We start from the raw sequence: 72,089 nt of genomic DNA, 5'->3' as shown, positions 1-72,089 counted from the left end.
TTGCTGAACCCCTTTCTGAACTCACTTGCAAATTTCTGGACTCACTTTCGGATTTCTGAACTCCTGAATTCCTGAAGTTGTTTCTGAATGTCAACTCGGTCGACCTATTGCATGGTCGACACCAGAATTCCCCAGTCTCTTTGGCACCGGTTACCAGTTACCTGGAAGATCGTTTTTTTTTCTGCAGAATGGGATGCGGGGGTGGTTTCAGGGTGATCCAATCATGTTGCATTTACTGTACACTTTATTTCTATTATTACTACATCATTTCCACGGCAGATCATCAGGCATCTTAGATCCCAGACGGCTCATCTACATAATTAGGTTAACTATGCCAGCAGATCTAGCACCATGTCCAAGAATTTGCATTTTGAACAAGCATCCTGGTGATGTTGATACTGTACACCCAGAGACCATATTTTGAGAAGCCCTGGTTGAATAAATGGGAAAATCTACATGTCAAATAATTTTCCACATTAAACAGAATGGCCTTGGCTCCTGTGAATGTGTTCATTTATCCCAACGATTATTAGATAATAACTTGCTGCCTCAGCTGGTTCGTTTCTGTTTCTATTCATTTTATTTTGCTTATTTATTTTTTTAAGCTGAGTAGCTTCTTAATGACTATGAAATGAAAACATCATCCTCACTTTGAAATTGTTTTGCCTCAGGAAACAGAGTTACTAAACACATTAACATGCTAGATAATATCAGTGGAGTAATAACAAATCTTAAGCTGATATATTAATGTGCATTATGCCTTACTTAAAGGAAACTGCTGAGAACCACACTCCATGGCTGTGTCTTTTCTTGCAGTGTCAAGAAGCAGTAAATTTCTAGAGCTTTGTCACAAATTCTGACAAAAGCCTATTTAGCATCATTAGAAAGGGAAGGTTTTGGAACGCAAACAAATCAAAGCATCTTAGCTAAGTAAACAAATGGCCCTGTATCTGTTGATAGAACAATTAAACCGGTTTTTACCTCTAATTAAGAAAAATACATACATTCATAGTAGGGCCTATTTACAATAGCCAAGACATGGAAGGAGCCTGAGAACCCATCAGCAGGTGATTGCTTCAAGGGTACGTGATACATACACAAAGGACTGTTACTCAGCCATAAAAAAAAAAAAAGAAGAATGACATTTTAGCCATTTTTCAGCCACACAGATAAACTTGGGGGGCATTGGGCTAAGTGAAATAAGTCAGACAAAGACACATACTTTATGATCTCACTTAGACGTGAAATCTAATACTAAAGGATACAATAGGTGAGTGAATGTAGCAAAAATAAGCAGACTCAGAGATGCACAGAACAAGCTAGTAGTGATGAGTCGGGAGAGGGAAGCAGGGCGGGCCAATACAGGGGTGCAGGATTAAGAGTTACCAACCATTATGGATAACAGAAGCTACAAGGACGTATTGAACAACATAGGAAATATAGCCAATAATTGTATAATGCCTATAAATGGAATATAACCTTTAAAAGTTGTGTTTCTATATTGCACACTAGTAACTTATATAATGCTTCCCGGGTGACTCAAATGGTGAAGAGTCTGCCTGCAATGCGGGAGACCTGGGTTCAGTCCCCGTGTTGGGAAAATCCCCTGGAGGAGGGTATGGGAACCCACTCCAGTATTCTTGGACTTCCCTGGTGGCTCAGAAGGTGAAAAATCCGCCTGCAGTGCAGGAGACCTGGGTTCAATCCCTGGGTTGGGAAAAAGTCATCGTGCAACTATAGTCAGACTTGAAAGAAATTACTTCAGGCTTAATTTTTTTTTTAAAGTAGTTTAACTGGACCAGTAGCAAAACTGGCACTAGAGACACAGAACTTGTACATGAGTGCAAGGATGATCACATATGATTTATTTCTCTCTCTCCATCTCTCTCTGCTTTTTAAAATATTTATTTATTTGGCTGCACCAGGTCTTAGCTACTGGACTACCAGGGAAACTCCAAGATGCATTTCTGAACATTTTCATCTTATGCTGAATGTAGCTTACTTTTCTAAATGCACTCCCCAAAGATGATTTCATGACATAATTAATCCCTCTATCACATCTGCAGCCTTGAAATTAAAAATAAAAAGCTTGCTCCTTGGAAGAAAAGCTATGACAAACACAGCATATTAAAAAGCAGAGACATGACTTTGCTGACAAAGCTCTGTATAGTCAAAGCTATGGTTTTTCCAGTAGTCATGTATGGATGTGAGCATTGGACCATAAAGAAAGCTGAGCACTGAAGAATGGATGCTTTTGAACTGTGATGCAGGAGAAGACTCTTAGTCCCTTGGACTGCCAGGAGATCCAACCAGTCCATCCTAAAGGAAGTCAGTCCTGAATATTCATTGGAAGGACTGATGCTGAAGCTGAAACTCCAACACTTTGGCCACCTCATGCGAAGAGCTGACTCATTGGAAGAGACCCTGATGCTGGGAAAGATTGAAGGTTGGGGGAGTAGGGGATGACAGAGGATGAGATGTTTGGATGTCATCTCTGACTCGACGGACATGGGTTTGAGCAAGCTCTGGGAGATGGTGATGGACAGGGGGGCCTGGCGTGCTGTAGTCCATGGGGTCACAAAGAGTCAGACACGACTGAGCAACTAAGCAACGGTCACATCTGACTTTAAAATTTATCTAATCATTGCAACGTGCTTGTCTTTAAATGCAGATAAATGAGTGTTCTGAAATGCAGATATATGCACAATTGACCTTCCCCGTTCAAAAATATCTCCTTCTGTTTAATCGCCTATTAAAGTTTTGCTATATGTCAACAGCTGGTCTGTGGTTTGGGTCCTTCTCTTTTAAACCAGTTTCCTGTACTTCTGGTCTGTATTCTGGGGAATCCTGGGTCATTGTGAAGGGGCTTACCTGTCATCTGTAAATAACAGTTTCAAAAAAGTTGCTACTATTCTGGTTATTTAATAACAATATCATATATATGCATGCATTATTAATGGAAAAAATATACATATACCAGCGCTTAACAAATATGGACAACCAGACCACAGGTGTTTTTTTTTTTTTTTTTTTCCTCTAGCACTCTGTTCTCTCAATAAGAAGCTAAAAATATTTTAAAGAAAATTCTGTAAGAAGTTGTTTGCAGCCCTGGGAAAACACTGCCATCCTCCCATGATTGGGTAACTTATTTCCTCATTACTATCTATGTGCTGACATTGCAAGTACGTGCTAGTTGATGTATTTCTGTTTTAAAAGTACGACTATTTTATTGAATGTGTCTTCCCAAACACCAAAACCAGTATTTCCCGTATTACTAGCTAAAGTGTTGATGAATCGTAAAGAATGTGGAACAATATTTTTGCTGCTTATATGAATGAGCTGTATATATATATATAGTTTTATATATTCCATAAAATTCTATATATTCTGCAGTCATATATATGTATAGTTTTATATATTCCATAAAAATAAATTCTATATATTCTGGGGTGTATTATTATTCTTACAGAGTCATATATATATGTGTGTGTATATATATATAGTTTTATATATTTCTAAAATACACTGCTATATATTCTGGGGTATATTATTATTCTTTCAAAGCATGCTTAAATGAGAGCAAGATGCTTGTTTTTGCCAAGGGAGTTATAAACAATCAACCATCTTTTGAAAAGTCATATATATATATAGTTTTATGTATTCCATAAGACAAAATTCTATATATTCTGCAGTGTATTATTATTCATACAGTCATATACATACATATATATATGGGTAAGTGTTAGTCACTCAGTCGTGCCCGACCCTGCAATCCCATGGACTGCAGCCCACCAGGCTCCTCTGTCTAATGAGATTTTTCAGGCAAGGATACTGGAGTGGGTTGCCATTTCCTTCTCCAGGGGATCTTCCCAACCCAGGGATCGAATCCAAGTCTCCTGCACTGCAGGCAGAATCTTCACCAACTGAGCTACAAGGGAAGCCCCAGATATAGTTTTATATATTCCATAAAATAAAATTCTTTATGTTCTGGGGTGTATTATTCATACAAAGCATGTTTAAATGAAAGTGAGATGTTGGGTTTTGCCAATGGAGATACAAACAAGCAATCATCTTTTGAAAAGGTCTTAGCCTGGCTGTCCCAGACACCTGTACCCAATCAAGGCATCGATGTTGCAAGTACTTTGAGAGATAGGGACCAGTGATGTCGGTAACAGGTAGATTTCCCATCCTTCACCCACTGGGGTCAAGGGAGACCTCCTTTCTCTGTGGAACGCTGGTTTCCCATACAGGTTGAGGCTCAGAGTGACCCCAGCCCTGGAGCAAGGAGGTGGGGTGCCTGTCTCCAGCTTCCGTTACGTAACTGATGGACGCCTGTGTCTGGGCACTGACTGGCTTGCATATACCTCTTACTTGCTCAGCCTGTGGCCAACCCACGCCCCCATGGCCAGGAAAGAAAAATAATAATAATAATAATAAAGTAAATGAAAACCCAACCACCAATAGTCCTGACAGCAAAGAGTCGGGGCTTCACTGTCAGGACACTTCACCCTAGAACATTAACAGCCAAGGAGTCAATGCCAGGTTCTCCACATCAATCAGTGCTTCCCTTTCACTCCACTGCTGGACCTCTTTTTGTTTTCACTCTGTTACTTACTCCTTGGAAGGAAAGTTATGACCAACCTAGACAGCACATTAAAAAGCAGAGACATTACTTTGCCAACAAAGGTCCATCTAGTCAAGGCTATGGTTTTTCCAGTGGTCATGTATGGATGTGAGAGTTGGACTATAAAGAAAGCTGAGCGCCGAAGAATTAATGGTTTTGAACTGTGGTGTTGGAGAACACTCTTGAGAGTCCCATGGACTGCAAGGAGATCCAACCAGTCCATCCTAAAGGAAATCAGTCCTAAAGGACTGACGCTGGAAGGACTGATGCTGAAGCTGAAATTCCAGTACTTTGGCCCCCAGATGGGAAGACCTGACTCATTGGAAAAGACCCTGATGCTGGGAAAGATTTAAAGCAGGAGGAGAAGGGGATGACAGAGGATGAGATGGTTGGATGGCATCACAGACTCCATGGACATGAGTTGAGTAAACGCCGGGAGCTGGTGATGAACAGGGAGGCCTGGCGTGCTGCAGTCCTTGTGGTCACAAAGAGTTGGACATGACTGAGCGACTGAACTGAACTGAACTTTCAGAGGGAAAAAAAAAAAAACAGCAGTCACCGATGGTTATTTGTTTAGCAATGTACTTTGTGAGTAGCAGGTATTAAGAGTGACTGGAACAAGGGAAAGCCAACTGAGGAACTTACTTAGAGAAAAACTCTGAGAAACTCACATCAAAAACACCAGGAGGTGTCACCTCTCACATGTCAGAACGGCCAGCACCAAAAAGACAGGTGGTGATGGGTGTAGACGGGGATGTGGAGAAAGGGAAGCCCCCGTAACACTGTCGATGGGAATGGAGACTTGTTCGGGCACTTAACAGTACGGATGCTTCTCAAAAGAAATCAAAATAGAGCTACCAAACCATCTGGCAATCCCATGCCTGCGTATCTACTGGAAGGAAACAAAATGATTCTGTTGAAGAGGTGTCCGGACCCATGTTCGTAACAGCATTGTCTACAGTTGCCAAGACATGAATGTCAAGAGATGAATGGATAAATGAGATGCGGTACATAGACTCGATGGAAAGGTGAATCTTTCATCCACTGCGCCACCAGGAAAGTCCTAAAGATTTTTTTTTTTTTTTTAATGTGGACCATTTTAAAAGTCTTTGCTGAATTTGTTGCTATATTGTTTCTGTTTTATGTTTTGGTGTTTTGTTTTGGCAGTGAGGCACGCGGGATCTTAGCTTCAGGGATGGAACCTGCACCCCCTGCTTTGGAAGGCAAAGTCTTAACCACTGGACTCCCCAGGGAAGCCCCAGATTAGGGTTATTTTCTTTTTAATATATAACACCGCATCCATTAAGGAAAAGTGTTTGATTTCAAAAGATGGTATTATCTGGCATATGAAAGATTTGGTAACCTCCTGCGCTCTGGTTCACACCCCTTTAATTTAATCACATATTTTTCATTGAACAGACACCTGATCATTCCGTGTTCTTAAGTGTGATGGCTTTATCTTAATTGAAAATCCGTCATGACTTTATGCTGCTGATGGCACATATTTCTGACGACGGTTACCGCATCTTAAAAATGATCATTAAATGGAAACAGGAAAAAAAAATTAAATGAGACCTTCCTAGCTGAACCTGTGTTTAAAAGCCTGTGTTAATTTCCCATCAAAGTCAAATGGATCACATTGAACACATTATGAAACGTAAGCAATGCAGTTACTACCCAGGATCTGTAAATGACGCTGTTTACTTTTTGGAGTCAGAAGTCAAATACTGGATTTCATTAGGCTTGTTCCCCTAGGTGTGTGCGTCTGTGTGTGTGCAAGTTAGTCACTCAGTCATGTCCTACTCTTCTGCAACCCATAGACCATCGCCCGCCAGGCTCCTCTGTCCATGGGATTCTCCAGGCAAGAATACTGGAGTGGGTTGCCATTCCCTTCTCCAGGGGATCTTCCAGTGCTGTATCATGCAGGGAGTTCAAATCCAGTGCTCTGTGACAACTTTGAGGGGCGGGATAGGGTGGGAGGTGGGAGGGAGGTTCAAGGGGGAGTGGACACGTGTATACCTATGGCTGATTTAAGTGGTTGTATAGCAGAAACCAACAAAATATTGTAAAGCAACTGTCCCTCATTTAAAAAATAAATTTAAAAAATAATATACCATGCAGAACAACAAATCAACAAGGAAAGTGCTGGTTCCAAGGGTATCAGTATTCCAGGAAAGAAGGATAAGGATTAAAGTAGTGCTTTTAGATAAGAACCAAAGACACATAGATAATTGTATGTGTGAATCTGTATAATATCTAACGTCCTCATCACACAGCGTAGGGCAGGCTCTTAATTGCTGTCAAAATATATACTGCTGATAACACTTAACAGTGTAAGAACCAATTATGCCTTCTGGTGTCTGCTGATTAGTATAGAAATATTCAAACTCATTACTGTCGGTCTGAATCCTTTGATATTTAGATTATTCTCTTTTTACTTTCTTATCTAAATTAAAGATATTAAAGTGTTCAGTTGTTAAAACTTTAGCCAGAGGCTGCCATGGTGACATGTCTCTCTTTTTGTGTTGACATAATTTTTTAGACTTCATCTTGAAAAGAAAAGAAAAAGGGTTCTCTAATTTAGAGTGATTAAGTCAGGTTTATTTTCTGCACTGGCTTTGAGCATTGAACCTTTCATCTTTATAATGATATAGAATCCTTTTTTGCTTAACAAGGGAAAAGAAATGAATGAATACTTTTTTTTGAATACTTTTTTTTTTTAATAAAAACGTTTTGATTTGTGTTGGAGGTATAGCCAATAAACAATGTTGTGATAGTTTCAGGTGGATAGCAAAGGGATTAACATATGTACATGTATCCATTCTCCCCCAAACTCGCCTCCCATCCAGGCTGCCACATGACATTGAGCAGAGTTCCCTGTGATGGAGAACAGGTCATTGCTGGTTCTGCATGTTAAATGCAGCAGTGTGTCCATGTCCATCCCAGACTCCCTGACTGTCCCTTCCCCCATCCTTCCCCCCTGGGAACCATAAGGTTATTACAGAGTATTGAGCAGAGTTCCCTGTGCTGGACAGCAGGTCCTTGTTGGTTCTCCATGTTAAATACAGCAGTGAGGAATACATTTTTTTAAAAATTCAATGAAGAACTCCTGCACTGAATTAGAAGAAAAGACAGCTTATTCCTAGGAAGTATTTCTGGGAAAGTTAGACAACTAGATCTTATACCAAGGAGGAAGAAGTTGGCTTTAATCAGAGTGTAGTCAGTGTGAAGGTATCCAATGTAATTTTAGATAATTGCTGGGGTATGCATTTTTATTTCAGTGGTACAATAGTTACAGGGACTTCCCTATATAAAGAATCTGTGTGCAATGCAGGAGATATGGGTTCAGAGTGTTGGGAAGATCCCCTGGAGGAGGAAATGGCAACCCACCCCAGTATTTTTGCCTGGAGAATCCCGTGGACAGAGGCGCCTGGTGGGCTACAGTCCGTAGGGTTGCAAAGAGTCAGACACGACTGAGTAACTAACGCTTTCAGGTGTTTTTGTTTGTTTGTTTTTTTCACAGACACACAATAAGTACATTAATAAATAAATAGGAACATAAAAGGGCTTCCCAGGTGGTGCTAGTGGTAAACAATCCGGCTGCCAATGCAGGAGACTATAAAAGATGCAGTTCAAACCCTGAGTTGGGAAGATCCCCTGGAGGAGGAAATGGCAACCCACCCCAGTATTCTTGCCTGGAGAAGCCCATGGACAGAGGAGCCTGGAGGGGGGACAGTCCATGGGGTCTCACAGAGTCGAACATGAGTGAAGTGACTTAGCACACACACAGGGAGATAAAAATGTATGGGAATGATTGAAAGTTTAGAAGAAGTCACTCTTCCATGGGCACTTCTTAAAAATATATATATTATTTTAAATTTTTGGCTGTGCTGGGTCTTCACTGCTGCCCATGGGCTTTTTTTTTTCTCCTTGTGGTGTGTGGGCTTCTCATCAGAGAGGCTTCTCTTGTTGTGTAGCATGGGCTCAAGGGGGTGTGGGCTTATGTTGTTGAGGCTCCCCAGTTCTAGACCACAGGCTCAGTAGTTGTGAAACCCAGGCATAGCTGGTCCATGACATGTGGGATCTTCCTGGACCAGGAATTGAACCCGAGTCTCCTGCATTGGCAGGCAGATTCTTTACCACTGAGCCACCAGGCAAGCCCTCTATGGGCATGTTTTACAAATACAAGTGAAAATAGCTCAGTGATTCCTTATACTCCCTGGGGGGTTAATCCTTCAGATTTTATACCATCAAACTGAACGCTGGGGCATGACATTTATTTTAACAAATGACCAGCACTGTCTTTCCTTCCTAATTGTATGCATACAGCTCTATGTATTGTTGTAACGTATCTCTATATCTTTATTGCTTTCTTCATTGAACCTAGTTAATTTATTACTCTACTCACCAAGCTTTTAGCTCTTCAGATTTTGTTCCTTACAATTCTCTGTCATGCATGCATTGCGTTTGCCTCTGTGTTTCAACATCAGCCATCTCCTTGCTACATAGCTGAGAAGAGACTGCATAAATTATGTAGAATGTAATTCACAGCATATATTCTATCTCAAATAAGTTTAAACCCAGGCTCTTTCGATGAAGTGTAAGTCATATCCTTTGACTCAAGCCTTTGTTTACTTATCAGTTCAGTTCAGTTCACTCGCTCAGTCGTGTCCGACTCTCTGTGACCCCATGGACCACAGCACGCCAGACCTCCCTGTCCATCACCAACTCCCAGAGTTTACTCAAACCCACGTCCATCGAGTAAGTGATGCCATCCAACCATCTCATCCTCTGTCGTCCCCTTGTCCTCCTGCCCCCAATCCGTCCCAGCATCAGGGTCTTTTCCAATGAGTCAGCTCTTCCCATCAGGTGGCTAAAGTATTGGAGTTACAGCTTCAGCATCAGTCCTTCCAGTAACACCCAGGACTGATCCTTTAGGATGGACTGGTTGGATCTCCTTGCAGTCCAAGGGACTCTCAAGAGTCTCTCCAGCACCACAGTTCAAAAGCATCAATTTTTTGGTGCTCAGCTTTCTTCACAGTCCAACTCTCACACCCACACATGACCACCGGAAAAACCATAACCTTGACTAGATGGACCTTAGTTGGCAACAGCAAAGATTAAGTTTTAAACCAAGACTCCTGTTCTGTATTTTTTTTTCCAATTTATGCGTTGATAGAGTGGAATTGAATTTCTTCTTCATCAAAGGAGCTTGTAGTAAGACTTCCCCCACTTGAGCTGGTGGCAACAAAAGTACTACCGTCAAATGACCCAAGTCGTCAGACTTGAAATACTGAAGTTTTCAGAGTCGGAAGTTCCCTGGTGGTCCAGTGGTTAAGAATCCACTTTCCAATGCCAGGGATGTAGGCTAGTCGCTCAGATGGTAAAGAATCTGCCTGCAATGAGGGAGACCCAGCTTTCTTCCCTGGGTTGGGAAGATCCCCTGGAAAAGGGAAAGGCTACCCGCTCCAGTATTCTGGTCTGGAGAATCCCACAGGCTGTATAGTCCATGGGGTCACAAAGAGTCAGACACAACTGAGCAAGCTTTTTTTTTTCTTTTCGTGTTCTTCTACAGGTTTCATTTTTTTCAATTAATTAATGTGTTTTAATTGAAGACTAATTACTTTACAATATGGTTTTTGCCACACATTGACATGAACCAGCCATGGGTGTACATGTGTTCCCACCATTCTGAATCCCCCTCCCACCTCTCTCCGCATCTCATCCTTCAGGGTCATCTCAGAGCACTGCCCCTGAGTACCCTCTATCATGCATCAACTGAGCAAATTTCACTTCACTTGTAGACATAAATAAAGCAACCAATGTTTGTTGTGACAGCTTTACATTTGAACGTTAGTAAACTTTTTTAATATTCTAATAATATTCTGGCATGAATAGATTTCCACTTTGCTTCTTTTGATTTGTGTGATTTATACTTATTTTGGGGCTTCCTGGATGGGTCAATGGGTAAGGAATTTGCCAGCAAAGCAGGAGACACGGGACACAGGGGTTTGATCCCTGGGTCCGGAAGATTCCCTGGAGGAGGAAACGGCAGCCCACTCCAGTATTCTTGCCTGAAGAATCCTATGGATAGAGCAGCCTGGCGGGCTACAGTCAATGGGGTTGCAAAGAGTCGGACATGACTGAGCAAGCACGTGCACACACACACACACACACACACACACACATCCTTTGGTTCAGTTCAGTCGCTCAGTTGTGTCCGACTCTTTGCATACCAGGCTTCCCTATCCATCATCAACTCCCAAAGCTTGCTCAAACTCATGTCCGTAGAGTCAGTGATGCCATCCAACCATCTCATCCTCTGTCATCCCCTTCTCCTCCTGCCTTCAATGTTTCCCAGCATCTGGGTCTTTTCAAATGAGTCATGTCTTCTCATCAGGTGGCCAAAGTATTGGAGCTTCAGCTTCAGCATCAGTCCTTCCAAGGAATATTTAGGACTGCTTTCCTTCAGGATGGACTGGTTGGATCTCCTTGCAGTCCAAGTGACTCTCAAGAGTCTTCTCCAACACCACAGTTCAAAAGCATCCATTCTTCAGCACTCAGCTTCTCTTATAGTCCTACTTGATACACATCCTTACTTCATCTAAAAACATCCTAAGATCTGTATCACTTAGATTGTTGGGAGAGGTGTTCTAAAGTTATTACTGGGTTCTGTCGAGGTGGCAGATTCCTCAGCATCTCAAGACCTTTCTGCCTGGATTAAGAATGGAAGGGATGTGAGACAGATGAACAGGAAAGAAATCAAAGTTGAACAGCATGTTTATATGGTTGAGACCCAGGGACACTGAATTACTCACCCAAATGGCAGAAGCCTTAAACACCATGTTCAGTTGAGACAGAGGAGCAGGAACAGGTCCTCTGTCAAAATTCTTCAGGCAGTTAGAGGAAGGTCAAGGGTTCTTTGTGAGTCTTCTGGGCCTTGACTGTTCTCGGCTAGAAATAATCCACAGGCCACAGAAACATTCCTTATTGTGGTTCAGTCGCTCAGTCGTGTCCGACTCTTGGCGACCCCATGGATGGCAGCACGCCAGGCCTCCCTGTCCATTACCAACTCCCAGAACTCACTCAAACTCATGTCCATCTAGCCGGTGATGCCATCCACCCACCTCATCCTCTGTCGTCCCCTTCTCCTCCTGCTCTGAATCTTTCCCAGCATCAGCAAAGAGACATTTGGGGCATAGTAGCAATTCTTGCTGCTCTAAAGTATTATAAATTAATACGTATCAAAAACATTTTGAACTGTTCATAATGAATAACTGGATATGTGCTTGATACTCAATTTATATTTTACATTAAATAGGTTTAAATTTATCTATACAACTTGTATAAGTACAGTATATAGTATATACTTTTTATGTGCATGTAAATTATATATATATGTTTTTATGCAGTTTTAAAACACACATATATATACAACTGAAGTGACTTAGTACAGTACACAAATGCATATAATTTCTATATATACATATAAGTTGTACAAATGTATGCATTTTATATATATACAAACTGTATGTTGTTTAGTCACTCAGTCATGTCAGACTCTACAGACACCATGGACTGTACCCCACCAGGCTCCTCTGTCCATGGGGATCCTCCAGCCAAAAATACTGGAGTGGGTTGCCATTTCCTCCTCCAGGGGATCTTCCCTACCCAGGGATCAAACCCAAGTCTCCCACATTGCAGGGATATTCTTTACCACTGGGCCACCAGGGAAGTCCAAATTGTTTAAGTATATATAAATTCCCTGGTGGCTCAGACGGTGAAGAATATGCCTGCAATGTGGGAGACCTGAGTTTGATCCCTGGATTGGGAAGATCCCCTGGAGGAGGACAGTACACATATAAATTATACATGAGAATATATGAATTATGTTTTATATACAAATTGTATATATATTTGTGTAAGTTATACAAATTGTATAAAAGTAAATCAACTATGTTTTATATAAAGGAATAAAATCATATATGTTGGGAAAAAATGCGAAAAGAATGCAAAATAGAACTTTCCTCATTTGATTTTATTCATATTTCTCCAGTTACTCTTCGATAGCCCTTTCAGACTCATAGAACAAAATCCCAGGTGTTAAGGAAAAGTCAGAAAATTTACACAAGAAAATATTAGTTTGAATTTTCTTTCCTACTTTTCTATGAATATGTCCATGGACAAACACAACTACAGATAACATTGCAAATGAAGTGTCCTGTATTTTATATGCTTATCAGTTGTCTATGTCATCAATCTGTTTATATATTATCTATATCATCTATGTATATAGCTAGTTGATTATTATCTATCTACTATCTATCTGTCTATCCACCCACCTATCTATCCATACATTCCATACATTCCATACATCTATCCATCTATCAATCCATCCATCCCATCTATCCATCCATCCATCTACACATCCATCAATCTATTTATGTCTGTCAATCTATTACATATCCATCCACCCGTCTATTGATCTATGTACCTAACTAGCTATTATCTATTAATCATGTATCATCTTTCTAAATCTTGATGGACTAGCTCAAATACAGCTTTGTCTTTGAAAGCTTCTGTTAATTGTAACAATAGCATGTAAGGAAAAAGGTGAATCAGGTGTTGAGTGGACCCCAGTGTTTTTAACTCTCTCTCCTCCGCTAAAATATACATCTTGTTATCCATCTTTTTTCACTGGGCACTTACTTTTACCCATTTACACTGTAGGCAAATTTTAGTTGCTCAGTCGTGTCTGACTCTTTGCAACCCCATGGACTGTATCCCGCCAGGTTCCTCTGTCCATGGAATTTTCCAGGCAAGAATACTGGAGTGGATTTTCATTCCCTTCTCCAGGGGATCTTCCCGACCCAGGAATCAAACCTCGGTCTCCTGCCTTGCAGCCAGATTCTTTACCATCTGAGCCTCTGAGGAAGCCCCCCACATTGTAGGTAAGGCTAACCTAAAATTCTGCAATCATGTCAAAGCGGAGCTCATAATGAACTCATCATCTAAACAAACTGCTCCTCTTATATGTTTGGTCAATGCTATCTTCTTGTCTCTGCTACCAACTATCAATGCCTTGCGTTCACAATAATAAAAATAATATTGTAAAGCTGTTTTTGTATTTTTATGCGATAGTAGTAGAACTACCTGTTTTTTTTTCTTTGTTTTACTTGCTCTTAATTGGAATATAATTGCTTTCCAGTCTTCCTAGTTACACATGTATGCTGCTACAAAACAAAGTGAATTAGCTACAGGTACACACATATCCCCTCTGTCTTAAGCCTCCTTCCCAACCCCATCCCACCCCTGTAGGTCACCACAGAGCACCGATCTGAGCTCCCTGGGCTATTAGGCAGCGTCCCACTGGCTAGCTATTTTACACACGGTCAGCGGTACACTCTCAGTTCATTCCACCTTCCCATCCCCTGCCCTGCGTCCACAAGTCTGCTCTACCTGCGTCTCTATGCCTGCCCTGTGAATAGATTCATCAGCGCCGTATTTCTAGATCCACATACATATGCATGTGATAAGACAGCATTTGCTTTTCTCTTTCTGACTTGCTTCTCTCTGGAGTAGACTTCTGTATCAACCCTGAAGCCTCTGAAGGCCAAGCTGCAGCTCCCGGGTCTCCGTTTACAATCTCCGGCCGATGCCCTGAAGCCGGCAGTGTGTGGCAGGGTGGACGGCAGGCTTCTCGGGCCCGTCTGAGTCTGTCTCTGTCACACAGATTTGGCTGTGATGATGGGGGTATGTGCGTGTGTGTGTGCACAGATGGAGCGGCATGTCCCAGGGGAGGGTAGTAGCATGGTTTGGTGTGTGTCCGATGCAGGCTTCCAAAACCACGCTAGAACGTGGCTATGAGATTTAGGGACAGGTTGAAGGTCCGGGAGATATTCCACACCACAGGGAGCAGCTAGTGGAGCATGCAGTGGGCTGGATTGCCTTCTGCCTTCTTTAAAGCAAAGAAAAAGAGTGAAGTAGAGCCGGGTTTCACAGTGGGACATTCTAATGCTGACACTCCCTTGCAGTCATTTGACATTCTCAAAGGACTGATTTTGACTCCATGAGCCAAAGACTATACCATAGAGCTCCTGAAAAATATGAGGGCCTTGCTTTGTAGTAAGTTACTAACGTCCTGTTAGGTTTTTCATTTCTTTCCTTTTTTAAGAAATGTTTATTGAAATATAGTTGAATTACAATGTTGAGTTAGTTTCAGGTGTATGGTAAAGTGATTCAATCACATATATACATATTTCTTTTTTTAAATTCTCTTCTGTTAGAGGTTATTGCAAGATATTGAGTGTATTTCCCTGCATTGCATAGTACATCTATGTTGCCTATCAATTTTATATCTAGTAGCATGTCTATTTTTTAAATAAAAATAGATCAGTGTGATCATTTCCTGTCAGATTTGTCTTACTTTTGGCTGTGTCACCCTATTAAAGGCCTCTTAAAAAAATTATTTTTAATTATGAAACTATGATAACGTTTACAGGAGACTTGGAAAACACAGGAGAAGATTACATGTAGTTCCATTGTATATTACCATCATTTTTTAAGTAGATAAATTAAGACGTTTAGTTGGAACTTCAACACCAAACTCTCAAAAATTAATAGAATGCCTACACTTTAGAGGTCAAGGGATATAATAGACCTGAAAAGTGCAGTGAACCAATTCAACATAATTAAGATTTATATCATTTTTCCCACAACAGAAGGGTTCAAATTCTATTCAAATCCCCATAGACTATAAACTACGAGACGCTGGAACAGGTCCAGAGACATAAAAAAGGTGCAGAAATTCCATGGTCTGATGGTATTGAAATCATAGAGTCTGTTGTCTTATCAGGTAGTATATGTATTTTAATTCCAACCTTCTAATTTATCCCTCAACCCCCCTGCCCCTTTGCTAACCATAAGTTTGCTTTATATTTCTGCCAGTCTGCTTGTTTTGTAAATAAGATCATTTGTATCATTGTTTTTGAGATTCCACATATGAGTGATATCTCATAATATTTCTCTCTGCTTTATTTCACTCAGCATGATCATCTCCAGGTCCATCCGTCTTGCTACTAATGGCATTATTTCATTCATTTTTGTGGCTGAGCACTATTCCATTGTGTGTATATATATATGTAACTACATCTTCTTTACCCATTCCTCTGTCGATGGACATTCACTTTGCCTCCATGTCTTTAGCTATTCTGAATACTGCTGATACGAACATGGGGTGCATGCGTCTTTTCAAGAGTCCTATTCCATTTTGATGCTTTGTTGATAAAAAAACAGCTTTAAAACCAAGCTGATTCAATATTCCTTGCTACTGGACTGGGTCTTCCATAACGTAAAACTTGTAATTTCTGGAAAAGTGCAAGTGTTAGTCACTCAGGCATACCCAACTCTTTGCGGCCCCATGGACTGTAGCCCGCCAGACTCCTCTGTCCATGGGATTTTTCCAGGCAGGGATACTGGAGTGGATTTTGCATTTCCTTCTCCAGGGAATCTTCCCAGCCCAGGGATGGAACCCATGTCTCCTGCCCTGCAGGCAGATTCTGTACTGACTGAGCTACCTGATAAGACAACTAAATATTCATATTTAGGATGGAGGATAAAGGGTCTCTTTGAGACACACACACAAAAAAAATCTCCTGGTTATCTCTCTACAGAAAAACACTCTTGAACATATAGACATTTTCCATATAATTTAAAGTGACTGAGTGACAAAGCCCCATGAGGACACCTTCATAAAAGATCGGGTGTAAACTCTGTGGGAACATTTTCTCAGTTCCAGCAAGCTCATATGCAATAAAGAACCACCATTGCAATGTCATATAGAAGTATCATAAAGCAAACTAAATACATTCACCAAATGAAATTACCTACAATTACTTAAGTAGGTCTCATAGAGACCCCTACCTGTAGTATCAGAGTATCATAAAGAGGGTTAAATAAAATCACCAAATAAAATTACCTACAGTTACTTAAACATGATTTTCAAAATTCTTCTTTACCTCATTCATGTATTCATTGTAGAAGCTGTGATACATTATTCACATTCAGTGGCCTTCTCTCTCCCTCAAACTGTAACTCAATTTCATTAAACTCTAATGCCTGATAATGAAGGATGAATATTTATTTAGCTCTGTTATGTAAATTCCCTGCTATCTCAAATTCCAGACATTCAGGTGATGAGACATTAAGTAATTTTGAATCAGGTGAGGATATATAAATTATCAGACTACTTAGAGTGAGTAAAGTTTGCCACATTTTTTTTTTCATGTAGAAAAAGTAATGGTTATGGGTAAAGGTCAACCTGAAAAAGCTAGGGAATATATGAATTAATGCTTTCAAATAGGGGTACTGGAGAAGACTCTTGAGAGTCCCTTGGACTGCAAGGAGATCCAACCAGTCCATCCTAAAGGACATCAGTCCTGAATATTCATTGGAAGGACTGATGCTGAAGCTGAAGCTCCAATGCTTTGGCCACCTGATGTGAAGAACTGACTCTATGGAACAGACCCTGATGCTGGGAAAGATTGAAGGCAGGAGGAGAAGGGGGTGACAGAAGGTGAGATGGTTGGATGGCATCACTGACTCGATGGACATGAGTTTGAACAGACTCTAGGAGATGGTGAAGGACAGGGAAGCCTGGTGTGCTGCAGTCCATGGGATTGCAAAGACTTGGACATGACTTAGTGACTGAATAACAGCAAATATGAATCTGATTACGTGACATTCTGGAAAAAACAAAGCTGTAGAGACAGTAAGATGATGAATGGTTAGTGGGGAGGAAAGGGGTGTGGAATGAATGGATGAAGCAGTTATTTTTGGGGGCGGTGAAACTACTCTGCAGAAGACCATAATGATGGATCCGCGTCAACAAGCTTTTGTCCAAACCCATAGAGTGGACAGGACCAGATATAGACTATGGAGCTTGGATGATGATACGTCCACAAAGGTTCATCAGTTATCAACAATGTACTGTCTGACGGGGGTTGTTGATAATGAGGGAGGTTTTGCATTATGTAGGGCACAATGGATGTATGGAAAGTCTCTGGACCTTTTTCTCAAATTTGCTGGGAACCTGAAATGGCTCTAAAAAGAATCAAGTCTTTGAAAATAAAATCATAGTAGCAGAGAGATCTGACAAGGTGAGCCATCTTAGAAGGTGTCCATATGTTTGCCCTACAAAAGAATTAATTTAAAATGGGGTCACGCCTGCATACTAAGTCACTTCAGTCATGTCTGACTCTTTGCAATTCCATGGACTGTAGCCTGCCAGGCTTCTCTGTCCATGGGATTGTCCAGGCAAGAATACTGGAGTGGGTTGTCATTCCCTTCTCCAGGGTATCTTCCTGAGCCAGAGATCGAACATGCATCTCTTACGTCCCCTGCATTGGCAGGCAGATTCTTTACCACTAGTACGACCTGGGAAGACATTAGATGGGGTCAACCCAGCTTAAACACTTTGAGTCATTTCTTAGCAAAAAATTTTACTTTTTGGTTGCCCCAGGCCTTAGTTGCAGCATGCAAAGTCTTTATTACAATACGTGAACTCTTAATTGCAGCTAATGGGATCCAGCTCCCCAACCAGGAATCAAACCTGGGCCCTCTGCCTTGGGAGTGCAGAGTCTTAGCCACTGGACCACAAGGAACTCTCAATACTTTGAGTTCTTTTTGAGATGGAGAGAGAGAGGATTTCAGCTCAGTTCAGTCACTCAGTCATGTCCAACTCTTTGTGACCCCAAGGACTACAGCACGTAAGGCTTCCCTGCCCATCACCAACTCCCAGAGCTTGCTCAAACTCATATTCATTGAGTCAGTGATGCCATCCAACCATCTCATCCTCTGTCGGCCCCTTCTTCTCCTGACTTCAATCTTTCCCAGCATCAAGGTCTTTTCAATGAGTCAGTTCTTTGCATCAGGTGGCCAAAGTATTGGAGTTTAGGCTTCAACATCAGTCCTTCCAATGAACATTCAGGACTGATTTCCTTTAGGATGGACTGGTTGGATCTCTTTGCTGTCTAAGGCACTCTCAAGAGTGTGCTCAGCTTTCTTTATGGTCCAACTCTCACATTCATACATGATTACTGGGAAAGCCATAGCTTTGACTAGACAAACGTTTGTCGACCAAGTAACGCTGTTTAATATGCTGTCTAGGTTTCTCATAGTTTGTCAGAGCTGAACAGTATGAAAAGGCAAAAAGATAGGACACTGAAATATGAACTCCCCAGGTTGGTAGGTGTCCAATACGCTACTGGAGAAGAGTGGAGAAATAACTCCAGGAAGAATGAAGAGATGGAGCCAAAGTGAAAAAAAATGCCCAGCTGTGGATGTGACTGGTGATGGAAGTAAAGTCGGATGTTGCAAAGAACAGTCTTGCATAGGAACCTGAAATGTTAGGTCCATGAATCAAGGTAAATTGGAAGTGGTCAAACAGGAGATGGCAAGGGTGAACATCCACATTTTAGGAAACAGTGAACTAAAATGGACTGGAATTGAGTGAATTTAATTCAGATGACCATTATATCTACTACTGTGGACAAGAATCCCTCAGAAGAAATGGAGTAGCCCTCACAGTCAAGAAAAGATATCATATTCAGAACCCAACCATACATGCATGAGAAATTTCTGGGCACATGTATTGGAAGAGTAACACAGAAATGTTTTTAGCAGCCTCTCAAAGTGGTGCAGAATCCACAGGAACCTCAGGATACACTGAAAGAAGAACAGATACCAAGACAGTATTATACTCGCATCATGTAATTTTATAGAGCATTGAACATAAGTTATATTAACTGCTTGCAATTGTGAATGCACATGAGGAAGCAAGTGTACTGGTTTAAAAAAAAATCATATATATTCCTCAGGGCAAATAGAATATGGTGCTCTTATGATAAAATCATAAATCTGCACACAACAGAATACATCCACTTTACGTATGTGTAAGTGTCCAAACGCACATACGCACACGTGCATACACACATGTATATATGCCCATATACATATGCGTTAATATATGATATTTGTTTTTTTCCCTTTCTGGCCTACTTCACTCTGTATAACAGACTCTAGTTTCATCCACTTCACTCCACTTGACTCAGTTTCACTCCGGTTTATGGCTGACTGATGTTCCGTGAGTCCTGACTGTAGACAGGCTTTGCTTGTTAAGATCTCCACTTGAAGAAGTGATCGGTACTAAAAGATTTAAGAAATAGAGGCTACATGATGAAAACAGATGAGCTCAGAGATTGAAATGAAGCAGCAAGAGATTAATTGCCTGCTCGGAGAGAGAGAGAGAGAGAAAAAAAAAAAGTGAACGCTACCCTGAAATGTCCAATTACTGAAAACCAACAAAGATTTGGTGTTTTTAGGAAAGCTGTTCTGGTTTCTTTTGTTGGTATGTTTGCGTTTCTATTTAGGAAACCTCTTTGAACAAAATGACTTTCATCGAAGGGATGTCTAAGTGACATTGTGAATGTCACAATAAAATTGTACCATTAAATTTGCTTTGCAGGCGCATTCCTGCAATTTACCTACAGCATAATCTCCGCTTCATAAAGTATATGCCTCTCCTCTCTCTCCTGAGATTCATCACAAAATAACCACACATAGAGCACCATTTTAAGCCAGTCGAAACAGCTCATCATTTTTTGAATTATGTTGACTATTGTATATTCTGCTCCTTCCAAAATGAAGAGATCAATAAAATGGAATAGAGTTGTTTTTAGAGCAGACTGCCAAGTTAAATTAGGAAAAATTGCCATAGGTGTTGCTTTATGTGAAAAACACAAATATATATGTTCATCACATAACCTTAAGTATGGGGAATAAATTTCCTATCATTCTATTTTCTTATAGCTGCAAAATTAAAATCCATGAAAAGTAAATGGCTTATTAAGGCTGAAACAGCTAATGTCAGGCGCAGACATGAATCTGGAATTGTTGGCCCACAGATGCACTAAAGTGTTTACATTTTAAATGTTATGTATGTGAGTTAGTGTTTGCTATGAAGAAGTGTATTTATAAATTCAGAAAGCCCATCTATCAAACCTCTGGAATTTCTTTTTTTTAATTTTGACAGGTATAGGCAATCTTAACATTTGCAGGGCTTCCCTGATGGCTTAGCAGGTAAAGAACCCACCTGCGATGCAAGAGACACAGGAGATGTGCGTTCGATCCCTGGGTCGGGGAGATCCCCTGGAGGAGGGCCTGGCAAGCCACTCCAGTATTTTTGCCTGGAGAATCCCACGGACAGAGGAGCCTGGTGGGCTGCAGTTCATCTGCAGTTGCAAAGACTCAGACATAACTGAGCAACCAAGCATGCAACATAATTCACAGCAATATTATAATTAATATTACATTGACAGTATTCTTGTGCAAAAGCAAACTTCATTCAAAAGGAAGGTATTTTTTATGTTAAAGTCAACTTCATTGTTATATTCATGGAGTACGAGATGGATGGGCAAACTAGGGATCCTTGAATCCTTAGAAAATGATGACCATAATGTAGAGAATGATTTTAGAATGCTGATAATAAAAAAAAGAGAGAGAGAGAGAGAAAAACGAGGCTATGTCTTAGCTAGCAAACCAACACAGCAAACTCATTTTCAAGGTGCAGCTAGTCAAACAACTGTATCCTATTAAAAAATATATGTTTACTTGTCCATACACTTCTTTTTTATATAATTTTACTGATTTATTTACTTTTGGCTATGTAGGACTGAGCTCAAGGCATACGGGTCTCAGAAGTTTGGCACATGGGTTCCATACTCGTGGCTCCCTGCCTCTAGAGCACAGACAGTCTCAATCATTGTGGCTCACAGGCTTAGTTGCTCCGCGGCATGTGGGATCTTCCCAGATCAGAGATCAAACCCGTGTCTCCTGCGTCTCCTGCATTGGCAGGCAGATTCTTTACCCCTGAGCCACCGAGGAAGATGCACACACTTCTCTCTCAAGAGTCACTGCCCCTGGGAGCCAGTGATTTATTATCAGCAAGGATTGCACGCAATGAGAAAATGAGCCAGGGACTTCTGCACACTGCAGAGGCTATGTTCCCTTCATATTGAAAACAGGCAGCAGGAATCACTGGCGGGAATCACAGAAGATGGGAAGGCAACCGACACGAACCATGGGAAAGGGGAAAACGTCTGTGACCGGCGACAGGAAAATGCATTGCTCTTAGAAGGAGGTCACAGTCAGAGATAGGGTGCAAAAAATGGGAAATGTGTGTAAACCTTGGTACACAGCAGGGATGGACCATCTTAACCTGTTAATGTTTTGAGAAATCACAAAGATACCATATTGTATGTATATGATATATGCACACAGACTCAGTGCATATGTGTGTAATATATGTGTATATATATATATATATGCAATGTAGATACACGTGTATATTTATACATATACTGAATGCATAGTGTATTATATATAGTATGTACTGAATATGTGTATGTGTTGATACATATAAACACATATGCGTTGTGTATATATATTATATGTATATGTGTGTATACATTTTATATATGTGTGAATATATACATATATACCCACACTTAATATGCAAAATGTATAATCAGCATACTAGCCCTGGTGGCCCAGATGGTACAGAATCTGCCTGCAATGTGGGAGATCCTTGCAATGTGGGAGATCCTTGCAGGTCATTGCAGATCCTGCAATGTGGGAGATCAAACACTGGGTTTGATCCTTGGGTTGGGAAGATCCCGTGGAGGAGGGCATGACAACACCAGTTGCCCCTGTAGTCTTGCCTGGAGAATCCCATGGACAGAGGAGCCTGGCGGGCTACAGTCCGTGGGGTCCCAAAGAGTCAGACACAACTGACAGACTCAGCACAGCACGTAGCACATAGTCAGGATATATACTGTATATACACTTATTGGATTGGCCAAAAGGTTTGTGCAGGTTTTTCTGTAAGATGTTTTAGGAAAACTCAAATGAACGTTTTGGACAACCCAATCTATATATATATAACCTGGTTATATATAAAATGTGTATAATCTTTCTATATTTATGGTATAAATATAATCTCTCTACATAATGTCTTCCTATATTGGGGCTTCCCTGGTGGCTCAGATGGAAAAGAATGTGTCCGCAATGTGTGAGAACCAGGTCTGATCCCTGGGTTGGGAAGATCCCCCTGGAAAAAGAAATGGCTACCCGCTCCAGTATTCTTGCCTTGCAAGCTCCATGGACCAAGGAGCCTGGAGGGCTACAGTCCGTGGGGTCCCATAGAGTCAGACACGACTGAATGACTAACACTTTCACTTTCAATATGTATAATCTGTTTATGTAATGCCTGTATAATCTTTCTATCTATATATGGTATAAACATAATCTCTATATATGATATCTTCCTAAAGACTATATACTGTGTGTATGCTTACCTGTATATATACATGTATAGTGTATTTATGCATATAGATTGTATATACATATATGGAGATTGTATGTATATGCAATATTGGGTATATATGTGTATGTATATGCACAGTGTATACATGTATATATATAAACATGTATAATCAGACTGTGTTTCTAGAGGAGCAAATTAAATCTCTTTTGGAAAGATAATAATCCAAAAAACTGGGTGATAGAATGACTGGAGTTTCTATCTGCAAAGTCAGACATGAAATTCCTTAGGCATCCCTCCCAGATGCAAGTTACAGGATGATTCCACATGGGCGGTTTAGCCTGTCATGTAATTATGGTCCATAAAAGCTACTCAAGAAAGTCTTTGGAACTTATAGTGACATTAAATTAATGGATATGTAATGGATATTGTCATTATTATGAGATTCTTTTGTCTTTAATTGGCTTAAAAGACATTCCATTAAGAGAATTCCTGTACGCAGTAATTACAGTCAATTTTATTTTTCGAAAATTAAAGCAAATGAACTATTTTATGATTTCAGCCAAATGCGCCCATGTGGCCATTTTAGAAGTGCTCATTGCAATGAAACTTTGTTGCCATTCATGACAGGAACCACAGATGTAAATTACATTCTTGGAAAAACTCCTTTTTGTTTATATATTGAGGTGTGAGAAAGATTAACTACAACCAGTCACCAAAAGGGCCCTGTTCATATGTAGAATGAGTAGGGAAGACAGAAAGATGGCCTCATGCATTTTATACCTTTTTTAAATTTTAATCTCATTTTTTGTAAGTTGATGATCATTCTTCCATTTATATCCTCCACAATCTACGTAGGGTTTGCAGCTAAGTAGATTAAGACCATAGGAGACTAAGTACTTTGTTGCTCACATGTAAGCAAATGTTCCTTTTTTACATACATATTTCTATTTATCTACTTTTTATTTGCCTGTGCTGGGTGTTAGTTGTGGCAGGCAGAATCTAGTTCCCTGACCAGGGATCAAACCCTGGCCCCCTTGTACTTTGAGTTCAGAATCTTAGCCCTGGGACCATCAGGGAAGTCCCATAAGCAAATGTTTTTATCTAGTATTTTTAAGTATTTCTACTAGATTTTCAGAATTGGAGTGAAAAATGCCCTATCTTTAAAGTTACTCATTCTTGCGGCACAGACAAAAGTCTTTTGTGACTGTGTATAATCCCGCTTAAAAATGGTGACTATTCCTATGAAAGCCAACTCTTGGCAGTAACAGTCAAACAGGACTTGTTTTTTCTCTTCTGAATTAGCCTTGAACTTGGGGATCTCAGCACCTTCACAGCTCAAAAAATGTAAAATTTTTTGTTGGAATTGGATCAGTATTTATCGATGCCATCCTCATAGAAAAGACCAAATTGTTTTATCACTAGATACTAAAATTTATGTTTCTAGGTAGAACAATGTAGAATAACTTCTTATGTGCTGTGCCCATAAAGGACTTGAAAGGTTATGCCTTCATGGATAAAGTCTTTTCTCTTTCCACATCGAGGCTGCTAAGCAACAGTAACTTCCCGACTCATTCATTCATCATCTTGAGATGATGGGATAGATACACCCTTTTTCTCTGGCATAAGTCCAGACTCCTACAACCATCTCTGGAGATCTTAGCCAGCCAGGGAGTGTGGCGGGAATAGACAAGTGACAACTATTTCCATTTGGGAGTATGACGGCTAATCTCAGGTGTCAACTTGACTGGCCCACAGGGGGCTAAGGTGTTGGCGTAAACATCATTTCTGGGTGTGTTGGTAAGAGTGCTTCTGAATGAGATTCACATTTGAGTAAAGCAGATGATTGCTCCGCTTACTGTGGCTGGGCATGACCCAGTCCACGGAGGACCTAAACAAACAAAAGGAGAAAAGGTGGATTCATTGTCTCTCTGCCTGACTCTCTGAACCGGTCATGAGCCCTGTCCTAACTTTGTACTTGAACTCGGAGTCATAATAAACTACCAGTTCTCTTATGTCGCCAACCGCAGATCTTGAGAACTGTCAGTCCCCAAAATCATGGGCCAATTCTGTAAAATTTATAGAGACAGATACAGCTAGATAGACACAGACAGAATGGATGAATGGATGGTTACATAGATAGGTAGCTAGACAGATAGAATGAATGGATGGATAGATAGGTAGGAAGATAGATAGACTGGATGGATGGATGCATGGATGGGTAAATAGATGAATGGATAAATAGGTCAAATGGATGGATGGATGGACAGATAGATGGGTAGATAAACTGGATGGATGGATGGATGGATGGATGGATGGATAGACTGTATGGATGGATGGATAGATGGATGGATGGATGGATGGATGGATGGATGGATGGATGGATGGGTGAATGGATGGATAGATAGGTAAATGGATGGATAGATGGATAGATAGACTGGATGGATGGATGGATGGATGGATGGATGGATGGATAATAGGTCAACTAGATGGATGGATGGATGGATAATAGGTCAACTAGATGGATGGATGGACGGATAGATAGGTAGATAGACTGGATGGATAGATGGTTGGATAGATAGATAAACAGATAGACAGACAGACTGGATAGATAGAAAGATAGAAATAGATAGGTAGACCAGATGGGTGGATGGAAGGATGGACTGATAGACTAGATGGGTTGATAGGCAGGTAGGTAGACAGACTGGATGGACGGATGGATAGACAGACAAACTGGATGGATAAATAGATAGAAATAGATATATAGACCAGATGGATGGGTAGATGGATGGCTAGATAGACTGGATGGATTGATACATAGAAATAGATAGATAGGCCAGATGGATGGATGGATGGATAGACTAGATGGATAGACAGACAGACAGACTGGATGGATAAATAGAAATAGACCAGATGGATGAATGGATAGATAGATAGACTGGATGGATAGATAGACAGATTCTCATATTGGCTCTCTTTCTCTGGAGAATCCTCAGTTATCTAACACATTAAGGATCAACATTTCTTAAACGAGAAAAGAAATATCACATATAATCATCTAACGTGTTTGGAAACCCTGAGGATCAGTTGTGGTTGACCCAAGGATTGTGGGGTCTGTTCTGATATTTTAGTAGGCAGCGCCCAAACATGCTAAGCATTTTGACAGGGTCCAAGAGAGTTCTCTACAAAGAATTATCTCTTTTACCTCACAACTTTCAGATACCCTCACTTAAATGTAAGTGAAAAAAAAAAAATAAACAGGTTTTGTACATACACAGATTTGTGTGTGTTTGTGTATATATATATGTGTGTGTGTGCATGTGTGTATATATATAGTATATATACTGATTATACATGCTATATACACAGAGTATGTATATAGTCATATTGTATATACAAATACACAGTGTCTATATATAGTGTGTATACACTATGTGTATATATATATATACACACACATATATAATATATATACACACATATATAGTATACATATATATATACAGTGTATGTATACCTACATGTGTAAATATACACGCATGTGTGTGTGCTCAATCACTCAATCATATGTGACTCTTTGTGACCCCGTGGACTGTAGCCCGCCCGGCTCCTCTGCCCACGGGATTCTCCAGGCAAGAATACTGGAGTGGGTTGCCATGCCCTCCTCCAGGGGATCTTCCCCACCCAAGGGTTGAAGGCGGATCCTTTTACCACTGAGTCACGTGGGAAGCCACATTTATGCACATGGGCTTCCCAGGACGCAGTACTGGTAAAGAACCCACCTGTCATTGCAGGAGGCATAAGAGATGTGAGTTCCATCCCTGGGTTGGGAAGATCCCCAGGAGGAGGGCATGGCCACCCACTCCAGTATTCTTGCCTGGAGAATCCCATGGACAGAGGAGTCTGCTGGGCCACAGTCTACAGGGTCACAAAGAGCTGGACGTGACCAAGTAACCAACACACACACATAGTATATACAGTTGCTCTCTCTGAATCCAGAAACTAAATCCCATTTTACATACGCATGCAAGCAGTATTTTGAATTGTTCTCATACACATTGAATTTTCACTGAAGACATTTAACTAGGTAATTTCAGGAAAAAAAGATTACACTTTGTTTCTTCTAAAGTCCTTTCCTAGGAAAACCTTTCTTTCAAGACATACTTAGAGCAAATCCTACCCAGGGTGCAAGTATAAATTCTATCGGAAGTAACAAATCTTTCTACACCGCTAAGACGATAAGCGAACTTATACAGGAACAGTTCCTGATAACAGTTCAAAACGAATTTCAATCCTGGTACCATTCCCGCATTTTTAAACACAATCCTACTTGGTAGATAAAGGTGAACGTTTGACTGGGACTATGTGTCTCCCATTTTATTTTCCCCCAGACTGGGGACAACAAGAAGAGAGATCTTTCCAGCCCTGAAAAGAATTTAGGAAAAGAGAGAAGCTTGATGATAGCATGATTATTTTTTTCATCATTTTCATGTCTGATCTCTGTTCTGCTACCTTCAAATACCAAATGTTTCCATTCTGTTTTTTCCAGTAACTCTTTCTGTTTGGAAAATCCAAATACTCTACAATCATTGACGACTACAGTGTTCCCTCCCAGAGAAATAGATAATAACTCAGCTGAGCCTCCTCCAGCTTCCGCAACTGTCCTTTGCTGAAGACTTCCTTGGCTGGAAACAGGAACAGAACAGTCTTGCGCACACGGCGGGGACTTGCCCTCCGTCGCTGAATATCCTATATTCTCTCACGCCATTTCAGGAAGCCTATCATTTTTGCAAAAGTGGGCTTAAAGCAACCTCTGAGTCATGAATGGCTCCAAAGACATTTTTCAAAAAAACAAGAAAGACAAAACGTCCTTTACAAAGAGTTGTTCTGAGCCCTCACGGCAAGGGTCAAAGCCAGCGCAAAATCCCTCATCGCGTAAGGGGCCCATCTGGAGTACATTGCTAGAATATGGCCCTGGAAGCAGAATCTCCTTAAAATCGTCCCAGCATCTTCCTGTGAATAGCAGATGGCAGAGATATGCGAGGATGAGTGTATTGCCTGGAAAGATGGAGGGAATTGAGGGCAACCCAGCCCCACAGCAAAACAGCTTCCCATTCCGTGTATTTCCAGAGCCATCAACTTGTCGGTGCAATCAAAGCCGTGTTACGAGTCCAAGCAAGCTCTGCTCACCACACATTTGGCCAATATATCCGAGAACCAAGGGGTTAAGACAAGCAAACGACTTTATTCAGGGACCTGGCTGACCAAGAAGATGGCAAGCTAGGGCCACAAAAAATCCATCTTGTCGGGCAGTCGGGATGCCAGGTACTTTTGTAGAGTCAGAAAGAGAGAGGCAATGAGGAACTAAAGTCAAAAGACAGAAGAGAGAGGGAGAGGCAGTGGGGAAGTAAAGTGAGTCTTCAGTCTTGCAAAACATCTCCCAGGGAATGGCCAGTCTTCCAAAGGGGTGTGTTCATCTCTTTTATTCCCACAGGTGGGCAGGGTCAGATTATCTCCTTGTGAGCAGAACAAGGAGAAGGACTCCTTGTTCACTGGAAGGGCTGATGCTGAAGCTGAAACTCCAATCCTTTGGCCACCTGATGTAAAGAGCTGACTCCTCAGAAAAGACCCTGATGCTGGGAAAAATTGATGGCGGAAGGAGAAGGGGACGACAGAGGATGAGATGGTTGGATGGCATCACTCACTCAATGGACATGGGTTTGAGCAAGCTCTGGGAGTTGGTGATGGACAGGGAGGCCTGGCGTGCTGCAGTCCTTGGGGTCGTAAAGAGTCGGACACGACTGAGCGACTGAACTGACCTGAGCTGAACAAAGGCCCTGTAGCTCACAGTCCAGCAGAGCGGCAGGGTCCTTTGAAGCAGGCCATTATGTATGATTAGAGTAATGATCACTTACAGTGAACAGTGTCAAATTCGTGACCTCCAAAGAAGATTTAGCTTTGGGACCAGAGACGAAGCTTGATCAGTCAAGAGCTTTTGTGTAGCAGAGTTTTATTAAAGTATGAAAAGGGACTAGGAAAGCTTCTGACAGAGACATCAGAAGGGGGACGGAAGTGCCCTGACTAGTCTTAGAGCAAGGGAGCTATATACTTTTTAACTGGTTATCCAGTTCAGTTCAGTTCAGTTCAGTTGATCAGTCATGTCTGACTCTTTGCGACCCCATGAACCACAGCACACCAGGCTTCCCTGTAAATCACCAACTCTCGGAGTTGACTCAAACTCATGTCCATTGAATCATGATGCCATCCAACCATCTCATCCTCTGTTGTCCCCTTCTCCTCCCACCTTCAATCTCTCCCAGCATCAGGGTCTTTTCCAGTGAGTCAATTCTTCCCATCAGGTGGCCAAGGTGTTAGAGTTTCAGCTTCAGCATCAGTCCTTCCAATGAAAATTCAGAACTGATTTCCTTTAGGATGGACTGGTTGGATCTCCTTGCAGTCCAAAAGTCTTCTCCAACACCACAATTCAAAAGCATCAGTTCTTCGGTGCTCAGCTTTCTCTAAAGTCCAACTCTCACATCCATACATGACCACTGGAAAAATCATAGCTTTCACTTACTAGACCCACTCCCACAATTTACATTTTAAGATGAGAGAATTAGAGCTAACAATAGAAAGATCTTAACAGACCCAGTCCCGTAATATACATTTTAAGATAAGAGGATTAGTCAGAAAGTTCTCAAGAAGGAGAAACATGTCCTCAACCAGGACACATTGTTGTTTTATAATCTTTATAATCAGAGTTTAAGCTGAGTTGTGTAATCATCAGCTCCTTTGGGGCTTAAAGAAAACCAAGTTTTATGTGACTACAACTAAGAAATGTAGGGGAAAAAAGGTTTGTCTGTATCTCTTCCTCCAGAGCCCCAGGCCCTTATCTCCTCCTTGGAGACCCTGGACTTCTTATCAACCAACCTAGGAATCGACTCTCTCAGTAACAAAAGCAATGGAGCATAAGTCAAAGAAATAGTTTCCAACACCTGGAGTCCAAACTGGCTTCTTCTCTGCAACAGAGGCAGAGAATGTCCTCAAAACATGCCCTAAGAGCTACGATTCTGGGCTCTACAATGGCTGGCCTACCTTTCTGCCTGGCTCCCCTTTCTACTAACTGGGCAAGTATCCACATGTGAGCTGCCTCGGGGAGCCCTCCATCTAACAGAGTATGGCCCGGGTCGTCACAGATCCCACACTGTCGAGATTCTCCATTTCCCTTTAGGCTTTGGGGAAAGTTTTTCTGGGGCTCCAGAGGGGCTTCAGAGTAACCAAAACCTAGCTCATCTGGATAAAGGAACATCAGATCAGAGCTGTGGCATGAATCTCACGTTTGATCGGGGAGAAAAACGTCTCATGGGTATAAAGAAGTGAGAGATGTGTGGTCTTGAGAGAGAAAAAGTTCATGTACTTTGTTGTACTTTTTCATCTACTAACATTAAAAGTTAAACTGTTAGTCGATCACTTGTGTCCGACTCTTTGCGACCCCATCAACAGTAGCTCCCCAGGCTCCTGTGTCCATGGGATTCTCCAGGCAAGAATACTGGAGTGGGTTGCCATTTCCTTCTCCAGGGGATCTTCTCAAACGAGGGATGGAACCTGCATCTCCTGCATTGCAGGCAGATTCTTTACCATCTGAGCTACCAGGGGATTATGTCTACATTATTTCAGTTTTTTTTTAAATTCTGATAGGGACTTCCCTGGTTGTAGTGGTTAAGACTTCGCCTTCCAATGCAGGGGGTGTGAGCTCAGTCCCTGTTGGAGGAGCGAAGATCCCACATGCCTCACAGCCAAAAAACCAAAACATAAAACAGAAGGAATATTGGAACAAGTGCAATGAAGAGTTTAAAAATGGTCCACATTAAAAAAAAAACTGAAAAAATAACTTATAAAGAAGTCTGATAAAAACAATGCTCGTGTAAGACAAAAATACATTCAAGTACTCGGAAATCAGAAAATGATAGTCTTGTATGTGAACTTTAACAACAGAGGGAGTAAATGAAAGCCCCTGTTTCTTGTACTTTGGAAAAACAGGTTTTCCGGGTTGGCGATCAACAATGCAACATCGCCTGCAATATTGCCAAGCTGAGATACTGCTGTCTTATTCCTTCTTTAGTGATTGCGTATTAAGTCGCTTCAGTCGTATCTGACTCTTCGTGACCTTATGGACTGTAGCCCACCAGGCCCCTCGGTCCATGGCCTTCTCCAGACAAGAATAATGGAGTGGGTTGCCATGCCCTCCACCAGGGGATCTTCCCCACCCAGGTATCAAACCTGAGTCTCCTGCATTGCAGGAAGATTCTTTACCATCTGAGCCACCAGGGAAGCCCCCTATTTAGTGATTAGGGGAAAACTAATATTCACGCAATGTAGACCATTTAGAGCCAGACCCACCCACTCATCAAGTAGCAGTTAGGTACTGAACTCCTGCTTGGGCAATGCTGGAAGCCCCATGGATTTAGTTGGAAATAAAACCACGCCTGAGCAAACGTGAGATTTATTGATTTGGAGACTGCTGGGAGGTGTAGATATCAAAGGAAAAGCCAGGTGCTTGGTCTTAAACATATTATTCTGAGGGGGATCATTTCACTGATAGGTGAAAAATTGAATCTACCCTTGACAGGCAAGTCTTGCATTCAGGACAAGTGCCATTTTGCACAAGGAGAATATTGATGGCACAAAAAAATCATGACCCTCTATTGTGTGGGGATCCCCTTGGGAACACCTTCTGTATTTTTTAAAATTAAATATCATCCAGTGGTCATTCCTGCCATCTGCGTGAAGGCCTCCTTTTTCTTTGGCATATGGAGTGAGCTAGCTGTCTGTCTGTCTGTCATCTGTATCTATCTATTCATCCATCGATCTATCATGTCTATCTAGTCATCTACCCATTGTTCTATCATATCTGTTTATCTATGTATCTGTCTGTGCATTGATCCATCTACCTATCTATTCATCCATCCATCCATTGATCTATCTATCATTTCTATCTATCTGTCTATCTAACTGTCTATCTGGTCTTCCGGGGTGGCTCAGTTGTAAAGAATCTGCCTGCCAATCCAGGAGACTCAGGTTCAATCCCTGGTTGGGGAAGCTCTCCTGGAAAAGGGAATTGCGACCCACTCCAGTATTCTTGCCTGTAGAACACCATGGACAGAGGAGCCTGGTGGGCTACAGTCCACGGGGTCACAAAAGAATCAGACACAAGTTACCAACTTAACAACAACATGTATCTATCCATCCATTGATCTATCTATCTATCATTATCTATATCTCTATCAACTGTCTACTTATCATTTATCCATATCTATCTATATATCTACCCACACACCCATCCATCCATCATATCTATCTACAAATATATTAATATATATGTGTGTGCTATAATAGTGACATCATACACATAATATCAACTTCATCACGTTAATTATCTGCAATAGTACAAGGCAGTAGAATTTAGTGCATTCACCATATTGAGCAAGCATCATCTCTGTCTAGTCCCAGGAATTCTTTGTTACCCCAAAAGGGATGCCCAGTCTTCCTGCCCAATGCCCCCAGGGCCCAAGATCAGCATTCCACCTCTACAAATTCACCTGTTCTGGAGGTCGTCTCCAAGTGGGATCGTACACCATGTGGCCTTTTCTGCATCTGGCTTCATCTTTCCAAGGCTCATATATATTGCAACATGTTATCAGAGCTTTGTTCTTTCCCATGGTGATATAATTTTGACACAAACATATAGATGTAATGAAAGGAGTAACCAACCACTGGGGTATCCAGCCAATCTACAAGGATCCCGGGTCCTGAGAAACACACAACCGGGTGTCCGCACCCTCTTGTCAAAGCTTCCAAAGAGGCTGCAGCAAATCTGCCCTGCTCCTCGTATCCAGGACCCCTTCGGTTTCTCCTTGGCTCTCTGGTCTCACAAATGTTCAAGGGCTGAGACGATTAAGCCTCAATGAATGGAGCCGTTGTCTTTGATTCATCCCAAACTTGTGAGAGAATTCCCTCTTTACTGAATAGCTTCGTACTTACTGTCAAGTGCAAACCGATTCGCCAGACATTACTTTAAGCCAGAAAGCGCGGACCCGCCTTCCCTGGTGGAATCGGGAGTTTTAATTAGCAAGCCCTCCGTGGGAAAACTACCAACGCATTTTTCCTAGTGAGAGAGTGGATGAATAACCCTCCCAGGAACATGTCCGAAACGCTCGGTGTGTTTAGGAAGCATCTTGAGGCTTCCTTTTAATTAGCGTCTGAAGCCCCACGAACAAGGTCACTGTGGTTGCATTTCACTGACTTTGTGAGGACAGTGGGTCCATTTAAAATGCAAAACCCGTGCGTCTCTGGTTGGGCCAGCGGCTTAACAGGACACTCGGTGGATGCTTTCAAGCAGACAACATCAGCCATCTCATTTTGTCCTGTCAGACACCTCCCCTCCATGTGATCCAGCTGCGTAATATTTTTACTCCATCTCTCAGCGCTGGATTAAGCCTTCCAGTCAGTACAAGCCATTGCTGCAATGACAATCGGGGCAGGGTGGAGTGGTGGGGTGAGGCTCAATTGTAACACTTTAGGCTTGGACATAATGTCATTGATTTGTGGCCGTTGCTTGAAAACGTGATGCAAACAACAGATTAAGGTACATAAAATTCAACCTGACTTGGCATCCCAAAAAAAGAAAAGATCTTACAGCAATAAATTTTTCATTGCCATGTAGAGCTCAACAGTGACTCTCAGTTCAAAGCTTGTATAACTAATACTTGGAAAAACAAGCAAAAAAATAAGTAAGTAAACAGGTGGGGAGGAAGGGTCATACAATGTGAATATTTTTGTAGAAGGATTGAGGGATGCAGGAAAATGATTGGGAAGGTCTGTTTACAGATGTGTTTTGTTTTGTTTTGTTTTGTTTTGTTTAATGGACCAGAATTAATGTTCGTATCCATCTCCAATGCTTATGTGATCTGTGTGTCTCCCAGTGACAGTCCAGAGATGAATGTAACGTGGAAACATTTACACTCGGGGTCACAGGAAGAATTGAAACCGAGTCCCCCTAAGACTGAATTCCCTCGCCCAGTTTGTGATTAGTCTCTCTATGAGAAAAACTCTGTTCCCTTCTTGACTTACCTGTGGTCCCCTCAAGATTGAGGGGTATCAAAGAAAAGGGGAGACGGAAATCACGTAGGACCTGTGCGGAACCTCTGTGGTATGAAACCCCCTCCGTGTTCCCTGTTTCCTAGAAAAACAAAAAAGCTTTCATTTCCTGGACCTTGGACTTTCTGGCGGCTCCGATGGTAAAGGATCTGCCTGCCACTGCCAGAGATGTAAGAGATGTGGGTTCGATCCCTGGGTCGGGAAGATTCCCTGGAGAAGGGAATGGCAGCCCACCCCACTATTCCTGCCCGGAGAATCCCACAAACAGAGGATCCTGGAGGGTTACAGTCCATGTGGTCGCAAAGAGTCAGACAGGACTGAGCACGCACACGTGCTGGTGTACATCTTGGGTGATATAATTCCTCTTTTCCCCGGGCACAGGGAAGTTGGCCATCATTTTTATTGGTTATTTAGACACTGTGTTCTCTGTATGTGAGGTTCCTCATGAAGGCTTTGATGTTTCTCCCATTCTGGTATGTTTTTCCTTCTTGGTTCTGAGCTGATCTTTACAAGCTCTTTGTGGTTACCTGTGTTGCAAATTCCTTACTGTGATGGCCTGACTGTGCTTTCTGCCTTTTTCAGCTCTGTTACCTAAAAAAGGAGGCTGGCTGTTTGCCGCTCAGAAAAGAGGCCAGTAAAGAGGCCAGGATGTGGGAAATAAAAGCTTGCTTTATTACGGATGCTGGCAACGGGACAGCGTTTCCCCGGTAACTCAGATGGTGAAGAATCTGCCTGCCAGGCGGGAGACCCTGGTTCGATCCCTGGGTCGGTAAGATCCCTTGGAGAAGGGAATGGCAACCCACTCCAGTTCTTGCCTTAGAGAATTCCATGGACAGACAGGGTTGCAAAGACTCAGACACGACTGAGTGACTAAGACTTCACTTTTAGGGATGATGGGGGTTAGAGTGTCCAAAAGCTAACTCCCCTGCCAACCCCCGAAACTCAGCAGGCAAGAGCCTTTATAGACAGAGAGGTTGGGGGCTCCGTGTAGAAACAGCACAGTCAGCTCTGGCAGTCAACTTGAAATTGGTCATCAGTGGTCTGACCAGCACCATCTCAGTTTTCTAGGTATACCTGGAAATATTTCCAGGTTCCATTTGTCCCCATTTCTTGAGGCTTGTTCTTGGACCTGTGGCAACTTAGGTCGTGGCTACAGTCTGATATTCATGTAGTTAACTTCTCCACTTAGTAGGGCTTCCAGTATCTGTAAGACCGCTCAAAGGACATGGCCTCAGAATATTCTATAGCCTCCAAGAAGGAACTAGAAGCCCTTGACTTTTCTTAGTGAGCTCAGTTCAGTTCAGTGGCTCAGTCGTGTCCGACTCTTTGCGACCCCATGGACTGCAGCACGCCAGGCCTCCCTGTCCATCACCAACACCTGGAGTTTATCCAAACTCTTGTCCATTGAGTCGGTGATGCCATCCAACCATCTCATCCTCTGTTGTCCCCCTTCTCCTCCCACCTTCAATCTTTCCCAGCATCAGGGTCTTTTCCAATGAGTCAGCTCTTCGCATCAGGTGGCCAAAGGATTGGAGTTTCAGCTTCAACATCAGTCCTGCCAGTGAACACTCAGGAATGATTTCGTTTAGGATGGACTGGTTGGATCCCCTTGCAGTCCAAGGGACTCTCAAGAGTCTTCTCCATCACCACAGTTCAAAAGCATCCATTCTTCAGTGCTCGGCTTTCTTTATTGTCCAACTCTCACATCCATACATGACTCCTGGAAAAACCATAGCCTGAGTGAGTACACTATGATGATTTGGTCGCCTTTGACTGTTTACCTTTGCTTCTGCACGTTCACTCTTCTCTGATTACATTTATTCTTTGGCTACCATTTTCCTACAGACAGAAAAGGTAGGCAGACGACACAGTCGGGCAAGAACCATGGAGTCCCGCTCCATCACAGACACGCTGGGTGAGCAGCGGTTCTGAAACGTAATGTCCTCAGTCCACCAACACTTTCCTAATAGTTAGGAATTCCTGTGTGTTGCTTTGAACTCTGACTGGACAGCGAGCTCGTGAAAAATGTGCTATAATATTATTTTTGTTTGAACAAGCTCCGGGAGTTGGTGATGTCTGACTCTTTGCAGCCCCATGGACTGCAGCCCTCCAGGCTCCTCTGTCCATGGGGATTCTCCAGGCAAGAACACTGGAGTGGGTTGCCTTTCTTCCTCCAGGGCATCTTCCCCACCCGGGGATCAAACCCCGGTTCTCCTGCGTCTCCTGCTTCGGCAGGTGGATTCTGTACCAGCAGCGCCACCTTCTGGAATGACGGAGAAGTTACGTTTGCTGCAGCCGGACGCGGCGGACTGCCGCAGTTGGCTGTGAGCGTTCAGATGGGGGTGGTCTCACGGAGACACGGAATTTAAACTCTGCTTTTACTCGCTTTACGTCTGCATTGGCGTCTGTGGCTGGCGAGGGTCTTAGCGAACATTGCAGCTACAGCTGCTTTATCCTTGTACGTTTTCTCAATCCCAGGGGACTCAGCGGTCGAGAATCTTCCTGCCAGCGCAGGAGTCGTGGCTTTGATTCCCCGGGTCAGAAAGATCTCCTGCAGAAGGAAATGACAGCCCGCTCCAGGATTCTCGCCCGGAGAATCCCCATGGATGGAGGAGCCTGGCGGGCTACAGTCCATGGGGTTGCAAAGAGTCAGACATGACTGAGCGGTCATTTTTCGTACAAAACGGTCTGACCGCCTCATCCTGGTCCCTTGGTTTATTTTCTGATTTTTTTTTTTTTTGCAGTGTTTTAATGACGACCTAATATATCTTTATATCCAAAAAGACAGTTAACCCTCCGGCAGGGAGCTCCTAAAACCCTTGGAATTTCCTGAGAGATCGGAGTTTCTTTGTAATTCAAAAGCAACCTGGGGTTATGCTCTTGAGCTTATGCTAATGAGGTGATGGAAGATTGTCGTTCAGTCGCTCAGTCGTGTCCGACCCTTGAGACCCTCCCCCAACCCCCACCCCCCACCTAAGACTGCACCCCCACCTAAGACTGGTTTCCCTTCCTTGCTCTTTGCAGATTTTCTCCTGTGATTGTTTGATTTTGCTCTAGTGACGACTTTGTCCTCTGTATTTTGTTTACATTTGTTATAGGTGATTAGTACTTGTTGCAGGGAGAAGCCAATTCCGACTCCTGGTTGGAACTGTTTCTTTGACTTGCTTTTCATGAGCTTTTGTTTTGTAACCATACATAATGGCCCGCCTCAGGGAACCATTCCCTTAGGCCTGACTGTTAAACTAAGGCACCTTTGTTCAGAGTTATGTCCACCTGTGGATGAAGCAAGAAAGAAATACAGCCTCTGCCTGAGGCTGTCTGTCCTAGGAGTTGTTTGCAAGATTAATGGCCTTTTTAGGGCTTCCCAGGTGGCTCAGATAGTTAAAGTGTCTGCCTGCCAGGCGGGAGACCCGGGTTCAATCCCTGGCTTGGGAAGATCCCCTGGAGAAGGAAATGACAACCCACTCCAGTACTCTTGCCTGGAAAATGCCATGGACGGAGGAGCCTGGTGGGCTACAGTCCATGGGGTCACAAAGATTTGGACAGGACTGAATGACTGACACACACCTGTCTTTTATCTATGTCTGTCTATCTATCTTTTATCTACGTTCTATCTTTTCATACTGTTCATGGGGTTCTCAAGGCAAGAATACCAAAGTGATTTCCCATTCCCTCCTTCAGTGGACCATGTATTGTCAGAAAGAAAGCTGAATGCTGAAGCATGGATGCTTTTGAATTATGGTGTTGGAGAAGACTTGAGAGTCCCTTGGACTGCAAGGAGATCCATCCAGTCCATCCTAAAGGACATCAGTCCTGAATATTCATCAGAAGGACTGACGCTGAAGTTGAAGCTCCAATCCTTTGGGCACCTGATGCGAAGAGCTGACTCACTGGAAAAGACCCTGATGCTGGGAAAGATTGAAGGCGGGAGGAGAAGGGGACGACAGAGGATGAGATGGTTGGATGGCATCACCGACTCGATGGACATGCGTGTGGGCAAGCTCCGGGAGTTGGTGATGGACTGGGAGGCCTGGCGTGCTGCAGTCCATGGGGTCACAGAGAGTCGGACATGACTGAGCGACTGAACTGAGCTATCTTTTATCTATGTCTGACTATCTATCTTTTATCCGTGTCTGTCTGTATATCTTTTATCGATGTCTTTCTGTCTATCTATCTTTTATCTATGTCTGTCTGGCTGTCTCTCTGTCTACTTACACACATATTATGGGTTGTGTTTCTCTGGAGACTTCTAACTGATACAGCGGGAAGGCTTGGATGCTAATTAGTGAATTCAGTCACCACGGTTACTATATGTACTATAGTTCTATCAATTGTTTCAGGATATAGTCACTGTGAGAAACCCTTAATAATAATCCTTTTTAAAAAAATATGAAAAAAAAAATTTACTGTGTCATCTAAATTCAACTTGATGGGCTGCTCAGTCTTTTTATTTAATTCTCTCTGATTGATCTGTGTGTGTTAGTACCTCAGCCGTATCTGACTCTTTTGCGACCCCGTGGACTGTAGCCCACCAGGCTCCTCTGTCCGTGGGGCTCTCCAGGCGGGAACACTGGAGCGGGTTGCCATTCCCTCCTCCAGGGGATCTTCCTGACCCAGGGATGAAACCCGGCTCTCCTGCATTGTAGGCAGTTTCTTTCCCATCGGAGGGTTTTGAGCAATTCCTTGTTGTTGTTCACAGGACTCCTATTATGCCTGTATGATGCCCGTTTTCCCCGTGAGCAAACCTGGCCTCCCCAAAGGTCTCACACTACGATGATGACAAGCGTCAACATTACGTTACCCTCAGAATGTGAATTAGTGACCCTGAAACCCATACCCTCATGGATTATTTCCTAGCATCCCTGAAGGGAATCTTCTGAGGGTACGTGGCATTCCAGAGGGGGTTAAAAAAATTTTTTTTCTTTTTTTTTTTTTACTCTAGGGAAGGCATGAATTATTGAACATGCCAACAGCAGGATATATTTAACATTCCTTCTACTGGATTTGAAAAATTTCATCAATTATGGAATAAGCCATATCGAGCAGGTAAAGTGTCTAAAATATCTTATTGCTTCAGCTGAATCATATTCACTAAGTGTCAGGATCTTAAGCAGTGAGTTGCTAGGAAGCCGACAAGTGTCATATAGTATTCGGCAGAAGTCAAGGGTGTTTTTCAAGTAGGCGTGAAAATACTAGATTCCAGCTAGAGCAGGAAGAACAGTATGCGTGTAGGTCCTGGCAGTTACATGAACTTTACCGTCGTATGACATTCCAAAACAGGAGCAGAGCAAGGCTTATTTCTGTTCTCCTGTGTTTGAACATCTTCATTCTTTTATTTTTCCTAAAAAAAAAAAAAAATTATTTTTCAAATGAGCACTGGGTTGAGGGTTCTTTTCCAGGTCTCTCAGTTAATTTTTTTTTCTTAATATTTGTGTGCTCACTCAGTCGTATCCGAGTCTTTTTGCAACGTCTTAGACTGTAGCCTGCCAGGTTTTTCTGTCCATGGGATTCTCCAGGCAAGAATACTGGAGGGGATGGCCATGTCCTCCTCCAGGGGATCTTCCCCACCCAGGGACCAAGCCCAGATGTCCTGCGTTGGTGGGCAGATTCTTTACAGCTGAGCCACCTGGGAAGTCCTTTTAATATTCAACCTGTTAGTTTATTTGACTGCCCTGGGGCTTAGCTGCAGCACACACAGGATCTTCAGTGGGATCTAATTCCCTTAACGGGGTAGAAACCTGGGACTTCTGCATTGAGAGCCCGGAGTCTTAGCCCCTGAACCACCAGGGAAGCCCCTTCCCCTGGATTTTTCAAGTGATTAGCTCATCCTGCATCTTATACTCAGGAGTGGAAGTGCTCCGTCTCAGGAAAACACAACACACTTTACAATCTAATCCGTGTATCCCCAAGGTGTTCTGACCCCACTGCTTCCAGTCCTCGCCAACACCTGCTTCCGTAGGACTGTTTAATTCTTTCCAGTCTGTTGGTGGAAACACCTGTCTTACTACAGTTTTTGTCTTCAATTCCTCATTCCTATAGAGAGCAGTAAGTTTTTCATATATTGTCTTGCCAGGTTTTTTTTCTCTCTTTCTCTGAAATGTCTATTAATGCCTTAGCATTTTTTTCCTAGTGATTCTTTTCTTTTTAAACAAAAACTCTCAGCTCAGTTCAGTCACTCAGTCATGTCTGACTCTTTAAAAAAAATCGACTTGATTCCTTTATGCCTTAACATACGCCTCAATGTGCATTCCCTTCTGCATAATATTAAAATGTTTCTGTTTATAAATACCTCATAATTCTGCTTCTAGTTCAGAGTTGTTTTGGACAGGTGAAGCATCTTTATTGGATAGAAATGATGGAATTTCAGTTGCATTTGAATCCGTCTCCCCCTTTTCAGTGACAATTTGTATCTTTAAAATATCTTCCTCTATGGTAGTATCATCACTATGTAGTCTTTTTAAAAAGTGGGGTTTTCTTTTTAACATTTATTTATTTATTTCGGGGTCTTACTTGCAGCACTAGAGATCTTTCATCTTCTTTGGAGCACGTGGGATCTTTTTTTTAGTTGCAGCTTGTGAACTCTTCGTTGTGGCATACTGAATCTAATTCCCTGACCTGGAATCAAATCCTGGCCCCCTGCATTGGGAGTGCAGAGTCTTAGCCACTTGACCACCAGGGAAGTCCGTAGTCTTTCATATTCTTTCCTAATAAATCTTAATATTCAAGATGGCAAGGGCTGGCAAATGAGTGACTCCTTCTTATGTATCAGGTAGTGGTCTGGGCACCCTCAGCAGTTATTCCATAGGGGGATTGGATATAGTCCTTCAGCTTCTAAAATTACACCTTCTTGTCTTTGAGTCTGAAATGCGAAGCAACAGCGTTTTGCAAGAATACACTGTGGAAAGCAAAGAACTCTGAAAAATAGTGATTTGGCCAAAAGGGAAGATTGAATGCATTTGTACTGCCTGAGAGTGGCTCTAAAGTCAAAACTGTTTCTCTTTGCCTGTCAATAAATAAGCTTTCTCTGAAAATCCTTCTCTGTTAAGGTTTAACAGATAAAAGAAATCATCTAGTTTAAAATCTACAAATGCAAGCGTGGAAAAACCCAGCTTCACAGAGAGTGTATAAAGTATGACACTTTATTTCCACAAATCATTGTTTGTATATGTGTATACTTTTGTTAAATGGTTTTGAATGTTGCATATTATAACTTAATATGCACTTTTCCGTTCGGATACACATCTCTCAATCTATCTGTCATCTATCAATGTAACTACCTGTGTGTGTGTGTGTGTGTTAGTCTCTCTGTTGTGTCCGACTCTTTGCGACCCCATGGACTGTAGCCCGCCAGACTCCTCTGTCCGTGGGATTCTCCAAGCAAGAATACTGGAGTGGGTTGCCTTTCCATTCTCCAGGGGATCTTCCCCACCCAGGGCTCAAACCCAGGTCTCCTGCATTGCAGGCAGATTCTTCACCATCTGCACCACCAGGGGACCCATTTTTGTATCATCTGTGTCTATCTGTCTGTCTCTCTGTCTGTCTGTCTATCTATCCATGGAGAGAATGGAAACTTGTAAAATAACAGGAATTCCCTGGAAGCCCAGGGTTAGGACTCGATAGTCTCACTGCCGAGGGCCAGTGTTCAGTTCCTGGTCACAGAACTAAGATCCCTCAAGCCACATGGCACAAAAAAGAGAAAAAGTCAAAAAAGGAAAAGAAAAAGAAGTAGAACAGTATAAAATAACAGCAGTTATTTTATCTAGGGACAGCAGTTATTTTATCTAGGGACAGCAGTTATTTTATCTAGGTGGTGAGAGAATTTTTATTTTCTCAGAGTTATCTGCATTTTTTTCAAATTTTTAAAATGAGTTCACCTAACTTTGCATTAATGCATGCTGGTGGTGGTTTAATCGTGTCCGACTCTCTGTGACCCCATGGACTGTAGCCCGCCAGGCTCCTCTGTCCGTGGGATTTTCCAGGCAAGAATACTGGAGTGGGTTGCCATTTCCTCCTCCAGGGGATCTTCCCGACCCAGGGACCGAACCCGGGTCTCCTGCATTGCAGGCAGATTCTTTACCTTCTGAGCCACGAGGGAAGCCCCAATTTGTACTTTTGTCAAGTATGGATATTTCTACTCACATATGAATATTTATTTTGGTGTTGGATTTCTTCAAAGGTCTCCATAGAAACTGGTCTGGGAAGAGGCTTGCTGTCTGTCTCTAAAACAGCAGTTTGGAAAGAATGGTGTCCCTCGTGTGTTCCTACAGACACTGTTTCACCCTCTGATATGGTGAGGAGCTATCCAGTGTGGATAAGGGAAGGAATAAAGCCCCATGGGTCCCTTCCCAACGTGAATCTTTATTTCTGTGTTAAAGCATGCTCACGCAAAAAGAGACCCTGATGATAAGAGCCAGACAAGCTTGATACCAACCAGGTAACAGAATAAGTTTAGCTATTTCCACAAAGGAAAAGGGTTCTTGATCCCAGGAACAAGCAAACTTAAATGAGACAGAATTCTTCCATAGTGTGGTTCTAAATAGTGGATAGCTTTCTTTTTATTGCTCAACGTGAATCATTTTTCCTCATTAAAGTCATAACTGATTCTAAAACACCCCTAACTTTCTAGAACTTCCATGAAAATGCCCGCATGTTTCAACAGTGAATTTTAAACCTCATGGATACTGCAAACAGTGGTATTTCAGGGAATAGAAGTAATGTCATTATTTTTGCTTAAAAGTTTTACCAATTAGTCTTCACCGTTCCACTTTCTCCCAAATGTACACACCGTGGCTGTCTCCACTGTCACCAGGGACAAATGTCAAAAGCACTGTATACGTTGCATACAAATTGTATTTACAATGTGTGCTTACTGTATACAAAACTATTGTATACATAGTGAGCTTCCCAGGAGGCATAGTGGTAAAGAATCCATACCTGCCAATGCAGGAGACTGGGGAGATGTGGGTACCATCTCTGGGTTGGGAAGATCCCCTGGAGGAGGGCAAGGCAACCCACTCCAGTATCCTTGCCTGGAGAATCCCAAGGACAGAGGAGCCTGCCGGGCTACAGTCCATGGATAATCACAAAGAGTCAGACAAGACTGAGCACCTATACACAGCGTTAGATATTCCCCAGACGTGATCCAGTTCTCAGATGCTAAAACACCATGTTGCATTAAAACAAAGGAGAATATGATACAAAGTACCATGAAAGAGCGTTTGCTCCTATTGTAAACATTTAAAACAAACTGGTGCTGCGTTTCTGGGAGACATTCGCTTTCACAAAGCAACTAAGCCACGGGTCTGGGCATCATTAAAAAGACATGTCAGCGACTTTCTCCATATGAGACTGGACAGTCCCATTGGAGGTGATGGATTGCCTTGCATTATACTGTTGCACCCCCTTCAGCAAGAAGGCAATTACCCCGAAGTGCGTCCATCTTGTGAGACCCACCTCTTCCCACAAAGAAAGAGGTGATTTGTCCTCCGATCTGCTCCTTTCATCTGGGTGATAAAGTTTACTCCCCAAGAGGGAATCTGTCTGGTCTCCTCAAGAGGAGAAGGCAGAATATGCATCTTTTCTGTGTCCAGATTCTCGTCATTAGCACACGATTTCATAAAATGGAATGCAGGCGATGAAGCCGATCATCCTGTCGTTTTCTCTTTTTAGAGTTGCATTTGTATCTTTTGTGTTTTTTATCCTTTGTGTTATTTATTCAGCCGTGCCGGGTCTTAGTTGCAGCACTCGGAAGCGTCGATCTGCACTGTGGCGTGTGGAATCTTTCGTTGTGGCACGCGGGATATTCGATCCTTGTGCGGGATGTTTAGTTGGGGCATGCTAACTCTTAGAGGCAGCCTGAGGGACCTACTTCCCTGACCAGGGGTCAAACCCAGGCCCCGACCCCCCCTGCACTGGGAGGGCAGGGTCTTAGACACTGGACCGCCAGGGAAGTCCCCTAGAGTTGCATTCTTAAGTCCGCGTTACAGTGGACTTAAAGGTCCTCTGTACCTTTCCTTTAAGCTTCTTAAATGGTCACTGTTTTTCTCTTCTCTTCACAAAGTCTCCTTTAGATGTTTCTCAGAAAACTGGTCCACTTGATAACCCACTGCTCTCTAGCACAGGTTCCTCAGCTCAGCCCACTGTTAGCATTTTGGACCAGAGCGCCCTGCTGTGGGAGTTGTCTTGAGCATTGCAGAGCGTGGAGCATTTTATCTGGCCTCCTCCCACGATCGTCGTTGATGTTATTCAGTCGCTCAGTCGTGTCCGACTCTTTGCGACCCCATGGACCGCAGCAGGCCAGGCTTCCCTGTCCTTCACCGTCTCCCAGAGTTTGCTCAAATTCATGTCCATTGAATCAGTGATGCCATCCACCCGTGATCAAACTCCAAACCAATATGTGAGGAACCCAAATCTCTCTCCACTTTGACCACAGAGTAACACAACATTCACATTTTTTCTGTGGATTTCACCATAGTAAGGAATAATCCACATTTTGGGGAAAGAATCAATATGGAATAAATTAATGAAGAAGGCACTCCATGGCGAATAGATGGGGAAACAATGGAAACGGTGACAGACTTTATTTTCTTGGGCTCCAAAATCACTGTGGATGGTGACTTCAGCTATGAAATTGAAAGACACTTTATCCTTGGAAGAAAAGCTATGACAAACCTAGACAGCATTTAAAAAGCAGAGACATTACTTTTCTGACAAAGGTCCATCTAGTCAGAGCTATGGTTTTTCCAGTGGTCATGTATGGAAGTGAGAGTTGGACCATAAAGAAAGCTGAGTGCCAAAGAATCAATGCTTTTGAACTATGTAGTTGGAGAAGACTCTCGAGAGTCCCTTGGACTGCAAGGCAATCCAACCAGTCCGTCCTAAAGGAGATCAGTCCTCGATGTTCATTGGAAGGACTGATATTGAAGCTGAAACTCCAATCCTTTAAAGAACTGACTCATTGGTTTTCAAAAGACCCTGATGCTGGGAAAGACTGAGGGCAGGAGGAGAAGGGGACGACAGAGGATGAGATGGCTGGATGGCATCACGGACTGGATGGACATGAGTTTGAGCAATCTCCGGGAGCTGGTGATGGACAGAAAGGCCTGGCGTGCTGCAGTCCATGGGGTTACAGAGAGTCAGACACGACTAAACGACTGAACAACAAAAAATAAATAAGGAATGACATGTGATAAGGGGAAGGAGACGTCTCCCAGAGTAACAGAAAGGAACTGGAAATTGAGAGCAAATTTCCTCAGCTAACTCTTCTGTCCCAGAAGAAGGAAGGAAAGACGCAGACTTGCTCTCAGCACTTTCTGAACAGACAGCGTTTGCTTTCTGTATCACAACCTTACACATGTCATGTCATTTACACTCACACTCTCCTACCTTGCCCAGAATCGTCCTGACTGTGCAACTGCTGTCTTTCCGCAGCTGAAGAAGAAATGCTGAGACTGCTTAAATGCATGCTATATACTTGCACGTTACGTAGCATAAAGGATTTCCCGTAAGACAAGGAAGTGAATACTATCACTTTGTACAGGACAATCATGCTGGTTATGTTAAATACCAGTCAGGGCCCTGCTATAGACCTTTTCAGGTTGCTCAGTGGTAGAGAACCCGCCTGCCAATGCAGGAGATGCAGGTTCGATTCCTGGGTCGGGAAGATCCCCTGGAGAAGGAAATGGCAACCCACTCCAGTAATCTTGCCTGGAGAATCCCATGGACAGCAGAGTCTGGCGGGCTACAGCTCATGGGGTCGCAGAGAGTCAGACACGCCTGAGTGATCAAAGGTGTGAAAGTTTGAACCTAGGCTGAAACGACACTGTCCGGCTTCGGGGGTTGCTATGATTCTTTTCCTTTTAGTTAATCAGACAAAGCGTGAAACAGAAGTTCAGGAATGAAATGAGGACAAAAGAGGTGTGTGATGCTGAATTTAAAAAAAAAAAAAAAATTGTTGTAAAAGATGAAAAAAACATCCACTGCGGAATATCATGCTCCTTTTGACCGTGTTGTGGCAAAATGGCTTTTTTTTTTCCCCCAGGGTCGAGAAAGACTGTTTCAAGCAGACCCATAAAATGTGTGGAACCTCAGAGGCGTCTGAATTATATATCTGAACCTGTCCCTTCTTAAAAAGCATCAGTAGCTCGTTGCTGTCTCCAGGTAGAAGCTGAAGACCTTCACACGGAGCCAAACCCTTCGTTATCTAAGCCCCTGCAGCCAAGCTGCTCTGACGGCCTCCTTCTTGTCCCTAAACCCAGCCCTTTAGGCTACCAGCTCTTGCCCGTCCCAACACCAGGTTCATGCAGCTGTGCTCGCACGGGCCATCCTTAGAGTCTCTGGCTTTGCCGAGGTGGATCCCACTCCATATAAAAGCACACCCTGTGTTCACCCACTTCATCTAGAAAAATCTCGTAAATAAAAAGTCAGCACGCAGCTCACCTGTTAGCTTCAACAGCATCTCCTAACCCTCCTAGGCTACCCGGGATTTCAGACTTCCCCCGAGCATGGCTCGATCACTGCACGTGTCATTCTTTCTCACTCTGGCTTGAGCATCCTATTACATATTTGTCTCCCATCCCACAGTGAAGGATCGGGTCCATATTTAATTAACATTTAAACATCCAGGGCACAGCTTGAGTGGCTGCAGAGAATAAATATAATCACCCCTGTAATGATTACATCAGTGGACGCATGGCCTTGCCTTTGCCTTCTTACCTGGGCTATCTTCTTAATCCTTACTCTAGCATTTATTTCTTATTCTGGAATCCAGATGCCTTTGATGCAGAGGATCGAATGCTCAGTGATTTCTAAGCGGCAAGAGAATGATCTCATCCTATTATTAATTTTTTTTTTGTATCAAGAATTTCTGAGGTTCCACCGGACCCATTAGTCAGAGGGCTCAGTTCAACATAAGAGGCTGTTGGATACTTGTCAGATTCAGACACATGAATTACCTCAATATATGTCTGATAAATGTTACGTCAGCGGCTGATTAAACAGCCATTTATAAAGCAAGCTCCTTGTAAGCCAGAAGTCCATGCATCTAATTGATACAATTCAAGTGGATCCTAAGGTTTATATGTCTTCATAAAGATCTATGTCATTCCTTCACCTCCACCAACAAAGTATCAGTTAGTTTCTCCATCTACATGTAGTTAGATCCCACATCTTTTTTAAGACCAGATACAGTGTTGGAGATAGACACAGCGATATTTTTTTAAAAAGGCAAATGTGTTAGCCTGATAAGATAGACATCCTCACTGGTGAAAAATAAGCAATACACTTTATTGGAGGGTTATTATAGGCTGGTAAAGATTACACCTGCAATGTGGGGGGCCTGGGTTCGATCCCTGGGTTGGAGAGATCCCCTGGAGAAGGGAATGGCAACCCACTCCAGGCTTCCCTCGTGGCTCAGCTTGTAAAGAATCCCCCTGCAATGTGGGAGACCTGGGTTTGATCCCGGGATTGGGAAGATCCCCTGGAGAAGGGAAAGGCTACCCACTCCAATATTTTGGCCTGGAGAATTCCATGGACTACAGTCCATGGGGTTACAAAGAGTCGGACATAACTGAGCGATTTTCACTTTCACTATCATTATCATCTTATTATTATAAGCAATGTTATTAATAATATTATTAAAATACTGTTATCAATACTATATTAAATGTAATCATAATTATCATATTATTATGGCCTTCCCTGATGTCTCAGCTGGTAAAGAATCCCTCTGTAATGCGGGAGACCTGGGTTTGATCCCTGGATTTGGAAGATACCCTGGAGAAGGGAAAGGCTACCCACTCCAATATTCTGGCCTGGAGAATTCCATGGACTACAGTCCATGGGGTTACAAAGAGTCGGACATAACTGAGCGATTTTCACCATCATTACCATCTTATTATTAATAAGCAATGTTATTATTAATATTATTAAAATACTGTTATCAATACTATATTAAATGTAATAATAATTATCATATTATTGTGGCCTTCCCTGAATGGCCCAGATGGTAAAGAATCTGCCTGCAGTGCAGGGGACGTGGGTTCGAGCTTTTGGTCAAGAAGGTCTCCTGGAGGAGGGCATGGCAACCCACTCCAGTATCCTTGCCTGGAGAATCCCATGGACAGAGGAGCCTGGCGGGCTGCAGTCCACGGGGTCGCAAAGGGTCAGACATGACTGAGCGACTAACAAGCAAGCAATATATGTATGGGTTGTTGTAAAAACACAGTGATTTTGGTTCTGGTGGTCATGATAATTCTAAAGATGCTGATGGTGAGGTGATGGCGATGATGGTGATGACTCAATGCTAATAAAGATCACCTAGGTAGACAATAGTTAATGAGCACTGATCTTTCGCATCGTCAGAAATCGCTGCCTGATTTACCATGGGGAAAACTTAAAGGCAAAAGGAGAAGAGGGTGACAGAGGAGGAGATGGTTGGAGAGTGTCCCTAACCCAGTGGACATGAGTTTGAGCAAACTCGGGGAGATCGCGCAGGACAGGGAAGCCGGGCGTGCTGCGGTCCATGGGGGTTGCAAAGAGTCGGACGTGACTTAGCAACTGCAACAGAACGACAACATCAACGACAGACAGACAGAGATCCCGAACAGCCAGGAGGAAAACAAGGTCTCGAGAGATATACGATAGTACACTCAGCTACTTAAAAGCGTGTGCGTTAGTCGCTAAGTCACGTCCGGCTCTTTGTGACCCCATGGACTGTAGCCCGCCAGGCTCCTCTGTCCATGGGAGTCTCCAGGGAGGAATACTGGAGTGCGTGGCCATTTCCCACTCCAGGGAAAGTTGTTACTTGTTTTTTTTTTTGTTTGTTTGTTTTTCCTACACTGGGTCTTTGTTGCTGCATGCGGGCTTTCTCTAGCTGTGCTGAGAGGGAGCTACTCTCTAGTTGCCTTGCGAGGGCTTCTCATTGCAGTAACTTCTCCTGCTGTGGAGCACCCACTCTGGGGCCCTCAGTCTTCAGTATTTGTGGGACACAGGCTCAACAGTCCCGTGGTAGGCGAAATCTTCTCAGGCGAGGGATGGAACCCATGTCCCCTGCACTGGCAGCTGGACCCTTAACCACTGGGCCAGCGGGGAAGTCCAGGACAGCCCACTCATGCTTTCTTTTCTGTTCTGAGAGATGGGAAGGCTCTCAGCCCCTCCTTCCTTCAAATATCACACTACCTGCTTACACACGAGGCTGACGTGGCAGAAACTCCTTCTCGTAGTTGGTAACAGGTCAGCAAACTGTGCTGTCCTTCTTCAGTCGTGAATTTTAATAAAAAGTAGCTTATTGCACATATTAATTAAGCTGCTAGAAAGTTCCCCAATCCATAAAAATTTTTTAAAACTGTAAAGATTCCCTGATTAACATCCGTCAATGAGTTCAGTGGCTCAGTCCTGTCCGACTCTTTGCGACCCCATGGACTGCAGCACGCCAGGCTTCCCTGTCCATCACCAACTCCCGGAGCTTGCTCAGACTCATGTCCATCGAGTCGGTGATGCCATCCAACCATCTCATCCCCTGTCATCCCCTTCTCCTCCCGCCTTCAGTCTTTCCCAACATCAGGATCTCTTCCAACGAGTCAGCTCTTAGCATCAGGTGACCAAAGTATTGGAGCTTCAGCATCAGTTCTTCCAAGGAATATTCAGGACTGATTTCCTTTAAGATGGACTGGTTTGATCTCTTTGCAGTCCAAGGGCCTCTCAAAAGTCTTCTCCAACACCACATATGAACATATAAGCTAGTTATCACTGGGAGATGTTGCTCACCGCATATAAAGTTTCAGTTATATGCTGTAGAAATCTACTGTACATAACCCTGTACATATAGGTCACATGGTGCTATGCACATAAAAGTGTTCCTTAGTGACTCAGATGGTAAAAAATCTGCCTACAGTATAGGAGACTGGGTTTGATCCCTGGGTTGGAAATGGCAACCCACTCCAGTATCCTTGCCTGGAGAATCCCATGGACAGAGGAGCCTGGTGGGCTACAGTCCATGGGGTCACAAACAGCCTGACTCGGCGGAGTGACTAACACTTTCACTTTATGTCTCGATAAAGCTGTTCAACAAAACGAAATGCTAGAATTATTTCACTGGCTATCAAGAAGTAGCAAATGAAGTAGAACCTCGTGAATTGTATGTTGAATTACAAGAATGTGGGAAACTCCAATTCAGGCTGGACAATGCAAAATCTTTTTCTTGAAACATTGAAATATTCAAAACATACATGCAGATCTATTAACGTGAGGCCTATTTAGAGTGGTGTAGGTCTCAATATTTGTCCACCTTGCTTTCTGTTGAGATTCTTAAAAAGACACAAAGGTGCCTTTTCATGAAAACTCACGACTGCATAGTCACTATACATTCTGAAATAGAGATGTAAATATATTCTGAACAAAACACTCTACTTTATTCTTGCTTCTTTGAATCTCCCTGTCAAATTGTCACTTCTCAAATGATGTACCTAAAATATCCTTGGGAATTGCCTAACAGTACCCACTCCAGTCCCTGCAGATGGTGACTGCAGCCATGAAATTAAAAGACGCTTGCTCCTTGGAGGAAAAGCTGTGACCAGCCTAGACAGCATATTAAAAAGCAGAGACATTACTCTGCCAGCAAAGGGCTGCCTAGTCAAAGCTACAGTTTTTCCAGTGGTCACGTTTGGATGTGAGAGTTGGACTATAAAGGAAGGTGAACGCTAAAGAATTGATGCTTTTGAACTGCGGAGCTGGAGAAGACTCTTGAGAGTCCCTTGGACAGCAAGGAGATCCAACCAGTCCATCCTAAAGGAAATCAATCTTGAATATTCATTGGAAGGACTGATGCTGAAGCTGAAACTCCAATCCTTTGGCCACTGATGCGAAGAACTGGCTCATTGGAAAAGACCCTGATGCTGGGAAAGGTTGAGGGCAGGAGGAGAAGGGGACGACAGAGGATGAGATGGTTGGATGGCATCCGCAACTCTATGGACATGAGTTTGAGCGAGCTCCGGGAGATGGTGATGGACAGGGAGTCCTGGCGTGCTGCGGTTCATGGGGTCACAAAGAGTCGGACACGACTGAGCGACTGGACTGAACTGAACCACTCCAGTATTCTTGGGTGCCGCTGGTGTTTCCGGTGGTAAAGAATGTACCTGCAATGTAGGAGACCTGGGTTCGATCCCTGGGCTTGGAGGATCCCCTGGAGAAGGGAATAGCTGCCCACTCCAGTATTCTTGCCTGGAGAATTCCATGGACAGAGGAGCCTGGCGGGCTACCGTCCATGGGGTCGCCAAAGAGTCAGACAGGCCTGAGCGACTTTCCCTTTCACTTTCCAGTGGTTAGGTCTCCACGTTTCAACCACAGGGGGCACAGGTTCAATCCCTGATCAGGGAACTGTGATCCCACATGGATCGAAACTGGGTCTTCTGCGTCTCCTGCATTGCAGGCGAGTTCTTTACCCACAGAGACACCTCAGTAGCATCTCATGCCACTGAGCATCGCCAAAATAAATTTTTTTTAATTAAAAAAAAAAACCCTCCAGTAAACATTTTTTGTGGCCTTCTATTAAGAAAGGTTGTCATTTGTATCACCCATAAACCCTTCTCTGTTTGCATCCTTATATTGTATATGAGACTCTGAAAACATCACTGTACCCGTAAGACTTTCCTTCCAACCTTGAGGTTTTTCAGGATGGCAAGCACCTCTCATCCATCTTGGTGTATTCAGACTTGAATCCAGTGCCAACAATCATGGGGGACCCTGCCAGCGTAGACTCTATTACTGAAAAGGGAGAATTTGGGGGACGGAGATCTCTGCACTGAAATACGTTATCAACAGCCCCTGTCCGTTTGGAGTCGAGAGCTTCATTCTGTATGTTCCCGGAAGCCATCTTCACAGCTAATCAGTTCTCCTCTGACAAACGCACTCCGCAACTGTGGAAAAATAAGATGAGATTGCAGAGCAAAGTAAATATTTAATTAAGAAACAGCTAATCAGATTCCCCTTCGCCCTTTTTTTATTTTTTATTTTTTCCTGCTGTTAAGCAGCTCCATCTTATGGAAGACCATTGCCATTAATATTTTAAAACCCCTTCAGCCTTTTTTTTTTTTTTCATTTCAATTTTCTGCCTCATTATTTTTTTAGTGACCTCCATCCCCAAATTGATTTTGACTGTGTTACTGCCGGAGATATATATGTATATAAAACTTTTAAATTCACTTAGAATTTGAAATCATGTAATCATAAACTGAGAATTGGTCATCTTACTTAAAAGGAGGCTTTCTGGACAGGCAGCCTTAGAATTAAACTGCCCTCAAATGACAGATAATGGGGTTTCCCATAAACTTTCATTAAAACTTCAACTAAATATAGTCAGACTCTTAACAGACTAAATGCAATGAACTGCTTCTAATTGAAGAGAAACACATATTCCCTTTTTCTTTTTTCTTTTTTTTTTTTCTTTAGTGAAACAGAGTAAAGAAGTTTATTGACATGTGCACAAAATCTACATGTAAACTAACCTTAGATTGGACTGTAAAGAATCTGCCTGCAATGCAGGAGACCTGAGTTCTCTCCTTGGGTTGGAAAGATCCCCTGGAGAAGGAAATGGCAACCCACTCCAGTATTCTTGCCTGGAGAATCCCATGGACGGAGGAGACTGGCGGGCTGCAATCCATAAGGTCGCAAAATATTCTTTAAAAAAAAACTCAGTTTCTCTATTTTTCACAATTATAAAATGTAGAAAATTGTGTGCGAAGGTTTAATTCCATGCCTAAGGTTTCCACACGTTTTATCAAGTAGGGTTGCCTTGATTTATGATAAAGGACAGCTCATTTCACCCTTGTTGTCTGTCGTGTCTGACTCTTTGCGACCCCATGGACTGCACAGTCCATGGGAGTCTCCAGGCCAGAACACTGGAGTGGGTAGCCTGCCCCTCCTCCAGGGGATCTTCCCCACCCAGGGATCAAAGCCAGGTCTCCTGCATTGCAGGCGGATTCTTTACCAGCTTAGCTACCAGGGAAGCCCTCGTTGTCTGTACTGAAAGATAAATTAAAGAAAATGAGCCAAACATTGTGGATAGTCGCCTAAAGCCAAATTTTCTTTCTTTTTTTTTTTTTTTTTTTGACGTGGACCATTTTAAGTCTTTACTGAATTTATGACACTATTGCTTCTGTTTTATATTTTGGGTTTTTGACAGCCAGGCATGTGGGATATCACCTCTCCAACCAGGGACCAAGCCCCCACCCCCTGCCGTGGAAGGCAAGGTGCTAACCACTGGACAATCAGGGAAGTCCCTAAAGCCAGTTTTTAAACACAGAGCTACAGCCTGTGTTTAAAAGTCCACCAGATACATACACTGCAGGCAGCCTTTATTTCTTCAGTTCAGTTCAGTTCAGTTCAGTCGCTCAGTCGTGTCCGACTCTTTGCGAGCCTATGAACCACAGCACGCCAGGCCTCCCTGTCCATCACCAACTCCTGGAGTTTACTCAAACTCATGTCCATTAAGTCGGTGATGCCATCCAGCCATCTCATCCTCTGTCGTCCCCGTCTCCTCCTGCCCCCAATCCCTCCCAGCATCAGGGTCTTTTCAAATGAGTCAGTTCTTCGCATGAGGTGGCCAAAGTACTGGAGTTTCAGCTTCAGCATCAGTCCTTCCAATGAACACCCAGGACTTATCTCCTTTGGGATGGACTGGTTGGATCTCCTTGCAGTCCAAGGGACTCTCAAGAGTCTTCTCCAACACCACAGTTTAAAAGCATCAATTTTTCGTCACTCAGCTTTCTTCACAGTCCAACTCTCACATCCATACATGACCACTGGAAAAACCATAGCCTTGACTAGACGGACCTTTGTGGACAAAGTAATGCCTCTGCTTTTTAATCTGCTATCTAGGTTGGTCTAAAGTTTCCTTCCAAGGAATAAGCGTCTTTTAATTTCATGGCTGCAGTCACTATCTGCAGTGATTTTGGAGCCCAGAAAATTAAAGTCTGACACAGTTTCCACTGTTTCCCCATCTATCTGCCATGCAGTGATAGGACCAGATGCCATGATCTTAGTTTTCTGAATGTTGAGCTTTAAGCCAACTTTTTCACTCTCCTCTTTCACTTTCATCAAGAAACTCTTTAGTTCCTCTTCACTTTCCGCCATAAGGGTGGTGTCATCTGCACACCTGACGTTATTGGTATTTCTCTCGGCAATCTTGATTCCAGCTTGAGCTTCCTCCAGCCCAGCGTTTCTCATGATCAGAGACCTGCAGATTTTATTTTCAAAGGAAGAAAGCAGCCTCTCCTGTTTTATCTCTTAAACATGAGAGAGAGGTGCATAAGATTCAGAATGGTGATTGTTCCTAGAGAACAACAGAAGTGAAATGGAGGCGGGGACTGGGGATGGATCTGTGTTTATGATCAACATCTATTGATCTCGTATTTATAGGCTGCAACGTGTAGAGTGCATCACATGGCAACCAGAAATGGATACACACATCCGTCAGGTTACAAAGATGATAATCTGAGTGACGTTTGAACCTTGAAATGATAACATCTCTTGAGAATGATTCAGGGTGATGGAAATGGGAGGGCATCAGTCTAGTAAATTGGGAAGTGGAATAGAATCTTAGGAATTGCCCCAGGTTGTGTAGATTGCGGGTCTACTCCTTTTAATCCCAGAGCCTCTTTATCTTTCAAAAGATGGGCCAAAGTGGGTTAAGACGTTTGCTTGTTGGAGGGAGTGTTTAGCACAGTTTTCAGAAGGACCTGTTTATATCATGCTCAGGCAAAAAAAAACACTATAAACAAATTGTGAAAGACTTACCTTGGGGGCTTCCCTGGTTGCTTAGGGATAAAAAAAGAACCACCTGCCAAAGCAGAAGACACGGGGGTGGGTCCCTGATCTGGGATGACCCCATGTGCCATTGAGCAGCTAAGCCCACACGCCCTAGAGATCATGTTCCACAACAAGAGATGTCACAGTAATGAGAAGCCCTCATACCACAAGTAGAGAGTAGCCCCTGCTCCCTGCAATTAGGGAAAGCCCACTTACAGCAGCAAAGACCAAGGGCACCCAAAAACAAATGAATAAAGTAAAATCTTAAAAATTAAAAAAAGAAAAAAAGGCTTGCCTTGAAGGTACCACCTTCAGCTACGGGGCATGGCTCCAATGTGTTATTCATCCAGTTTCCAGATCTCAGTGTTGCTCCTCACGTCCAAATAATTACCCGTGCCCCTTGATAACCATCTTCCTCCCCATCCGAACCACATCGTGTCAGTCTTCGCCAGAAGCTCAGTTCTGCAAAACAAATATTATTATTCATTTTCAAGGGCTCGGTCAACGAAGGAGTTGGCATTGGCGTTGGGGTGAAAAAAAAAAATTATTTGCAAATTGGAAAATGAAACCATTCCATGTCGAGTTTTATGCTGAGTGTCTTTACTGGTAAAATGTGCACCAAACATTGACCTTCCATAAAAATGTCCAAAAAAAAAAAGGACAGTTGATGCAATAATCCTCCCTTTAGAGTGCTCAGTTGCTCAGTCGTGTCTGACTCTTTGCGACCCCATGGACTGTAGCCCTCCAGGCTCCTCTGTCTGTGGGATTCTCCAGGTGAGAGTGGGTTGCCATTCCCTCTTCCAGGGGACTTTCCTGACCCAGGGACTGAACCTGAGTCTCTTGTGTCTCCTGCACTGGCAGGCGGATTCTTTACCAACCAGCACCACTTGGGAAGCCGTCTTTAGAATGATCGGGCATCATTTGACAGACTTCTCCCCCTCACTGGCTTCCCCCAGCACTGTGTCCTGCTGCTACAAGCCTTTTTCCTCTTCCCCAGGGGTCTCCCACGACCCCCGAAAGGGGACAGGTCTCTGCACCTCACCGGAGGACTAAACCAGGCTCCCAACAACTGTCATCAAACACTCTCCTCCTAGGCTTCACGGGTGAGTTAATTACATTTACATTAAAGAGATCTCAGCCACCGGGAAATACTCTGTGATGACGCTTCCATCCAAAAAAAAAAAAAGACAACATAGAGTATAATAATGATGCTGTCTCTCTCTACAGCTTCTGCAGAAGAAAATTCCTAGTTGTGAAAACAGTTGTACGTGATTAATACATGACAGGGTGGCGGGGTGGCCCATTCTGAGACATCATGAGAGGATGATAAAGGTTGACGGAGGTCTGTGTAGCAGGAACACGCAATGCGGTCACCGGTAGGACATGTCTGAGTTCCCTACAAGAAACACATCGCAAGACTGGTGTTCCATAAAGCACCACCAATGAGGAGTTTGTTCACATCATACCATGGGGATCACCACCACCATCTTTCTTTATTAATTCTCTCTCTCTGCCTTATGTGCATAAAAAGCCAAGGTGTATGCCTGTGAAAGGATGTCTTCGCATTAACACAAGTGTCAAGAAAAAAGTGAAGCTTGCTTTCTAAGGCAAGTTTATAATTGCCAGTATCTGAAATATGATGGAAAGGAATTGATACTTCATGGGATTCTCCTTTGTCGTCATCTTTTGTAATGATCATATTTAATTACTTGTTTAATGTAAGCTCTGTAGATATTAACTTTAGTATTCTACCAATTTGTATGTCTTTTAGAAACTTAGTGGGTGACATTTTATTATCAGCTTACATCCGTTCTAATGAGATGTATAGGGAATCCGCCCACAAAGACTTCCATTTAAAGAATGGGTCAATGATATACACATATATTTTATCACTGAGTTGGGTGTCTACTTTGTACGCATAGCTGTGTTTTTTAAAGTAATGGCGCTGTGGTTGAATAACCTGGTCTATAAGATACAGATCTTGAAGTGAGCTGTTAAAAATGAAAGTGAAGTCGCTCAGTTGTGTCCAACTCTTTGCGACCCCATGGACTGTAGCCCACCAGGCTCCTCTGTCTGCGGGATTCTCCAGGCAGGAATACTGGAATGGGCTGTCATTTCCTACTCCGGGGGATCTTCTCGACCCAAAGATCAAACCTGAGTCTCCTGCTCCGCAGGCAGATTCTTTATCATATGAGCCAACAGGGAAGCCCAGATTGCTAGACTCAGCGTTGCCACAAACCCTCTATTTGTTAAAAGAAAAAAAAAAAAATGTTTGCAAAGTACAAAAAAAACAAGGTCTGCCTGGGTGTGACTATATAGACATAGTTCTCCCTCTCTCCTTGCGTCTCCGACTCATCTCTTGAGTTGTGTGGGATGACTTTATTTCCATGAATTAAATTCTACTAGTGCATTAGAATGTCGTGCAGCAGAAGAATTATTTATTGGACAAGAATATGCCCTTTTTCTTTTTCTGGTGCAATCTGTTGATGTTTTTCTAACTTAAGGTGAAAGGCGACTTTCTTCCGGCTTAGTTGTCAGAAAGGTGGGAAGAATTCCGAAAAACAGAGGTCTGTCTGCTAAGCAGTTGGCTCCGTTCAGGCCAGGCGGGTGATGAAGCATCTCTCAAGCCTGTGTTTTGTCTGGCTCAGTCAACGTTCATAGTGGGGAAACTGGCAAGTGAAAATCAGTGACCGTCACTATCGGTCCCAAGAAAATGGCTTTTTCAGTTCCCTGTAAATTGCTGAGATCTGGAAATGCGTTATCTGAAGCAGTCAATATGAGTAGAAAAGTCACTGGAAGGAAGAGAATTGAGGGAGGAGGTTGATTAAAAGAAAGAAATTCAGTAATAACATTATGCTCATAAAAATCTATATAATTCAGGGTAGCACAGGCCGTGGAAGGTCTGTAATGACAGCCTGTTCACAGGTCCAAATAATGGAGATGTTTTTGATGGTTAAACAGAATGCTAATTTTAGGCTATTACTGTGTCAATGAACTGATAATATTTTCCAACCATCCCTTTTTACTATTCTCAAAATTGCCCTTTCTTTAAAATCATGCCATTAGGCAATGTTGGCGCAGAGACAGAATTTAGAGATGATTTGCAACCCAAGTGACTATTTTATGCATGTTCCCAAAGCAGGAGAAGATAGGAAGCAGTTAAGTATGGCAGATACAGTGGAGGGGGAAATTCCAGCCATTTTCTTTGCAAAGCCTGTATCATTTCTGCACACAATTTAGTTCAATGGATACGTTGTGTTCCATGACTTTATAAATCCTTTAACCCAGTTTGTATCGCTGTTACCATTTTATCAACAAATGTTGAGTCTGAGACTTTCGCTTCTAAATCATTGGTCACCAGTGTGTACCTTCTTTGATGGATTTTGAGCTTTTTGTCCATTTCTTGTGATGTGTATTTTTAAGTAGCCATTGCGGTCATTCAATCTCTCAGTCGTGTCTGACTCTGTGACCCCATGGACCGCAGCACGCCAGACTCCCCTGGACTTCAGCATCTCCCAGAGTTTGCTCACACTCATGTCCATTGAGTCGGTGATGCCATCTAGCCATCTCATCCTCTGTCGGCCGCTTGTGTCTTGTATTCCCTCTGTCTGGCCATATCCAGACAGGAGGGTGGCCGTATCCCCGTGCTCCATTGAGTCCCTGTCCACGTTGCTTTTCTGTCGTTAAGCAGCTTGTAAAAATTATATTCTTTTTTGCAAACCGTGGTCTTTCCCCATCATCACTCTCCAGAGTTATTCCCATGCACAGAGAACAGAAGTGAAATGATTGGAAAAGAATTGGTTCGTTGCAGACTATTTGTATCCCCCACCCCCCACCTCAGTGGCCTAAAACAAGTTCATTTGACTGTGTGCTTCCTCTTCAGGAGCATATGTAATATATTAGGAAATGGCTGTCCTAAGCTCTTGCCTGGAAAATCCCATGGACGGAGGAGCCTGGTAGACTACAGTCCATGGGGTCGCTGAGCTGGACATGACTGAGCAACTTCACTTTCACTTTTCACTTTCATGGACTGGAGAAGGAAATGGCAACCCACTCCAGTGTTCTTGCCTGGAGAATCCCAGGGACGGAGGAGCCTGGTAGGCTGCCGTCTATGGGGTCACACAGAGTCGGACACGACTGAAGCGACTTAGCAGCAAGCTTTAAATGGGCTTCCCTGGTGGCTCAGCTGGTAAAGAATCCACCTGCAATGTGGGAGACCTGGGTTCGATCCCTGGGTCGGGAAGATCCCCTGGAGAAGGGAAAGGCCATCCACTCCAGTATTCTGGCCTGGAGAATTCCATGGACTATATAGTCCATGGGGTTTCAAAGAGTCAGACACAACTGAGCGACTTTCACTAACTTAACTTAACCTTTAAATACATGCAATGTTTTTCCTTCCCAGAAAAGGTAACAGGAAACATTTTTCAGAGAGGTTGAGTTGCCAATGTTAGGACGATGTAGCTTATGTAAAAGGCACTGTGGAAGTGCCAACCCTCAATAACTTTGTTAAATATGAGGGAGAATGTGTTTGGGGAATTTCTGTAACATCACAATCAGCTATTTCATCCTGTTCAGAACATATATTTCCTCCCTACTAAGGAAACATGAAATGGAAGTCATCCATCACATGTAACCATTTTTAAGAACTCACTTGATCTCTGTTAACGTAATGTTGCCTGAAATTACCAGAGCATTTCGAAACCATAGGGGTTTGGAAACATGCTACAATGGTTTTATTTCACTGGTTTATGGGCTCCTTTGGGTTCAGGCTCCCGTGAATCACCACAACTGAATAGCAACTGGCTTAATCCTATCTGACAGATGCAATCTTCATGACACTGAGAGAGAAAACCCAATCTTCCACCTAGCAGGTGGAAATTTAAGTATTTAGTGAAAAATGGCACTACAGACTGAGCTGGGGTTCTTTGTACATGGGCATGCAATAAAACACATTTAAATTAGTGTTAAATTCCTCATTACAGTGACATCATACTGAAATAATAATGAAATATTCAAACAGTAAGAAAGTGGATAAACTGTAGCTACACAAAATATATCAGTGGGTCTTAAAACCTCAATATATAGCTGTTAAGAAAAGCTGCCATAGTCGCTCTAAACCATGATTCCTTTTTTTTTTTTTTTGCGTTTCAGCACAATCAAGTGATGCTGATAGTAGCTTATATAGGAGCATATAACTTTATAAGGGTAAACTTCATAAATAAAGGGACTGTTCAATAAAAATTCAAGATATCAGTACTTAGGGAAGTAACTTATAGATTGATTCAAATTCTTGGTAATATTCTCATTCTTCCTTCAGCTTGTGGGCCCATAGATAAGTATTTTGCTGTTCAAAGTGAATGAATACATGAATGGATGAAGAGATAAGTGGATGGATGAATAGAAAGATGGAAGGATGAATAGGTGGACGGATGGATGATGGATGGATAGGTGGATCGCTGGATGATGAATGAATAGGTGGACAAGTGGATGGATGGATGGAGAGGTGGATGGGTGGATGATGGATGGATAGATGAATAGGTGGATGGGTGGATGATGGATAGATAGATGAATAGGTAGATGGATGGATAGATGAATGAATAGGTGGATGGATGGATAGATGAATGAATAAGTGGATGGATGGATGATGGATAGATAGATGGATGGATAGATGAATGAATAGGTGGATGGATGGATGGATGGATAGATGAATGAATAGGTGGATGATGGATGATGGGTGGATAGATGAATGAATAGGTGGATGGATGGATGATGGGTGGATAGATGAATGAATAGGTGGATGGATGGATGATGGATGGATAGATGGCTGGATGAATAGATGGATGGCTAGATGGAGGGATGGGTGACAGAAGGATGAATGCTTGGATGTGTAGATGGATGGATGGATGAGAGCAATATGACACTAAGCCCACACTTGGTATCTTACTAAAGGAGAAAAAGGTGCTCCATTGTGGCTGGGTCTTGACTTCTAATGCCTCTTTATCTTCTTAAGAGCATGGTCTTATTCTAACTGCTCCATCTCTCCTAAGATTGTGATATTTGAACTACTCAAGATTTTCACTCTCATTTGGTTAATGTTTTATTCATCTGTATGGTCAAGAAACCTGGCTTGGTAGGCAGGATTATAAAACCGTACCCAACAACCTGCATCTTTGTAGAAGTCTCTCCCTTTGGTTGTGGCAAGGTCTGCCGTGTAGGCAAAGCTATGGTTTTTCCAGGAGTCATGTATGGATGTGAGAGCCATAAAGAAGACTGAGCACCAAAGAATCGATGCTTTTGAACTGTGGTGTTAGAGAAGACTCTTGAGAGTCCCTGGGACTGCAAGGAGATCCAACCAGTCCATCCTAAAGGACATCAGTCCTGAATAGTCATTGAAAGAACTGATGCTGACACTGAAACTCTAATACTTTGGCCACCTGATGTGAAGAACTGACTCACTAGAAAAGACCCTGATGCTGGGAAAGATCGAAGGCAGGAGGAGAAGGGGACGACAGAGGATGAGATGGTTGGATGGCATCATCGACTCGATGGACATGAGTTTGGGTAAACTCCATGAGTTTGGGTAAACTCTAATCAGATTAGACTCTCAAAAGGACAGCGTCCTTCTCTGCAAAAGAGATTCAGAGGTCGAAAGGGAGGGTGATTCTCCATGGGTATCTCTAAAGATTGGGCAGAGCCAGGTGACAAGGGATGCTGTGGACCCCAGGCAACTGAGCACAGCGCCTTGAGGGAAGCCAGCTGGAAGAGGGACACATAATTTGTATAATCACCAGGAGCTGAATTTTCCCACAACTAGTTAAGCTTGGAAAAGGAGTCTTTGCTCAAGAAGAGAACAATAGCTCAACACCTGAATTTCAGTCTCATGAGATCTGAGCAGAAGACAGGTTGTGCAGCTTTCATGACTTACAGAACTATGAGCGAGGACCTGGGACTTGTCTGAAGACAGTATATTTGTGCTAATTTGTGATACAGCTGTGAAAAAAATGAATGCAAGACCTATGCATGATTGTATCCAGAGTGCTTAGGGCAAGCCTTAGCCATCACAAGGAAAAAGCATCCTTGTGACAATGTATTTATGATCACAACAAGATCCATTTAAAAAAAAAAAAATAGCACATTCCACATGATGACTGCCAAGTCTTCTTTTCAAAAGTGAGATTAATGTCACCCTGTGATCTCGGGAAATTCCTCATTTGCAGATAACACGCATGATTCCTTTTCAAATTCAAAATACTGTGTAGCCAAAAACAGATTTTATGAAATATGTATAACTTCATTAGAAGTTTGGAAACCTGATACCGTTGACAAGATACTTGTTAAATTGAAACTCTGCCCTAGATAGATGACAATGGCATTTTGTGCTATCGAGAAATATAAAAATTTAAACTCTTCATTTCTGTAAGTTACATTCACCTGCAACATCACAGAGAGTGAGGTTATATTACAAAGGTTAATGAATCATTGCCCTTTTTGGGGAGAACTTTAGCATGGATATGACTAAAGTATTTTTTAGTGTGAGTCTTTTACATGAGACTATTTTATTATCACAATTAAGTCAGTAATTGATGAAGAGTCTAGTCAAAATGGACTATTCTTGAATGTTCTTCACATGGATAACTCAGGAAAATATTGTTGTCGTTCAGTCACCCAGTCATGTCTAACCCTTTGTGACTCCATGGACTGCAGCACGCCAGGCTTCCCTGTCCATCACCATCTCCCAGAGTTTGCTCAAACTCATGTCCATTGAAATCAGTGATACCATCCAACCATCTCATCCTCTATCAGCCCCTTCTCCTCCTGCCCTCAACCTTTCCCAGCATCAGGGTCTTTTGCAGTGAGTTGGCTCTTAGCAGGAGAATATACATTTTTTAAATTACATATACGTATATTTTTAGCAGGATATGTTACAGAGAATGTACACAATATTTTAGATACCAATTTTGCCAGTTTGAGAAAAATCATCACACTTCTGTCAATGATGACAGATCCATTTGGCTCACATTCATATATGATCGAGAAATATCCCAACCAGGTAGCTACTGAAAACAGAAGATTGGAGGACTTCCAACTTTACATGTCAGAGTGCTCAAAGACTTCTAATTAGAAGGCCAATTTCTGTTATCTTTTAAATGCCACCGATGACAACTTTTATAGATAAAGACCTATATAGCTGTCATAGTTGTGATTCAGAGATTTACTATTAATTTCTAAGATGTGGAGATGAATAACGTTGACCAGAAGGCTGGGAAGAGTGTAGGGTTTGTTTTTTTTTTTTTTCCTTGATTTCCTTTATTGTTTGTTGTCTCTGTTCAGAATACTTCCCCTGGAGGGAGTACAAAGTAAGGACATTTTATCTCTCTCACTCTGTTCAGTTCAATCGCTCAGTCGTGTCCGACTCTTTGCAACCCCATGAACCACAGCATGCCAGGCCTCCCTGTCCATCACCAACTCCCAGAGTTTACTCAAATTCATGTCCATCGAGTCAGTGATGCCATCCAACCATCTCATCCTCTGTCATCCCCTTCTTCTCCCATCTTCAATCTTTCCCAGCATCAGAGTCTTTTCCAATGAGTCAGCTCTTCAAATCAGGTGGCCAAAGGATTGGAGTTTCGGCTTCAGCATCAGTCCTTCCAATGAGCACCCAGGACTGATCTGGAATTTCAGTGAATACAAAAGAAAGAATGGCTTAAACTGCTTCCAACTCACCATATAACAGAAAGTTATCTCATGACTCAGTTCAAATGGATGAATGGAATAATTCAGCGCAGATTGGACGCCCAGTCTGGGGGTCAACAAACCATGTGTTCAGAGAGGCTGTGAAGTTGTAGAACCGCAGTAGCTACTGAAATAGACACATGGGTGGAGAGGTCTGGGGTCCACGCAAGGCTGGTTGGATGACCTGGCAGCGTGCCTCCCAACCAACGGTGGTTACACGTGCGCTCAATCATTCAGTTGTGTCCAACATGATCAGTCCTTCAGTTGTGGCTGACTCTTTTGCGACCCCATGGACTGTAGCCCACCAGACTCCTGTGTTCATGGGATCCTCCAGGCAAGAACACTGGAGTGGGTTGCCATTTCCTCCTCCAGGGGATCTTCCCAACGCTGGGATCAAACCTCTGTCCCCTGTATCGCAGACAGATCCTTTATCACTGAGACACCAGGGAAGCCCCTAACATCTTGGCAAAAGGTAACAATCAAGGCAATGTGTTGTCTACTCCTCCTCACCTCTATAACTGTCCTTTGAAACCCTAAAGAATGAGTTTAGTGTCAGAGCCTGTGTCAACAAAAATACATTTCCAGCCAGTTGGTGAAGTGTAAGCTAAAAACAAAAATTCAGTCATTACAGAAAAAAAGTGTATCTTCTTTGCATACAGGTTTTAGTTCTGCAGTTGGTTCCTGATATCAACATCTGTTTTCAATCTCTGACTTCGCTGGTATCTCAGTTGGTAAAACGTCTTGCCTACAATGTAGGAGACCTGGGTTCAATCCCTGGGTTGGGAAGATCTCCTAGAGATGGAAATGGCAGCCCACTCCAGTATTCTGGCCTGGAGAATCCCATGAACAGAGGAGCCTGGTGGACTACAGTCCATGGGGTCACAAAGAGTCAGACACGACTGAGCGACTTCACTTTAGTTTTCACTTTTTATTTATTCCACATTACGTTTTGTTTTGTGTTTGTTTTGACCACACCACCATCATGCGGAATCTTACTTCCCTGACCTCGGATCGAACACTCATCCCCTGCACTGGAAGATCAGAGTCGTAACCACCGGATCCCCAGGGAAGTCATGATACTATTTTGTGGGTTTTGTTTGTTTTTTGGCATGCTGCAACAGAAGCTTCATTCATTCAGAAAACATGGGCAAAATTAATTTCAGCTGCAAACTCATAGACACATGCTTCAAAGAGTCAAGTTGCATATAACCCCCCCCCCAAAAAAATACAGGTAATGTTAATTACAGTAACTTATAGACCAAACCAGTCAATGCTAAAGAAAATCAACCCTGAATATTCCTTGGAAGGACTGATGCCGAAGCGGAAACTCCAACACTTTGGACACCTGATGTGAAGAGCTGACTCCCTGGAAAAGACCCTGATGCTGGGAAAGACTGAAGGCAGGAGAAGAAGGGGACGACAGAGGATGAGATGGTTGGATGGCATCACCAACTCAATGGACACGAGTTTAAGCAAACTCTGGGAGATGGTGATGGACAGGGAGGCCTGGCATGCTGCAGTCCACGGGGTTGCTAAAGAGTCAGACGCGACTGAACGACTGAACAGCCGCAACTTACAGATATGAAAGAAGGATAAAGTGCAATCTCACAAAAGGTCTAATAGCATTTTGATTATTTTTTTAATTTATTTTGAAACGGAGGATAATTGCTTGGCAGCGTCGCGTCATTTTCTGCTGCACAACAGCGTGAATCAGCTCCAAGTAGACACATGTCCCCTCCCCGCTTTGATGAAAGTCAAATGTCGCTCATCCCCTCTCACTGGTCTCTTTCACTAGCTTACTCCTGGGGACTGCTGTGGGCATTAGATTCTTTTACACCAGTGATCATTCTCAAGCTGCTGACGTGTAGGAAAACGAGTCACAGATTTACAGGGAGGGGGGGAAATCGTTATAAACAGCGACTAGCAAATGAGTGATGAAATAAACCAGCAAGACGACGCTGAGTCTACTTTTGGCGTTTCCCTAGAAAGCCGTGCTCAGGGCTCCCCCAGTGCTGAGCGTCTGCTGCTCTGCTGGAAATTAGATATTGATCCTCACTGTCAATGGCCAGCTGCCCCCCACGCCGGAGTGTCCTCTCCCACAAGATGAGAACCGTATCCCATCAGAACTCACCCAGAAGCTACATCCAAAGGCCAGTGTCGTCTTTACAGAATGCCTGTGACTGGGGTGGGGTGGGGGGGGAACTGATCTAATTAGAAATGAAAAGGCAGGAGTGGCAGGTGGGAGGGGGGCTCAAAAGGGAAGGTGTCTTCTGAATATCCTCCTAAACTCCATCTCTAACTGTATCACTTTTTGCTCTTAAATGGGCTTCCCGGGTGCCTCGGTGGGTAAAGAATCCGCCTGCAATGCAGGAGACACGGGTTCGATCCGTGGGTCGGGAAGATCCCCTGGAGAAGAGAATGGCAACCCACTCCAGTATTCTTGGGCTTCCCTCGTGGCTTGGATGGTAAAGAATCTGCCTGCAGTGCAGGAGACCCAGGTTCAGTCCCTGGGTCAGGAAGATCCCCTGGAGAAGGAAATGGCAACTCACTCCAGTGTTCTTGCCTGGAGAATCCCATGGACAGAGGAGCCTGGTGGGCTACGGTCCATAGGATCGCAGAGAGTCGGACTCAGCTGAGCAGCTCCCACTATATGTATAATTATGGCTTAAATAATGTATTAAATATGTATTAATATATGTATTTTAAAAAATGTTCTCTTCTGGAATCATGGAGGAATCAGACAGTCTGAATTTGTCAAGGTATCTTGTGAGCAATGGACTGCAAACACCCTCCCCAGTGAGATTGGGATCAAGTTCAAGTTCTGCTGTGTGCTGGCTTTAGAAAAAAAAGACGTACAATGTGAAAGTTGCAAGTTAAGTTTTATTTGGGGGCAAAATGAGGACTGCAGCCTGGGAGACAGCACCTCAGATGGCTCTGAGAGGCTGCTCCAAAGAGGCAGGTCAGGGGGAATGTCAGGATATATGCTTTTGGTGAATGAGAGGGGAGTTCAGACCATCAGGCACTTATCTGTCCAGAAGGTTTCTACTACCCTTATGAAACTTTGCTAGTCTAATCAGAAATGAAAACACAGTGGTAGGGGGCGGGAGACAGGCTCAAAAGGGAGGTGACATATGTATACTTATGGCTGATTCACTCTGTACAACAGAAACTAGCATTGTACAGCAATCATCCTCCAATTAAAAGTTAATTTAAGAAAAGAAACAAAAAGATGAAGGTAACTTTTGAACGAAAATCACATCGATAAGCCATCTAATATAACTTGTCTCACATGCTTTTTTTTTTTTTTTTAATGAAGCTGTATGCCTCCTTTTGAAGGAAAATAGACGTTAGCATTACAGGGCATAGGATAGCCTTGCTCCTACCGTCTATAAAAGGGGAGGAGGTCACCACTGCAGAACAGGGTTCGGCGTGAGCAGTGAAGTGGCAAATTTAGTAAGCAGGGTGTGTATTTCATAAATACTCCCTTTATAGGAAGAATGACACCGTTTACTGTATGCTTGCATTTTATTCCTTTTGGGCTTCTCTCATAGCTCAGCTGGTAAAGAATCCACCTGCAATGCAGGAGACCCCAGTTCGATTCCTGGGAAAATCCCCGGGAGAAAGGAAAGGCCACCCATATCCAGTATTCTGGCCTGGAGAATTCCACAGACTGTATAGTCCATGGGGTTGCAGAGTCAGACACGACTGAGCGACTTTCGCGTCACTTCCTTTTATTCCTTCAGTCACAGATACATGCTAACATACAGTGAAGTATCAGGGCTGCCTTGATGCTAAGAACATATCACTGAGGGACTTCCCTGGTGGTGCAGTGGTTAAGACTTTGCGCTTCCAATGCAGAGAGAAGCTTGGGTTGATCCCTGGCTGAGGAACTAAAGAGCCCACATGCTGCGTGAGGTGGCCAAAAGGCAAAAACTAAAACCTACCATTGAAACCCGTGATCCCCACCCTCCGATACTTCAAATGCTCCTCACTGGATAAACACCAATGGGATGCAGAACACAGATACTCCATCCGTGTTCAATGAGAGGTGACCCTGTGGACTGTAGCCCGCCAGGCTCCTCTGTCCCTGGGATTCTCCAGGCAAGAACAGTGGAGTGGGTTGCCATTCCCTTCTCCAGGGGATCTTCCCGACCCAGGAATCAAACTTGGGTCTCCTGCATTGCAGGCAGATTCTTTACCATCTGAGCCATGAGGGAAGCCCAAGAATACTGGAGAGGGTTGACATTCTCTTCTCCAGGGGATCTTCCCGACCCTTGGAACCGAACCTACATCTCCTGCAATTACAAGTGTATTCTTTACCCCCGAGTCACCTGGGAAGCCCTTTTCCCTCAGTAGTCAGTTGCTAAATATTTGCCAGCATACTGCTGCATAAACCTCAAATATTTGCTCTATTATCTGGGTGTTTAAAAAGCCAGCGCAGTCGCTTCATCTTTGCTCATAGATGACTGCTTTTGTCCCATCCGTAAAGGACTAAGAACTTCTTTTCCCCGCTGGTGGTGCAGACAGGATCAAAGTGTTTAATTTGATCCAGAAGGTGAGCTTTGCAGCAACGTAAGAGCAGGAAGCAGCCAAAGGAGAAGTCTGACAGGAGAAAAGCAGAAGGCAGACTGGCGTCGCGTCTCAGACCTGGATGAAGGACACAGCAGCCTGTGTGTCAACGCGTCCTGCACAGCAGGAAAAAACATATATATATATATACACAGATCTGGGGTTTCCCAGCCTCGCAACAGAGGATGGGGGCTCAGGTAAACCTCACTTTCTTACCTGAGTCCAACACCACCAGAAAAGGGGGTTGACGTGTGTTCCTGCCGACAATACACGCTAGGGAGACCACCCGCCTACTTTGCCAGCCCAGAAACAGCCTCTCACACCCAAAGACAGCAGAGTCAGAATCTCCCCTGAACTAACTGGGAGGGTTTCATAGGGTTTCTATCACGATCCCAGCAAGATTTCATTTGCAGTTATAGACAGGCTTATTGTAAAAATTTTATGGGCACTGCCTGCCAACGCAGGGGCAACTATTGGAATGCAGGTTCCAATTCTGCAGGTGTTGTGGGGGTGGGGGGGTGTGACCCCTGGTTCCCCCTTGCTAACGAGCTCTTCTCAAAGCGGGGTCCTCAACGTGACGGTTCTCAAGCTTTCCATTTGTCAAAAGGCCAAAGCGAATGCAAAGCTCATCAATCTTGTTCGCTGGCAGGACGGTGTTTACCGTTTGGTAAAACTTGGGGAGAAGTTAGAGCAGGTTTCTGCATCTCTGATAATATCCTGTGTCCTTCCCTGACCCTCTCGTATCCATTTCCATTTTGTAAAATGTTGGTAGCTATTTTACACATCCTAGCTGAAAATTCGTACATAACGGTGGTTTACTGGGATGAAAGGGGTTCTCTGATAAAATGTGCTCTTTCAACCAAAAACAGAAAAAGAGCAGGAATCCCTCCCCCTGCCCACCCCCCCGCCAATCATCTAGAAGAGATCCGATTCATTTCAAAGGAAATGGTCTCAGAATTGAGCAGACGTCTTGTATGTTGGCTGCAAATGTCCAGCGATGTTGGCAAAATTGTGACCACTCAGTCTTGGGCAAATATTGCGTCTCTGGGATGAAATTCTGTAGAGGCAACTAGGCAGCATTGAAACCTAAAACCTAGCAAATCTGGTGGACAAGAGGGAATTAATGATGACGTGCACCTTAATTATTGTAGAAAAATAGGCATCTTAGCTGTTCACACAAAGGGTGTGTTTTTTAACATAAACGGACGTGTTTATGTTCTTGTTGTTCACTTGCTGAGTTGTGTCCGACTCTTTGCGACCCCGTGGACGGCAGCACGCCAGGCTTCCCTGTCCTTCACCATCACCCAGAGTTTGCTCAAACTCATGTCCATTGAGTCGGTGATGCCATCCAACTATCTCATCCTCTGTCGTCCCCTTCTCCTCCCGCCGTCAATCTTTCCCAGCATCAGGGTTTTTTCCAATGAGTCGGTTCTTCGCATCAGGTGGCCAGAGTATTGGAGCTTCAGCTTCACCATCAGTCCTTCCAATGAAAATTCAGGACTGATTTCCTTTAGGATGGACTTGTTTGATCTCCTTGCTGTCTCAAAACAGAATAATGTGGGGGTCAGTTTGTAGAACTGACCTTTCTGTAGACCATCATGAAATGCTTCTGCAATGAAGTCATATGTAGTCCTCTTGTAAATCTAATTTGTGAATTACATAACGGAACATTCACTCAGGGACTCCTTGGGAGTGAATTGTAAAAAAATCTCACACATGATTATGTTGTCCGTGAAAAGCCTAATGATATGAGTAATTGCTTGGTAAATGTTTGCTTGCATAGATTGATTTTTTTAAATCATTTATCAGATTTCAGTCTCACAGCTACATGACGGTAAATTTGAAAAGTATAAGCCTTGGATGTACTTGTTCATTTCCCACAGTCCTTATGAATGAAACATCACACCCAGAAATATTTCCTGGCAAGAGCACTTACTTATATCGAAATTGCAAAAATTACCTTTCAAAACTTCTTCCTGCCTTTTTAATAGAATTCTTAAATCTGAAATTGGAACACCTGGTAAAAATCATTAAGCTTGGGTGGCTCCATAAAATACAATTTAGCACTTATTTCACTAGCTGAGACTTTCACATGTTTCAAAATTTAAAAGCAAGTGTATAAATGGATGCACATGAATAAGCCTAGCAACTATATATTCATCATTCAAGCTGGCCTTACTGAAACCATTAGTGGTAATAATAATTGATAATTTTGTATGTGTTTGTATATAATTCCATTGTTTTTTATACTTAAAATCAAACATAATATGCATGCAAATAGAATAGACACACACACATATATGAATATGCATGCATGTGGGTTCAGCCCTGTCCGACTCTCTGCAATCTCATGGACTGTAGCCCGCTAGGCTTCTCTGTCCATGGGATTCTCCAGACAAGAATACTGGAGTGGGTTGCCATTTCCTTCTCCAGGAGATCTTCCCAACCTAGGGATCGAACCCAAGTCTCTTGGGTCTTCTACTGCGGCAGGTAGATTATTTACCATTAGCTCCACCTGGGAAGCTGAATTATAGTACACAATATGTTATAGCATATAAATATAGTGTGCCTATATGTATATATAGGCTATATATATATATATATACTCACACACAATTATATATATATAATTTTATTTTATATATAAAATATGCACACACAATTACTGTCCTCTTGATTACGTTCTACACGAAAAAGAAGCTTTTTGCCCACATTCCTAGAGAGCAGCATTCCCTGATTTCCTGATCAATCGTCTTTTCAGATTCCTGAACGAACCCAGCAAACATAAATCAGAGGAGGGAGATTTCGCCATCCACATCGTCAACATCCCGCAGACGTCCTTCAAGAGAGTGAAAGGTGCATTTGCATAAATCAAGGCCCCATCCAGCCTCCTGTCTCCATCAGGCATTCCGGCTTCCTCGCTGCAGACAAGGTCCTTGATTTCCCCAGTGGCTCCCAAGAGTCTGTGAAGGTTTGCAATCAGGGGAGGAGGACTCTCTCGGAATGAGAATCAGGAGATTCATTTCCTGCCGAGCATTCAGGAGAGAACAGAGTGTACTGTCTCAAGAGTCTTCCATGAAACGTCTCTCACCAACATGTAGAGAGGTTCAGAGAGATGCTCTTGGTTCCCCTGGTGCTTAAAGAGATGCTTAAAATGTTTTCCACTGGGTTTGATCGGTCTGTGATCACAAAAACACTGAACTGGTGTTTAGAACCGTTGCAATGACTCTATCTTTTAAAGCAAATCACCCAAGCATCCTGATTTATAATCTAGGGGTAAGCCAAAGTCTCTACTCCACACCCTGCTAGGAGCAAGGACTCCAATGATCATACGGAGAAGATGAAAGTGAAAAGTGTTAGCCGCTTCAGTGGTGTCTGACTGTTTGCGACCCCATGGACTGTAGCCCACCAGGCTCCTCTGTCCATGGGATTTTCCAGGCAAGAATACTGGAGTGGGTTGCCATGCCCTCCTCCAGGGGATCTTCCCCACCCAGGGACCGAACCCAGGTCTCCTGTGTTACAGGCGGGTTCTAAGCCCTCTGGAGACAATGAGGTCAGTCTAAAATTTACTGAGTCAGATTTCTACACCTGACGCCTGCCGACCCTGCCTTCCCAGCCCCTTCAGGATTCCCACCATCTAGTCTGTTTCCGAATTTCTACACTGCCTTCTCTCTATGTTCATCTGGGGTCCTTGATCGTGACCAGCAGGTTGCAGATCAGGGATTTTCCATCCATGTCTGTGAACGTCTCAATTTTTTTTTTTTAACTCTTCCCTGAGCAGAAAACTTGTAGACTCCAAGGATGGAGACATGAGGTGATGGCAAC

This window comes from Cervus canadensis, chromosome X, assembly GCF_019320065.1.
Source record: "Cervus canadensis isolate Bull #8, Minnesota chromosome X, ASM1932006v1, whole genome shotgun sequence".
Lineage (NCBI taxonomy): Eukaryota > Metazoa > Chordata > Mammalia > Artiodactyla > Cervidae > Cervus > Cervus canadensis.
This window is presented reverse-complemented; position numbering follows the sequence as displayed.